The sequence below is a fragment of the Zingiber officinale genome, chromosome 2B, assembly GCF_018446385.1.
Source record: "Zingiber officinale cultivar Zhangliang chromosome 2B, Zo_v1.1, whole genome shotgun sequence".
Lineage (NCBI taxonomy): Eukaryota > Viridiplantae > Streptophyta > Magnoliopsida > Zingiberales > Zingiberaceae > Zingiber > Zingiber officinale.
Genome location: NC_055989.1, coordinates 89,377,981 through 89,450,069, shown reverse-complemented (window position 1 = coordinate 89,450,069; position 72,089 = coordinate 89,377,981). Strand labels below are relative to the sequence as shown.

Here is a 72,089-nt window from a genome sequence, read left to right as displayed (position 1 = left end):
GCTGTAATCTGCCTATTTTCTGATCAGGAACAAGGAAGTATTTAAATTTTAATCTGAAATCCTAAAACGAACTTCTTGAACTCCTTTGAAACTGAGATGTTCTCTGAAATCTGCTGAAGAAATCAAAGATCAGTGGAGATATGGCAAGTGTCATCTAAAAATAGAGAAAACAGTGGATTTTTAAAGTGTGTTAGGAATTAGAAAGCATAATATGTTTCATTGCCCGAGACGGACAATAGTTTAAGTGTGGGGGAGGGAACTCGTCTTCATAAGTTGATGTGAGGTTGTTTTAGTTTCAAGTGATGGAATGGAAGTGGAAAAACAGAAGAAAAAAAAACAGTGAAGAAATTGAAAAATGGCGCATCAAAAGAGTGTATCAAAAGTGAAAGATAGAGTATCAAGATTCTATGTTTGCATTCAAATTGAAGGAGAGGTTAGCTTGATACTTTGAAGTGGTAATAACAAATGGTATTCATCTTTTTACACATCAAAATGGTCAACTCATCAAGTATATTCCTCCAATACTCTTATCTTCTCATTTTCTTCATTAAATACTTTTCTTTTGCCATTTTCATTCACTTTCATTGTTCTTTTTGCTTCCATTTCAATTCTTGATGATAAATTCCTTTTGATTCATGTATGCTATGTTTATAGTGGTGGAGAATTAGAAAATGAGCAAGCTTATGGTAGTGAAATGTTGTGAGTTGCATTGAGTGAGCTCTACTTATACATATTTTTGAGTGTGAGAGCTAGAATAGGTAAATCCCTTGTGAGATTGCATCTTGCTTAATTTTTCAATTGGATTGAAGCTACCATACCTACTGATTATTGTTTGGATTGTATTCATGATTGTTGTGATCTTTTAGATGGTCTTAGTTAAATTCTTTTTACTATCTTCTATGTATTGCTAGGGAATTTTCTGTGGAGATGATTTTTAGTTTTCTTTACTTGCACGGGACGTTCAAGACTAAGTGTGGGGGATTTGATAACCATGATTTTACTATACTATTTTGATTCATATATGCATGGTTTGATGTTGATTTCATAGGTTTAAATCATGGTTACATTACATTTTGTGCATTGTATAGATTTTGGACTTAATTGCAAATTATTTTATTTTTATGTTATTTGATGCTAATATTTGATTCTTATTTTGTATGCATCAAAGGATCGTGGATGTGGATCTATTTGAACCGAAATTGGGCTCGAATTGGAGTTTAAACGAGAAGATCAAGCTTTGGAGCATTAGGGGTCGTTCATCAAGAATAGGACAGATCTGAACCATCCAGTGAAGATCTGGCCCATCCAACCTAAGGGAGAGTAGATCCAGACCCTAGATGAAGATCAATACCTCCGGATCGGATTTTGGATGACTTTTCACCGTTGATCAAGATCCAAATCAATCACAACCGTCCGTTCAGATCTGGAACAGATTCAAAACAGAAGCTACAGTAGCTTCCAGGCTTCGTCGATCTCTTCCTTCCCGCAGCTTCGCGTCCCGCGGCATCTCTGAGATTTCGGCTCCTTTCTCTTCTCCAATCTATCTTTCAAGCTTCAACCTTGGTGGAGAGCTTCTCGGCGGCGTCATCCCGATCATCTTGAGCCTCCGGCAGGTGTTCCCTCCGGTGAATTCTGCACTTCTGCGATACCTCTGTTCACCTCAGATTTGGAGGTGTTCTTCCAAATCTGAGCTCCGATTCCCATCAGAAACATTTGGAGGTGGTCTTCCGGTGTTCCTGAGCTCCATCCGACGTCCATCCACGTTCCATAGCTTCCAATCAGATCCAGAGATCATATTTGCAGATTTCTAGCATTTTCGGCACTTGAGTGGGTTTAGGGTTGTTCTAGCTCGCCGGAGGTGGTCCACCGGTGTTGTTGAGCATACTTCGAGCTGATACGCCACTGAGAGTCTTCATTGAGGTCCAAGTTGGGTGTTCTCGACTTTGACACTCTTGTGTGACGACAAGAGTGTGAAACTTGTGGAATTGGTTGTGAGAATGGATCGGTTAGGGTTTTATTTCGTTTATTTCTTGTTTTGTATCTTGGCACAGATTTATTTTGATGTTGTTATGTTTTTAGTAGTAGTTTAGCATTTCATTACCTTGTTAAAGCTTAGTTTAAGTCTTATTTGGTGCTTGTTTAATTGTTAGGTTGTTAAGTTCAAGCTAGGGTTTTAATTGGCACTTTAGATCAGATTTATTTTATGTCTTATTCTTTTATTCTATGCTTAAGAGTAGAGTTAATTGTGTCTTGTTATTTCATTCTTAGTTAAAGTGTGTTAATGATTTAATCACGACGTAGGGTGATAATGCGTTATGGTTTGATTGTTGGCACATAGTTAGGTTTCATTTATGCATTAGATTAATTTCTTAATTGCTGTGTTTTTCGTTGGATTTTGATTTGAAGTTCAAACCCCCATTTATATATTAAAAACCCCCCAAAATAGGAATAAAATACGATTCTAAAATTACATCCTACAGTTTGTTCCTCGAGGTTCGATCCTGGGCTCGTTACTACAACATTATTGCAAAATTAAGGGGTTCAGTGAAATATACATTTGTACAATTTGATTAACGGATGTGACAGATTCACTTATCAGCAAGTTCTATTCTTCTGGGGCATGAGGGCCTGTGCAACCTTTGACTAGGCCCTCAATATGGACGTTCACAGTTCCAAAATGGACGAACACAAGGAAAGTGGCAATTGGAACACAACATGTGATTTCATTGAGATTAGAACATTACTTGCACATCGACTATCAGTTCAACTACTCTCTCTTGAATCTAACTAGATAGATAGATAGAAGGTGGCACTTACAGTTCTAGAGTCAACGACTCAAAGATTGGTGTCTTGGCTCAGAAGAAAACTTCACATACATAACTAGTTACCCTAATGAGTAAGAATTCACAGATATAATTAGTTACCATAACTAGTTTACAAACATATCCATATATGTAGAGAAATATATGAAGTCTTACAGCAGGTCACTTCAATAAACTAATTGACATAACTAGTATTCCATATTTTACTCTTGACATCCCAATGTCTCCAGCTAGTGAGTAATAGCTGCTTAGTTAGACTAGGGAGTATAACTCATGCTTGTCTCACAGAATTGATGATGTCCATATATATTAATTCATTGACTAGAAAATATTCTAATATTTTTATAATTATACATGTAGAGATGCTCACTAGTTGTGATCCAATTACAAGTACTCTCATGCTATGAATCGTATTGCCGACATTCAGTAAGTGAGTTTAAGAACATTCAAATATATAAATAATGTGTACTCAAATAGTGAATCTTTATTTATCAAAATAAATAGTGCAAACCATAAGGCGATTGTCTTAGGACACCTCTCAAACATAACACTTGTGCTCCAAGGTCCAGACTCTTGTGCCTCCCGACCGAGTTATAAGTGAGCATGCTCTCGCGCCCCAAGTTCCAAACTTTCGTGCCTCCTGACCGAGTTATAAGCTAGCATGCTCTCGCACCCGAAGTTCTAGAATCTCGTGCCTCCTGATCGAGTTATAAGTGAGCATACTCTCATGACCCAAGTTCTAGACTCTTATATCTTTCAGTCGAGTTATAAGCGATCATGCTCTCATGCCCCAAGTTCCATACTCTTGTGTCCCTCAACCGAGTTATAAGCGAACATGCTCTTGCACCTTAAGTCCCAGGCTCTCATGCCCCAAGTCCCAGACTCTCGTACCTCCCGACCGAGTTATAAGTGAGCATACTCTTGCACCTCAAGTTCTAGACTCTCATGCCTCCCAGTCGAGTTATAAGCGAGCATGCTCTCGTACCTCAAGTCTCAGACTCTCGTGCTTCCCAGTTGAGTTATAAGAGAGCATGCTCTCGTGCCCCAAGTCCCAGACTCTTGTGCCTTCCGACTAAGTTATAAGCGAGCATACTCTCGTGTCCCAAGTTCTAGACTCTCGTGCCTCCTAGTAAAGTTATAAGTAAGCATGCTCTTGCACCCCAAGTTCCAGACTTTCGTGTCGCTTAACCAAGTTATAAGAAAGCATACTCTTGCACCTCAAGTTCATACTCTGGTGCTCTCAGCCGAGTTATAAGAGAGCATGCTCTAGTACCCCAAGTTCTAGACTCTCGTGCCTCCCAGTCGAATTATAAGCCAGCATACTCTCACACCCTAAGTTCCACACTCTTGTGTCGCCCGATTGAGTTATAAGCAAGATTGCTCTCGTACCCCAAGTTTCATACTCTTGTGTCGCCCCCCCCCCCCAGCTGAGTTATAAGAAAGCATTCTCTCACACTCTAAGTTTTAGATTTTCGTGTCTCCAGCCGATTTATAAGTGAGCATGCTTTAGCACCCCAAGCCCTTGATTCTCATGCCTCCCGGTCGAGTTATAAGCGAACATGTTCTTGCGCTCCCAAGTTCCAAACTCTCATGTATTTTGGTCAAGTTATAAGCGAGCATGCCCTCGTATCCCAAGTTCTAGACTCTCATGTCTCCCGGTCGAGTTATAAGTGAGCACGCTCTCGTACCCCATATTCCTGACTCTCATGCCGCTCGGCCGAGTTATAAGTGAGCTTACTATTGCACCCCAAATTCCATACTCTCATGTTGCCCAGCCGAATTATTCCGCTCGGTTGAGTTATAAGTGTGTTTCTTGATGCACATAAACCCCAAAATCTCGCATCACCTGGCTGAGTTATAAGCATGTTTGCTCTCGTGCTTAAGTCCTAGATTCTTGCCACAACTGCGGATTATAATTAGGCTTGGCTTCTAATATCAATTCACTTGGGCATGACCCTCACCTGACCGGTACTTGAAAATCGCTGCCCGATCGACATTCCTCATAGATCATCACTCGCTCGACACTATTTATAGCCACCTGCTCGGCACCCACATATAGTCGCTGGTTCGACTTTCAGCCTAAATCCCCAACCTCTTGAACTTGTCGCTCACTTGACACTTAAAGCCAAGCATGTGGAGTCCAAAAACTTACAATCTATGGCACATTTCACTCAGGGCATGGGATGTTCGAATGACAATGGAAAACATAAAAATAATCAAGAGCAGGAGACACAGCACTTGCAAATGTTACATATTTAGGTCGGCCTGAAGCTCATCTGTAATCCACGACAATCTAAGAATCGCTCAAGCAGATCGACTGATAAATATCCCGCCTCATGAAGCTGCTTGACTGCTCATTCGGTTCCATATGAAAGCATCCTTATAGTACACTAGCCAAGTTGCAAGCCAAACTCGCGAGATTGGAGGTATGCTTCTTGCTTGGCCTCGACCTGCTACTTTGTAGGTCGCCAGCTAAGAATGGAAGCTATCAGCTCAGATTTGGCATATTCCAGCTCGGCTTGTAGAGAATCCAACTTACTCTCCTGTACGCCCAAGTTTCTTTATTGGTCCAAAATCAACATATCCTTGGCCGCTAACTCTTTAGCTTTCTCAACTAACTCTAAAGCATGAGAAACCTTCAGTTCCTTTAGCATAGCAGTCTTTTGTGCCAGATCGGATACCACTTTGGCTCTTATTGCAGTTTTTGCTTGGAGCTTAGACTTACTGGTTTACAATAGGATCTCTAGTCTCTTTTTTCACTACCTACTGGCTGTCCATCGTCTGCTGAGCTTCATCAAGGGTGGTTTCCATATGAGATAACAACTCCTCTTGGGTTTGCACTTCCTATCGTAGTATGTTTACCTCTGGAATTGAGGTAGGGGTTGAGGGAGATTATAGCTCGTCCAAATGACCCTTTAAGATCTTATTGGCCCGATCTAGGTCTACTTCCATTTGGCTCAAATTTAGCCCAGTAGTAAAAACCTAAAAGACATGAGGTCAAAAATCTTACTAAAAGGAAGGGAAGAAAACCAAGAACTTACCTTGGTGACCTCTTGAGTGAAGCTATTCGCATGATCGGATACGAAATGGCTCCCCGGGCATCCTGATGAATTCATCCAAGCATCTACCAGCAACCCTTTTAATTTCATCATCTCGTAGGGGGGCCAAGGATCGATACTCATCCCTTTTTTAGATGGCACATTAAAGGAAAAAGTGAACTGCCACTCAGACCCATGACATGTACCGGACCTCGAAGAATAGGCACCCAAGGTTGGGTCAGCTGGCCCGGACGAGCGTAGGGGTGGCGATTGTCTAGGTGCGGGCCCTGTCGATCCCAAAGGAAATGATCCTTCTGAGGCAAGGCAGGTAGTCTCAATCGGAGCTTTTTATTAAGCAGAGGAAGTAGGGGTCACAGTGGTCCACTCGGCCCCAACCTGTTCGACAGGAGCTTGGGTGGTCGGTCGACATCTCTTGTGCTGGAACCTTAGTGGCACATCTGAGTTAGGGGACTCAGAGGTTGCTTATAGAGGACGGCCGAGCGACAGACCCTCCCACTTAGCTAGGATGTCCTTCCCTTGCCAATTCAACGCGGCCTTGTCCATTCGTAGGTATTTGACACAAGAGCCCTAGACAAAGTCTCTACTGTAAAAAGAAGAGAAGACATTTTTAGTTAGAGATATGATAGAAATTAAATTAAAGTTTCTTACTAAAGGAAAATTGTAGTTCCATCCGGATTGGGCTCAGCCTGAAATATAAAGAAGCCCCTCCTGGAGTAGTCCAAAAATATCAAACTTCAAACTGGCCAAGCACTCTAAAGCTTCATTAAACATCATCTTTGTCCAAAAATCACCCAACTTAGGCATCATTAGGAGATCTGATTGCCATGTAGTTAGCCAAGGCACCAGGGTAGGAAGTCGAATGAAGAAATATTTGTCCTTCTAGTCCTTGCTATGATAAGGTATTCTATCAAAAAGAATAGCCTTCAGACGAGATTGGAACCAAAAAAATTTTTCAGTTATTTGCTTGAGGTAGTAGAAATAATGGAACACTCGAGAAGGCAAAGGGACTTCACACAAGCAAAAAAAAATTATAACTCTACATAGAAAGTGAATAGAGATTGGGACTAATTGTTGAAGAGGGATGTGGAAACACCTGCTCAATTTAGAGAAGAGGGTTGGAATGGGGAAGCAAAGGTTGGCTAGGACTTAGTCCTTAAAAAAGGTCACATGATCGATTGGGGGGGGGGGGGGGGGGGGGGGGCGGTCCTTGTCATTGGGCATAATTATGTGCAAGGAATCAGGAACTTCATAAGTAAAGCGAACATGGTCCAAATCTACCTCGTTAAAATCTGAGATGATAAAAGTGTACCACGCTCTAGGAATATCCATGAGGGGACTCTAGAGGTAGGATCGAAGGGGAGCAAAGAAAGGAGGGGTGTGTAGGAGCTTACACAAATAAAGGATCAGTTAGTGTCATGGAAAGAAGAAGGGAGATTGCTAAGGCTTTTTAAAGAGAAACCCTATGGACCTATATAAAATGAATCGTTTGATTGTTCAGGAAAAAAGGTAGGCTAATTGCCATTACCTTCTAATTAAAAGAGAAAGAAATTGTCAATCGTGCGAAAAGTCACACCAGTTGTCACGTCTAGGAGAATGAGGTTGATAGACACGTGGCGATGGTAAAAAAGAGCCTTTTGATGGATTTAACATGCAAATCATTTATCTTGATGCATCAACGCGTGTATCAATGAAAATCTCTCTCTCCTCATTTATAGCATCCACGGTCATCTAAATTCGATCGACACTAGAGCTAGTCAGACCTTAGCTATTAAAGTCAAGGCAAGGTGGTTGTGAAAGTCAGGGTTTATATAACCGATAGACCCTAGCACCAGTCAGACCTTTAGGGTCCCGTTTCCTATTTCTCATGAGCACGACTCCCCGTATACATCTCATCGGCCTTAGAGCCGAGCAGACTTTTGAACAAGGTGCCCAATACGCAATTTCAACCCGACTGAATGCATGTTGGTCATGTTCTTAGCGGGACACGGTCGTTCACTTTATCGATGGATTCATTGCTAGACTTATCACTTAATCGACAGTATTCATTCATCGATCGACATATACAACTCGATATTCACTAAGTATTTATGAAAATTACCACCTATTCTAGGTGCATTGCTACCCACTAGGGTAGGCCTAGTTTCATTATTTGTTTGGCACAAAAAGAGACAAAGGCTAGGCCAATTTTTTGCACAGACATACAAGTAATCACAAAGACTTAGAAAAATAACAACATAAAGAAATAAGGATATGAGATGAGAGCTGATAAAATTTAATAAATTCAAATACATACTCAAGGGAGTTGGTTGTCCACATTAAGATCAAAATACAAGCTTGTTAGTGGTAGAATACAAGGTTGAATGAGCTAGGAAGCACTACTTAGAGTTGGGGATAACATTTACAGGGAGCTCATCTAGAATCTTCTACCGGTTAAGGAAGTGATGCGGGGGCTCAGATGCTAAGTAGCCGACCTCCCAAAGTTTCTTGACAACTCCTTCTACCCCATAGAGGAATGTCTTGTTAATATAGAGGATAAGCTGCAAGCAGAAGTCGTGGGACTGTAGATAAGCCAACCTCTTGGCTTCAAAGCATTCATCTTCCCCCGCCTGATAATCCGCTAGCTCAGCCTTGGATACTATCATTTTGGATATGGTTCTTTGTTGCCCAGACTTAGAGGCCATTAGTTCTGACCTCATGGCCTCCAACTCAGCTCGAAAGGACTCCAACTCTACTTTTTGAGCATCCAGACTATTCTGCTGATCGGACACTAGCAGAACCTTGGCCGCTAGCTCAGGATCTTTCATAGCTAGCTCTGAGGCGTGGGAAGATTCTAACTCCTTTAACTTGTTGGAGAGGCCCTGAGCTTCAAGAATCTTTTAATCCAAATCAGATGCCACCCAGGCCCTCCTTGCCATTTCGGACTAGAGCTTAGCCTCACTTGTCTTCAGGGCGGCTGTTAGTTTTTGTGTTTTGGCTGCCAAAACCCCCACTAGTTCTCGAGCCTCCTGTGCTTCCCTTTCCAGCTCACCCAACACTTCAACTTGCGGTTGGTCCCCCTGTTGTGTAACCATGTTAGACATCTGGGTGGCGGTTGGAAATGACTCCAATTTTGATATCCACCCCTTTAATGCCTCATTCTCATGAGCTAGATCCACCAAGGCTTGAGATATGTTCATCCCAACTCCCCAAAATTAAAAAGAGGCAGTGTTAGCAATGTTCTAGTTCAAAGAATAAGCCAACAGAAACTCACTGTGGTTATGTCCTGAGCAAATCCATCTGCCATCCCCAGGATGGTACGACCTTCTATTCGGGTCATCATGTCCTGTCAGGCCTCTATCAACAAGCCTTTCAAGTATTCACTCATAGGTTGTAGGCGGATCTGAAGGTGAGGCTACCCCTTGAGCAGAGGGCATGTCGATGGAAGCTGAAAATTGGTAACGACTTTTCGACCTGCGGGGAAGATCATGCTTAGAGGAAGCCCTCGCCGACTGGATGGTCGGGGGAGGAGAGGACACTCGAGGAGTCAGGGGTACAGGGGATCCGCTCAGCTTGGAAACCATTTCTCCATGGATTGGACTGTGAGTGGGTAGGACCAGAGGTGTCTGCGCAGAAGACAGGGACGGAGTGCCCTCCCTAGCTAGCATCCGCTTAGAAGTTGATGGCTTGTTGGTGCTCGAGTGGCATCTCTTGCTCCTAACCCTCAGTGGTGTTTCAGATACAAGGGAAGGCATTTCCCCACGCTTGTTGTCATGTTAGCTTCGCCTGCCCGGCTGCTAGAGGCTTCTCCAAAGGGGCCGATCGACTAATTTTCCTGCTCGGCTAAAAGGGCTTGGACTCGTCGATCTAGCTCGACCTCCTCCACTCGAAGAGCCTCTAAAGATAATGCTTCAATAGGACCTCCACTCTACAAAATAGAAAATATCTTAGTTAACAATAACATAGAAACTAAGTTAACTATTCTTACCCAAAGAGATGGGAGACACCGTTCAGATTGGATTCAATCATAATATATAGAGGAGGCTCTCCCATACTATCTCAAGGATGTTGAACTATAGGCCGACTAGTTTCTTCGAAGCGGATACAAATGCAGGATAATGATGATAGTCTCCTAATTCAGGGATATGAGAAAGATCCGCTTGCCAACTAGTCAGGTAAGACACGAGGTCATATACTTATATAAAGAAAAAATGAGATTTCCATCCCTTATTAGACGAAAGCAGTTTCTTGAAGAAAACTACCTTTGGATGAGATTGAAAAGAAAAAACCTCAGTCTCTGATTTTTTAGGATAATAAAAATAATAAATGAGGGGTCAAGGGGATATCATACAAGTGGAACAAGATTGTCATTCCACACATTGTGTAGAAGACGTTAAGAGCAAGTTGTTGGAGAGAAATATGGATGTATTCACTTATTTCGAATAGAAAAGAAGGAATAGGGAAACACAAACTAGCCTAAATCTAATCCTTGAAAAAGGTAATGTAGCCCGGGGGGATAATGGAGACGATCTTGGGGCCAGGAATAAGAATACACAAGTTTTTTTTAGGATTTCTCGGGATAGGCAAATCATTTCACAGTCACAGTTATCAAAATCAGAATGAATGGAAGTATACCAGGAGGTGAAGGTTTCTTAGGCCATGTAGGAGAAAAGGAGAAGGGAAGGAAGATCGAAAGAAGCACTTGCTAACGAAGATCACAAGAAGAAGAATGTAGTCGGTGGAAATTTGCAGGAGAAGAAAATGGAAGAAGATAAGGCACGAATGGATTACGACCCAAGGCACTTAGGGCTTTTAACATGAGCTCTGAAACACCTGTCCATCTGATCAAAATGACCCAATTGATTGCAACAGTTTGATCGAGGGGCTGCCTATCCATACGAAGAGGCATGCGTTAGATGTCATATCAAAGAATGAAGAGTTGGTGGAACACGTGGCGCTTACCCATGAAACGATATTTATGATGGATGAGACAACTAAATCATTCCACGGATACGCCCTCACATGCATCACTGCCGCCCTACCTTGCACATCACATGCTTGACAAGCATGCATTGAGGGATGATGAGCAGAGTCAACAGTTGTTCAAATGATCGGGTGATAATAGGGCTCAAGTCTAGTCAGTTAGTCATGAGTCTCCTTCGACTAGATTTGATGGGGAGTCTTGTGATATGACGGGTTATGGGTGACCCCAAAACTAATGTGGGTTCAATTGTCAAAGTGAGGTGGCAGTCAAAGTCAAGGTGGGGTGGCAGTCAAAGTTAAGGAGGTGGTACGGGTGTACGTAGTCGGACAAACCACTCACCTTTGGGACTTAGCTCCTTACTCTTCAAGGTAAGTCTCACAATATATAGTCAGTTGGCAAAAGAGCTGGTAGGATCTTCCGGGACTTATCTCCCCACTCTTCAAGGGCAAGTCTCACAGTATATAGCCAGTTGACAAAAGGGTCGGTCGAAGCTTCCATGACTTAGCTCCCCTCTCTTGAAGGACCAATCTCCCAGCATATAGCCGGTCGGCAAAAGGGCCAGTCAGACCTTTTGAGACTTAGCTCCCTAATCTTCAAGGACCAGTCTCCCAGCATACAGTCGATCAGTAAAAGGGCCGGTCAGACCTTTTAAGACTTAGCTTCCCACTCTTCAAGGACCAGTCTTCTAGCATACAGTCAATTGGCCTCAATGCTGGTCAAACATTCAGAGCTCAGTTCCTCACTTCTCAAGGGCAAGACCCCCAACATATGACTGGTTGGCCTAGTGTCGGTCTGACCTATGAGGCTAAGCTCCCCACTTCTCATGTGCCAGTCTCACAACATACAATCGGTCGGCTATAGGCCAGTTGGATTTCTTCTAAGAGATAAGAGTGTCAGAGAATCGTAATAACTTGTCAGAGAATAATGGTCACTCGTCAGAGAATATTCAGCTACCTTGCCATATGCAAGCAATGGAACCTTCCTCTAAGGGTGGTCAAATCTCTGCCTTTATTCAACATATTTTGACACCAGATATTCTATGCCACCTCATTATTGTGGAGGTTATGAGGGTTAGTATAAAAATAGGTCCTCTCCGTTGGTCAAGTATGCTCTCTTATGCTCACTTACACGCACTCACGCACACACATCCACTTTTACTGTTCTACTGTTCATCTTCTTCTTCGCTTTTTTACCACGATTCTAACTTGAGTATCAAAGTGCCTGCGCTAGGGACTCTCTCACTGGTTCTCGCTCTAACATTTTCATTTGCTTTCTCTGTGGCGTGTGTAGAAAGGATCAGATCCTGTTCGAATGTAGAGAAGATGGCGGGTTGGGAATGTGGCTCTGCGATTGATTGGAAGTAGACTCCTCGCTGTCCCATAAAATTGGGAGTGTTAGTGTCGGGCCAGGAAGGGATTCCCGGCATTGTCCCTTCAAAGCTCAAGTCAGTCTCTCACTCAGTGGAGAAAAATAACAGTAATGAATTGTAGAATGCATAGAATCACAAATATCACATACCTTCGCCTGTGGATAGAAACCCCTTTTTATAGTGTCACTGCAGCGTCTGTGCACGCATCTTAAAGTGTATTCACATTTTTCAAAGCATCCCAGGAAAAGATAAGTAAAAAAGTATCCCTAACAACTTTCCTTAAGTAAACATATAAATCTTTGATGTGACAGACTGGAAGTTTCTAAAGTACGATTTACCTGCTGAACATGCTCTATTGTCAATGGCACAAACTTCCAAAAGGATACAATGAGATATGTAAGGGGGTCCCACTGTAGGCCGACTGAAAGTCGCTCGGCAGGGATGCCCTCACTTGGTCGTATTGAATAGAGCTATTTTCCTTCACTCGTCTGTCTGGTTGTCGGAGGGCTACCTGTTGTTTGATCAGACTCATCATCCGCTTGGCGGGGACAGTGGGCTGGTAAATTTATGGTTTATCACATAACCCCCAATTACAAGCTTTCAAATGATGGCCAGTTGGACAATCACATTCGCCCTATCGGCCAACTCCACCTTGGAGGCCTGTTGGGCCAACTTCGCTTGATCGGCTGACCTGGGATTTTGATTGTCTTGACTTTGACCTCTACGTCATCCGCTCTTCCCTTCTTTGATCCCTCTTTGGTGGGGCCCTTCTTCATCATCGTACCATAAGCCTTCCCCTCAAGTCTATTTGAAGGAGGTTACAAGTCTGACTGACTGGACAATTAGTAAGCTTTACGACCCTTCTTCCCGATCAAATGTTCTAGGGTTTAGAGCCACAACTCATTTATGACATTCACTGTTCCTGCAATTCGTCAAGAAGCTACCTTTTCCCTGACTAGACGCATTAGAGTTTAGAGTCGCCGCTCAGCTTGCTTCTAATCACTCTCTCGATCAGCTACTCATACTCCGAGGTTGATGCCGCTTGGGTCTAACACGGACAACACTTAGCCATTTTTTAACTTCTTTTGTATCACTCTCCCAATTGGCTACTCATACTCCAAGGTTGATGCCACTCGGGTCTAAGACGGACAACACATAGCCATTTTTTAACTTCTTTCTGATCACTCTCCCGATCGATTACTCATACTACGAGGTTGATGTTGCTCGGGTTTAAGATAGACAATACTTAGCCATTTTTAACTTCTTTCTGATCACTCCCCCGATCGGCTACTCATACTTCGAGGTTGATGTTGCTCGGGTATAAGATGGACAACACTTAGCCATTTTTTAACTTCTTTCTGATCTCTTCTCCGACCGACCACCCTCACTTAGTGTCTTTTAATTGCTACTGACATCATTATAATTTCTTGGAAACCATTCAAATCCCTAGCCATTAATGCAAAGCAAGTCTGGCCATGTCTTTTAATCATGTGCTTCCCTTTCTCATTAATGTCACTTGTAATCGAATGCCACGTGCCATTTTTTCTTGCTGCCGCATGTGTGATGTGACAAGTGACTATTTGGATTTGATTCGATGGCTACCTTTTCGAATTCAACGACCAAGATTAAACTTTGTTTTCCTAAAATCCTTGATCGGACGACTCAAGACAGTCGCCCCAAAGGTTTTTAAACCATTCGTTTCTTTCTCCGTTCACTGTATTGCCTTCGTCTTCTTCTCGTTTGTCTCCTTGATCTCTGTTCTTTGCTTGTTGATGGCGATCCTTCTCCAATAAGCTCCTTCTCCTTTCTCCCTTTCGATCTTTGATTTCTATCATTTGCTCCATGGCGTGCTCTCCTTCTCCACCCTCGGCTATCCTTGGACTGTGGTATACCTCAACCAAGTCTGATTTTAACAGTGATGAGGTCAATCAATGATGATGACCTACCATATTCTTGATGATTACAAAATTACAATCCCTTCTGCCTATGCTCGTCCCCATACACCTCCGGACGGCTTCCTCCCTTTTTCCAAAGACTAATTTTATGTCGGCTTGCGATTTCCCATTCATCCTTTTTTTCGCTGAAGTTTGTAGGTACTTTTACATTCCCTTGTAACAGTTAGTACCCAACTCCTTTAGATTATTGTGTGGGGTCGTTATCCTATTCCGCCTATATAGAATTCTCCTTTTACCCCATATTTTATATTATTTTATTATCTAAAATTATCCTAGTTGGGCACCTCCTCTTCCAGTCTCGGGTGGACTCTGTTTACTTTGAAAAGATGTTCACTTCTAATAAGGCCTGGAAGGATCACTACTTCTTCATCCACCTTCCTGATCGGCTTGCTTTCCCGACTGGTTGGAAAATGGAGCTGCCAAAATCTCCCGCGCTAGGAAAATATCATTGGGAGCTGTCCTACCTCCAAGTAGTCGTGCACCTGGCTGGTTAGAAATATCATATCCATAACTTATTGCTGGAGGGCATTCTATATATATTTGAGCTGAGTATCATTCAAGCCTGGCTGCCCGACTCCTTAGGTAAGTCATTTCTCTATTTGGTGCTTTTAATTCTAAATGATTTCTTTTTCTTTTTGCAGCTCAAGTCATGTTTAAGTCGTTGATGAGCGGTAAGGGTAAGATAACTGATGCCGAGATCAATGTCATGGGGGCGGTCGAGCTGGAAAGTCATGGGTACTTGCCGGTTGGCACATTAGAGGAGTAGACCGGAGAAGCAAGCCGAGCGGCAGGAAGCGACACCGCGGCTACCACAGGTGAGCTTCCACCCGCCCGACCCTCCATGGTCCCAGTGGCAGTTCCTTCCGAATCGACCACCTCCGGCAAGCCCTTGATTCAGCTCCAATGCAGGAAGAAGCTCCGATCGGAGGCTTCCTCTCACTCGGAGGCCTCTAATTCATAACCTTCTACAGTCGCGTCGGCTCCTCGACCTCTATCTGAGTGGGGCAAGAGCTCTTCATCCACCATCCTTGAGTGGACGACCAGCCTGCTGACACCGCCATCGTCTGATTGGACCCTTGTCCAAGCTACCAGTTGGGATGATGATAGCATGATTGATTTCCTACTTGATGTCATCACCGACCAAAGCAGCAACCCTACTTTAATTATCCGTTTCTCCCCAATGTCCAAGTCTAATAGCAAGGCTACTTTGGAGCCTTCAGATTTGAGCGGCTGTAGGCACATTACAACCATCATCAGATTACCATCCAATAACTGGCACCATCCGGATGATGACGAGCTACGCTTCCCAGAATATCAGATCAGGATCCAAGGGCCCCTAGACCAAACCTGGGTTGATGCCAAGGCTAAGGCGACTGCAATTCTGCTTGGGGAACTTACTGATGGCTTTAGTCAAAAATCCATTGGGTAACCTTTTTCTCCAATTCTTTATTCATTTTTCCTGGCCAGACGTAAGTTACTTCTTTAACTTTCTATTCTGGGTAGAGAGCCTAGCTATGTATAAGAGGTTGGCCTTGCTTGAATATGAAAAGATTTGGGAGTCAACCAGCGAGTCGAGCGCCTCTAGGCCGATCGTCTCACTGCTAAGGTGGCCCAGCTGAAAAAAGATTTGGATGCATCCGCCAAGTAGCTTCTAGGGTCTGAGCGGGTGCTGATGGTTGAGAAGAACAAAAATCAGGATTAGGCCCTCCAGCTCGATCGACTAACCAAGCAAGCTCATACCTTTGAGGCCAAACTTAACTCTATGAATGCTAGGTAGCTTCAGACCTTCAATAACTTAGATATTAAGAACAAAGAAGCCCAGGTCTTTACCAAGAAACTTGAGAAGTGGAGGCAGCTCTAGCTATAGAGCAAGTTAGCCAAACGACTGAACAGATGGCCAGCGAGCTCCAAATTGAGGAGCACCAACAAGCTATCGCTTGAAAGGACACCGAGCTGCAATCACTAAAGGCTAAGATGGAGGCATCAAAGGCCCAACTCACCAAGTTCTCCAAGAAGATGAGCCTGCCCGGATGGAAACATTCAGAGTTGAGTATCTCCATTCGGAGGGCTTCAATCAAATGCTTACCGATCGGTCCTTCCGGCTATTCAACTATAACATTGATGGGACCCTTCAGCAGCTGAAGGAGGGCGACTATCTTTCCCACGAGGTCTCAAACAAGATTATCCAGAGGGAGAAGATTATAGATTCTCTCCCAGATGATGTAAGTGCTGATCTGGCCTAGCTTTATCTTGTATTTATCAACAACCTTTAGTGGCAACTCAGTAGCTTTTGTAAAAATTTTCTAAGTCTAATTTGATATGCATCCGTTTGGATTTTTAGAGTTCTCATTCTCTCTAACATTTATGTTTCGTTCTCAAAACTTACTTAATGTGAGCGTAACGTAGAGCGCGAGAGCTAAGCTCACCCGAAACTTGGCTTAGTGGCATGATACTCTAGGATACTTAGGCGCGAGGGCTTCGCTCGCTTATAACTTGCCAGAATTGGTCGAGAGTTTTTGACACTTAGCATGAGGGCTTTGTGTTAGGACCCTTGGCGACCGACTAGAGGGGGGGCGTGAATATCCCTTGCACAAAAACAAACAAAAGTACCTTCCTCGGCTTATAACTTAAACAAGCACTTGCATAAGAATAAATAAAAGATAAACTAGAAAGATGAGGCTCACAAATTTACTTGATTACAACTAGGAAGGTTGTTAATCCAAGGCAGTTAAATCGCACTAAGAATCTCCTTTAGGCGGAGAAGCCTCTTACAGCAATGGACTCACAGAAAAAGAAACCTAAACAAAACATAAAGCGTCTACAAGTGTTGTTGCACTATTTCTTGTTGTTGTTTAGCTTTGGGGGCAATGCTGCTTATATAGCCTTGCTCGGGGCACTCAAAGGGTTCCAAGCACTCGGAGGGGAATTAATTTTATCCCCTTCATAACATATCATGGTCAAACATGATCCAGATAAACTTCAATTCCGTACGCTCGGAAGGATTCCGGGCGCTCGGAGTCCGAGCGCCCAAACCTGAAAAGTCAACCATGTTGACTTTTTCAGTCCGGGCCTTCTGCTCCAGTTTCGCTCGCCTCTATCTGTGTCTTCTGCTCTGGTTCCTCTTGCTTGGGGGATCTCGGCCATCCGGAATAGGGCTCACCCGAACTCAACTTCCGACCTTCTCCTCGAGCAAGCTTCCGCTCTGGCTTCTCGTCCCTCGGAATCACCGTGTGCTTCCTTCTCGTCTACCAGCGTACTCTTTTGAAGATTTTCGTCCCTCGGACGCATTGAGCCCATTAGCTCTCTCTCGTGCTGACCTTCTCACTAGCTGTGTCTTTTGCTCCTCAAGCAATCTTCCGCTCCTGGCTTCTCGTCCCTCAAAAACACTGCACACTCCCTTCTCGCCCACCGGTGTACTCTTCCGCTACACCTCATCCCTCAGTCGCACCGAGCCTGTCAGCTCTCTCTCGTGCCGTCCTTCTTGCTAGTTATGTCTTTTGCTCGACTTCCTGTGCTCCTAAGTTCCTACACAGTTAGACACAGGGTTAAACATAACAGGACCTAACTTAACTTGTTTGATCACATCAAAACAACCTTAGGGTACCAACACTTTGCTCTCTTATAACTTGGCCAAATGACTCAAAAGTCTAAAGACATGAAAGCTTAGCTTACTTATAACTTGCTCGAACAGGTTGAGAGTCTTTGACACTTAGCATGAGGGCTTTGCTCACTTATAACTTAGCTGAACGACTCAAAAGTCTAGAGGTGTGAGAGCTTAGCTCACTTATAACTCGCCCGAACGACGCGAGAGTCTTTGACACTTAGCACAAGAACTTTGCTCGCTTATAACTTGATTGAATGACACAAGAGTTTGGAGGTGTGAGAGCTTAGCTCACTTATAACTCATCTGAATGACATGAGAGTCTTTGATACTTAGATCGAGGGCTTTGCTCACTTATAACTTGGCCGAATGACATAAGATTCTAGATGCGTAAGAGCTCAGCTCACTTATAACTCACTTGAATGGTGCTAAAGTCTTTGACACTTAGTGCGAGGGCTTTGCTTGCTTATAACTTGGCCGAACAACACAAGAATCTAAAGGTGTGAGAGTTTGACTCACTTACAACTAACCCAAACAGGTCGAGAGTCTTTAACACTTAGCGTGAAGGCTTTGCTCATTTATAATTTGGTCAAACAACACAAGTGTCTGAAACACTTGATAACTTTTCATTCAAATTTTCATTCCTTCATAGAATAAATATTTTTACAATTTACATGAGTTCAATCACAAACTTACTATCTAACCCGATAGGGCTGTAGATGGTTTGCACTCCAGGGTTATTCCAGATTCCTCTCATTTTCATCTTTTAAATAATAAGATCTCAAACTAAGCTTCTGGATCACTTTATATGGTCCTCCCTAAGGAGCTTCTAGCTTACTGACGTCACTGATTGACTTGACACTTTTCCAGACTAAGTCATCGACCTGAAAAGATTTGTGAATCACCCTTCTGTTGTAGTTCTGCTTCATCCTCTGCTGGTATGCCATTAGCCGAATGACCACTTTTTTCCTGATTTCATCTATCAAATCTAATTCCATAAGGTGCCACTCAGGACTTTCTTCGTTGTAGAGTTGCATCCGATTAGACTCAATGCCTATCTTGATTGGCACCACTGCTCCCCCTCCCCCATATATCAAGTGGAACGGGGTTATGCTGATGACTTCTCTGGGCATGGTGCGATAGGCCCACAACACTCTTGGCAGCTCATCAACCCAACTTCCTCCAACGTGATCGAGTCGAGCTCTAAGTCCTCTGAGGATTTCTCTATTGGTGACTTCTACCTAGGATTGCTTTAGGGGTAAGCTACTGAAGTAAAGGCTTGCATAATATCATAGTACAACATACCACTCTCTCAGCTTCCGTCTTTGAAATCACCTTCCATTGTTAGAGATGAGCTTGTGAGGGACGCCGAACCGACACACAATATTTTTCATAAAAATTTGATAACCATATGCTCGGTTATTTTGGTAAGCGGTTCTACCTCCATCCATTTAGAGAAGTAGTCGACAACTATGAGAAGAAACTTCCTTTGACCGATCACCATCGGGTAAGGTCTGACGATATCCATGCACCACTGGTTGAACAGACATGACATGATGGATGCCTTTAGCTCTTCCATAGGTCGGTGTAGTATGTTCTGGTATCTATGATAAGATAGGCAAGTTGTCACTATCCGGGCGACATTCACTTGCAAAGTAGGCTAAAAATATCTAGCCAATAAGATTTTTTGAGCCAGTGACCGGCTGCCTAGATGACTGTCACGGGAGCCTTGGTGAACTTCTTGCAGGATGTATTGAATATTTTCTGATCCAATGCACTTGAGCAATTGCCTCAAGAAAGCCCTTTTGTATAGGTGGTCTCTAAATAATGTGAACCATCTGGTCCTCTTTTTTATCAACCGAGTCTTCTCTCGGTCGGCCGACACGTTGCCCGATCGGAGGAACTCAGTAAAAGATGTCCTCCAATCGCTTGAGGCTCTCATTTCAATTGATCTCTCGATGTGAGCTACCAACATCACCTACTCGATCAGTTTATCCAACACTACAAGGCTTAAGGAACTTGCTAACTTGGCCAGCTCATTCGCATATTGGTTGTTTGCTAGGGAAATCTTTTGCACGATCACCTCTTGGAATCCCGCCTTCAACTCTATGAAAGCCTCAGCATATAATTTCAACATGACGTTATTTATTTTGAAAGTACCTAAGAGCGACTGGGCTTCCAATTGGGAATCTGAGTGATAAGGACCCGAGTGGCTCCCACATGCCTGGCTGCTTGTAGACCGACGATCAGTGCTTCGTATTCTACCTCATTATTTTTAGCTTGGTAGTCCAGTCGAACGAATATCTACATTTAGTCTTCGTGTGGTGATATCAAAAGTATGCCTACTCCGTTGCCCTACCGAGTGGATGATCCATTTACATATATTCTCCATGTTGCCTCTGGCTTAACGTTCTGTATTTTAGTCACAAAATTGGCTAAGACTTGGCCTTGATTGCTGATCTAGGCTGGTATTGTATATCGAACTCGCTCAACTCAGTGGTTCATTTGATTAGCTGCCCAGATGCCTCTGGGTCGAGGAGGACTCTCCCTAGTGTGCTGTTAGTTAACACAATTATGGGATGCAAGAGGAAATAAGGGCATAACCTTCGAGCAGTGAGGACCAACCCATGCGCCAACTTCTCAAGACAGGTGTAGTGGCATTCAACATCTTTCAATAAATGACTTAAGAAGTACACCAACTGTTGTTCATTGTTGTTCTATTGTACCAACACTGATTCGACCGCTCGCTCCGTATAAGACAATTATATCCAAGGCAGCTTGCTGATGATGGGCTTTGCAAGTATATGTAAGGAAGACAAATAACTCTTGAGCTCCTCCAATGCTTTGTCAAACTTAGTGTCCCACTGAAATTTGGTAGCTTGGTATAGAATTTTGAAGAATGGCTGACTCCAATCGGACAAGTTGGAGATGAATCTTGACAATCTTGTTATCCATCCAGTCAGTCACTGGAGTTCCTTTAAATTACGTGGAGGGGGCATGTACTGTAGTACCTTCACTTTGCTCGAAATAGCTTTGACTCCCTGCTCGATCATTTTGTAACCGAGGAAGCATCCACTTCTCGCTCCGAACAGACACTTGTTGGGGTTGAGCTTAACTATGTACTTCCTCAAGGTCCAACAAGTCTCTTCTATATTTGCACATAGGCCAATCGCTCAGAGGGATTTTATTAATATGTCGTTAATGTATACCTCCATATTTCGACCGATTTGGCATCAGAACACCTTGTTCATAAACTTTGGTAAGTGGCTCTGGTATTCTTCAGCCAAACGACATGACGTTGTAGAAGTAGGTCTGCCATGATGAAGCTGACCTTTTCTTGATCCTCCTTGACGAGCGGAACCTAATGGTAGCTTTAATATGAATTTAGCATGCAGATCAGCTCGCAGCCCACCATGGAGTCTTACCATATGATCGATGCGCGACAGAGAGTAGTATTCCTTCGGGCAGGCTTTGTTCAAATCTCAGAAGTCAATGCATACCCGCTATTTATTACTCGGCTTGGAGACCAACACCACATTGGCTAGCCAACTCAAGAATTGTACTTCACGGCTGTGTCTGACCTCTAGTAGCTTCTCCACTTCCACTCGGATAATTTGATTCTGCTCCAAGTTGAAATCCCTCTTTTTTTTTGCTTCACTGGCCTAGCATTCGATCAGACATGTAGCTCATGTTGTACAATTGTTGGTGAGATACCTGGGAGCTCATGAGTTGTCCATGTGAACACAGCATGATTTTACCTTAGATAGGCAACCAGTTCAGCCTTCTTTTCTATGCTCAGATCGGCCGCGATAAAGGTAGTGGCCTCCGATCGGTTAGGATGCACTTGAACTTCTTCTTTTTCTTTGTAGACCAGCATGGGAGGCTCCTCCATAATTGAATTTACCTCCAGCCATTGGGACTTCCAAGCGGCTTGCAACTTAGTCTTTACCATTCTACATAGCACCGACGAGTTGCTAGCTGGTCACCCTTAACTACGTCGACCAAGTTATCCACTGGAAATTTGATCTTTTGATAGAATGTGGAGATGACCATTCAAAATTCATTCAGCGCCAGTCGGCCCAGTATGACATTATAAGCTGACGGAGCATCTACTACAATGAAATTAGTCATCTTCATCCTCTTGAGCAGCTCTTCTCTGATTGATATGACTAGTCAAGCCTGGTCGATTGGCAACACTTTGTTACTCGTGATGCCATATAGGGGAGTCATCATGGGATGAAGCTCGCTTCGATCAATCTAGAGTTGATCAAACAGCTTCTTGAATATAATGTTCACCGAGTTGCCTGTATCTACAAAAAGTTTGGTGAATATTGTAGTTAGCAATTACCGCCTTGATGATCAAGGCATCATCATGAGGGACTTCAACTCCCTCTAATCTTAAGGATCAAAACTGATCTCTGACCCCTCTGCTCTTTTTTTCCTACATGTGATAGCATGGATTTTCAAGCGCCGAGCATGTGACTTCCGAGCCCAATTAGAATCGTCGTCGGTCAGGCCTCCTGCGATTATGTCGATGTCGCCCCGAGCGGCATTTCTATAATTTTCTTCTTCTCAAGCTGACGGGTGTGACCACTCGGCAGACGCTCGCGTAGGCCTTAGATAATCTCTTCATTGGGGCTGTGGTTAGTGATGTTCACTTACTGGTTCACCCTCCTTGTGTTGTCCTCCCGATTGGCGATGATGATGGTGATCAGGAGATGGGGATCGATGGCGGAATCTTGGAGGAGTCGGTCGACATGGCTTTGGTTTGAGATGATAACAATCTCTAGTGTTATGAGTTATCGAGCGATGATAACTACAGAAGAGCGGTGTTCACGGTCGGGATTCAGTGAACTTCTCCCGCTCGACCTCTATATATTGGACTACATGGGTTCGGGGTTCATGGTGTTGTTGCACTGCTCCTGCTCGCGGCCCTTTTGGCGGTTGATGGGTGTGAGCAGCTCGGTGCTCCTAGACAGCTGCCGACTCAGGAATTACTTCCTTCTTCTGAGCTGACTGGGTCTCCTCGACGTTGATGTACTTAGTAACCAGCCCGAGCAGATGGTCGAAATCCCTCGGGAGCTTCCGGATGAGTGAGCGAAATAAGTTGTCATCTATAAGTCCTTGGGGAAAGGAACATACCAAGATTTCAGGAGTGTCCGATGGGACATCCATGACCACTTTGGTTGAATCTCTTAATGTAGGTTTGCAATGCTTCCTTGGGCCCTTGCTTAACTACGAACAAGTTCACATTCATCTTCTAGTAGCGGCAGCTGCTAGTAAAATGTTGTAAGAAAGCTATTTGGAAGTCTTGAAAGCTGCTGATGGATCCGATCGGCAAGCGTTTGAACCATCTCTGCTGTGATCCAAGGAACATGGTGAGGAATACTCGGTACTTGACTCTGTCGGTGTACTGGTGGAGTGTGGTCATATTATCAAACTTAGTTAGATGGTCTTCAGGTCAGTTGCCCCTGTGTACTCTCTGATCATCAGAGGCTTATAGTGAGGTGGCAATTGATCATTGAGAATTTCTTGGGAGAACTACTTGTTGATCCTCTTGGGAGAGTTGTCGAGTCGGGGTGGTTTGCCTTTCCGTCAGACGGGTGCATTCTCCGAAGAGGATCCCTGTGTCATGTTTTCTCTACCTTGTTCTTCCGAGGGTGTGTAGAATAACGCTTAATGATATGGGATTGGCGCATTTAGTGCATCTCGGAAGGTGCCAATTGGCTTATTGTTCGGCTTGCAACTGGTAGGGTCTTCTGCTCGGGCTCTTAGGTCGGCTCATTGGCTTGTTGTCGACGTGGTCGGGTCATTCGGCCGAGCTGGCTGCTGTTTCTTGTTATTGTTGCACCATCTTTACAGTTCGGGAACTTATTAGCATCTCTAAATCTTCCTGGGTTAGCATCACAATGGTGAGGTGTCCAACATCTTTCATCTTCACTTTTCGACTACAGGTGAAGTTCCCATAGACGGTGCCAAATATGATCCTGTTTGAAAGCGAAGAAGATGGTGGGCTGGGATGTGGCTCTGCAGTTGACTAGAAGTAGACTCCTTGCTATCCTGCAAAATCGGGAGCATTAGTGTTGGGCCGGGAAGGGGTTCCCGGAGTTGACCCTCCAACACTCAAGTCAGTCCTTAACTCAGTGGAGAAAAATAGCAGTAATGAACAGAAGAATGTGTAGAATCATAAAATATCGCATACCTTCACCTATGGATGGAAACCCCCTTTTATAGTGTCACTGTAGCGTCTGTGCATGTCTTATGAACCGCAAGTGCATGATTACGTCTTCAGTAAAACAAAAGATATCAAATCCATAGAGATTGTTGATTAAGATTTAACTTTACACCGTGAATTATCTAGACAATCGAAAAGTGGTTCACAAATGTTAGGAAAAGAAAGAGAAGAGGGGGGAGAGAGAGAGTAAAGAGAGAGTAGAGAGGGAGAGAATGAGTGTAGTGAAGGAAGGATGATAGATTCTAGGATTTCATTTTTGTTATAATACTAGTTAATGTCCTTATGTATTGTTCATCAACCTAACTCTATGCTTAAACTCGTGTAGGGCTTCTAACTGTTAGAGTGTATACTGAAAGCCTAATCTTTTGTAGACATTTATTTTGAATAAAGAATCACATTTGGTCAAATTATCTACACTTGTTTGTAGTTGTTTAATTAATTTATATTGTAGATAACATAGTATGTGGTGTCACATACAGAAGATAATGTTATCAGTACCTTATAAATTATAAACAGTAGCTCATGACCAAGATGGAAAGGAACAAACCATTGGAAGGTCGTAGTGTAATTAGGTATTAGTTTATCTTAACTATATAATTACACTAGTACACTTAGAGTGTATTGAGTAGGACCATTTGAGGTCGTTTCTTTTATACTGACTTTATAAAGGAACAAAGACCTCAGTTATTATGGAAGTGTGTGCTCTTAATCCTAATATAATAACAAGCACATATATTTGATATTTATTTCTTTAATTTATCAATGGGTGAGATTTAGTTTGATAAATCAATAAGCCTGATAAGTTGGGAAATGATATCACTTATAGTGTGTGTTGTTGATTATAGAAGGAAACTGTGTCCTAGTGATCTAGGTTGATAATGTCCTCAAGAGGAGCTCATAAGGATTGTCATGTTAAACACTGCAGGTGGACTTAGTCCGACATGACGATAAGGTTGAGTGGTACTGCACTTGGACTAAGATATTAATTAAATGAGTTGTCAGTAACTCACTTAATTAGTGGACATTCGACATCTTAAACACAGGGAGACTAACACACTCATAATAAGAAGGAGCCCAAAAATGTAATTTGGAATTGGTGCGGTAGTTCAATAATAGTTCTCTAGTGGAATGAATTATTATTGATAAAATTAAGTTGTGTGTTCGGGGCAAACACGGGATGCTTAATTTTATCGGGAGACCAAAACCAATTCCTCCTCTCGGTTTCTATCGTAGCCTCTTAGTTATAGAGTACTATACCCACCTATACCCACCTTCATACCCATGTTGTAGGGGCTGGCCAAGCTAGCTTGAGGACCAAGTTAGGGCCGGCCAAGCCTTGGTCCATGGGTGGTCGGCCCTAGCTTGAATCCAAGCTTAGGTGGCCGACCCTATTAAAATAGAAAAGAATTTTAATTTTAAATTTTTCTTATGTGGAAGATATAATTTAAAAGAGAGATTAAAAATTAAAATATCTCTTTTATAAGTTTCTACAAAAGATTAAGAAAAGAGATTAAATCTTTTTCCTTATTTGTAGATTGAAAGGATATTTTATTTTTCTTCTTTGTAAATTATTAACATGTTGAAAAATTAAAATTATAGAAATTTCTTTTTATCAACCATGAAGGGATTTTAAAGGAAAATTTTATTTTTTAAAATTTTCGGAAACAAATAAGGAATTTTAATTGGTTGATTGAAAATTGCCTTATTTGCTCTTCCATGAGGTGGCCGGCCATGACATGGGTGATTAGGAAATTTTATTTAATTTTTCTTAATTAATTCATGTCAAGGAAAGTTAAGGAAATTTTATTGTAATTAAATTTCCTTATTTGCCAAAGCTAAGGATTATAAAAGAGGGGGTTTGGGTGCCTTCAAGGAGAACAACCTCTATCCTTTTTCTCTCTCTTTTCCTTGGTGGTGTGGCCGGCCCTTCCTTCTTCTCTTCTTCTTCTCTTTGTGGCCGAACCTCTTCATGCTTTTGAAGTTTTAATTGGTGGCCGGATCTTAGCTTGGAGAAGAAAAAGAGAAAGCTTGCATCCCTTGGAGCTTGGTTGGTGGAAGAGTTCTTCATCCTTTGAGTAGTTTTGTGCTTGGCCGAAACTTGAAGGAAGGAGAAGAAGGTGCTAAGTGGTTCTCGTCTCGGAAGATCGTTGCCCACACAACGTTCGAGATTAGAAGAGGAATACGGTAGAAGATCAAGAGGTCATTATTCACAAAGAAAAGTATAACTAATAATTATTTTCCGCATCATGTTAGTTTTGTTTCTTTGTAAAAATACCAAATACAAGAGGCATGCGATTCTAGTTTTTCGAATTAGTTTTAGAAGTTGTGTTCTTTTGTTTTTTCTTTTCCTTGTGATTTGATTGTTCTTAGAGGTTAACCTAGGGTTACTATGGGAAGGTTATATATTTAATTTCCTTAAAAGGCTTTGTCTAGTCGGTGGTGGTTGCTCCCATATCCAAGAAGGTCATGTGCCTCGCCATGCAGTACTGGAAGCTGATTTTGGAAATAGATATTTAATTGTCTTCGTGACCTAGGTGATTTGGATCAAACGTGTTAAGTTCCGCAGGAGATCCAAGTCTAAACCTAAAAGAACAAATAAATTAAACTCAGGATCAAACGTGTTAAGTTCCGCAGGCGATCCAAGTTTAATTTAAAAGAACACATGGTAGCTAGGAAAAGGTTCAGACCTTTGTACAAAATTTTTGTACAGTGGAACCGTTAGGTTTTCCGAGTAGCAACCAACAATTGGTATCAGAGCTAGGGTTTTGCCTTTGTGTATTTGGTATTAGTTTAATTATGCACATGTCATACATAATTTAGGCAGGATAATAGTAGGATGTGCTAACTTTGTGGATGCATGATCCAACTATTATGGCTTATAGTTATTATATGTGTGATTGGACCCTTGGACATGTCAAGGGCATTTTATTGTGAGTGCATGATTGTATTATAAAATACAGCAGGAGCTGTATTTAGTTTTATTAGGATTTTATTTTTGATCTAGATACATGTACATTCCTTCGAGGAATATAGGATCGAAAAATGTAAAATTCTATTTATGTCGCGGATCGAATCTTGCAAGGCGTGGAACCTTTTGAGGACCAGAGGCGCAGCGGAACAAGGAGCAAGATAGATGCGACAACTAGATCCGGTGACGGTGGCCAAAAATGGCAGCAGCTACGGATGGCAACACACGGAGGACAACAATAGATAAAAGCCATAATAGTTGAAAATTAGTTTTTCTATTTATTGCTTTTATGTTGTGCTGTGTGTGCTTGTTAGTATGCATGTTAAGTAGGCTAGCATAGTCAAAATTCCTCACTTTAAATAACTAAGTGGGAGAGGGATTTTAAATAAATTCCACGGTCTCCATTATTGGTTTATAAGTGATGCAAACAAACTTGCGCGTTGGCTCTGAGTGCCTTCCTCCATATCGGATGAGTTTTTTTGTGGATCACTAGATCAAACTTCCATTTTGGATGACTATAGGAAATTAATTAAGAGCGTGTGATCTTCCCCATCGGAAGGGGCACAATCTTATTAATGGACTTAGTGTCAAGTAATGGTATACACTTAGGCACGTCTAATAGTATCCTCCCCATCGGAGTCACTGCTATTATTCGTGTGACCAAAGGAAACCAACTATTAATTTTATTTGTCAAAAAGTAACGTTGACAAGATAATAAAATTAATGGGTTACACCCTCCTTTTACAAATGTTGAATTTGTATACGTCCACACTATCATGACATACAAAATTCACGGTGTTTTGAGGTGTTGATTAATTTAAAATAGTATTGTTTGAGGAATCAATATTATTCTAAATTTAGAGTTCTGACCAAAAGTTATTTGTGATTCTTAGGATGACTTTCAACCCACTGGCCATCATACTAAAAGAGAATAGACTTACTGGTCCTAACTACATAAATTAGAAATGAAACCTGGACATTGTTCTTACTGCTGAAAGCTATAAGTTTGTACTGATTGAGCCTTGCCCTGATGCACCTAATGGTGAATCCACCCAAGAGGAGATTGAGTATCATAAGAAATGGGTAAAAGCAGATAAGATGGCGCGGTGTTACATTTTGGCTTCAATATCAAATGTATTGCAACATCAGCATCAAGATTTACCAACAGCTTATGATATTATGAATAATCTCAAGGAGCTCTTTGGTCACCAGGATCGGGCCTCTAGGCAAGAAGTCATGAGAAAGATAATGATGACCACCATGCAAGAGGGTACTCCTGTGAAGGATCATATTCTAAAGATGATGACTTATCTAAATGAAATACAAATCCTTGGAGGAGAAATTGATGGGGAAACCCAGATCGATATGATCCTCCAAACGCTACCTAGAAGTTTTGAGCAATTCCGCCTGAATTATAATATGAATAAAAGGATATATTCATTGGCGGAACTACTGACAGAACTTCAGGCAGCAGAAGGTTTGTTTCGTCACAATTCTCAGATTCACTATGCTGAAAATGGTTCTACTTCTAAACCAAAAGGAAAGAAGAAGAAGAAACAAGTTAGCTCAGCAAAGAAGGTGAATAAATCTCAGAGTACAAGACCTAAAGCTGGAGTGAAGAAGCCGAAGGGCAAGTGCTTCATCTACAAGCAGTCAGGGCATTGGAAGGTGGACTGTCCTCGTAGGAATCAAAACAACAAAGGTATATCTCATGCTCTAGTTGTTGAAACATGTTTAGCGGTGTTATCTACCTGCACCTGGTGTGTAGATACAGGAGCCACTGATCATGTCTGCAATACTTTGCAGGGGTTCCAAGAAACCCGACGACTATATGAAGGAGAGATAACCGTCTACATGGGCAATGCTACTAAGGTGGTGGCTATTGCAGTGGGAGACGTCTACTTATCTTTTGATAAGAATAGAAAATTGGTTTTAAGAAATTGTCTTTATGTACCCAGTTTTAGAAAGAATTTAATTTCAGCTTCTAAACTGTATTTGGATGGATATTCTGTTTCCTTTAATAGCAATGTAGTTATAAAGAGAAATAAAGTGATTATCTATTCTGGTGCATTAGTTGGCAATTTATATACTTTAAATCCAATTTCTCCCACAAAGCAAAATATGGAAATTTATAACACATCTTCTAACACTAATAAGAGAAAACAACCTTCGGAAATGAACCAAGCGTATCTTTGGCATCTAAGGCTTGGTCATATTAACTTAAGTAGGATTCAAAGGCTTATAGCCAATGGACTCTTGGGTTCATTAGAGTTGGAAAACTTTCCAACTTGTGAATCTTGCTTGGAAGGTAAAATGACCAAGAGGCCTTTTAAGGCCAAGGGGTATAGAGCCAAAGAAGCGTTAGAATTGGTTCATTCTGATTTGTGTGGTCATATGTCTATCCAGGCGAGAGGTGGTTTTGAATATTTTGTCTCTTTTATAGACGATTATTCAAGATACGGATACATTTACCTAATGCGCCGCAAGTCCGAGTGCTTTGATAAGTTCAAAGAGTTCAAGACTGATGTGGAGAAACGACTAGGTAAAAGTATCAAGACACTAAGGTCTGATCGTGGTGGCGAATACCTCTTAGGAGAGTTTAGGAATTACTTATCAGAGGCCGAGATTCAATCCCAATTGTCCGCACCTGGTACACCCCAACAGAATGGTGTGGCAGAACGAAGGAATAGGACTCTTATGGAAATGGTTAGATCGATGATGAGTTATTCAGAATTACCAAATTCGTTTTGGGGATACGCTTTGAAAACGGCAGCGCACATTCTGAACTTAATACCTTCTAAATCAGTATCTTCTACTCCCACAGAATTATGGAATGGGCGAAAGCCCAGTCTAAGACATATTCAGATTTGGGGTAGTCCAGCATATGTGCTGAAACCAGATGTTGATAAGTTAGAATCTCGTACAGAAGTTTGCGTGTTCGTGGGATATCCCAGAGGAATGAAAGGTGGTTTATTTTATAGTCCTAAAGATCAGAAGGTCATTGTAAGCACCAATGCCTAGTTTTTAGAAGAAGACTATATAATGGATCACAAGCCCAGTAGCAAAATTATTTTAGAAGAACTTAGAGAGGACACGTCTACTTTAGTACCAACAGTACAAGATGAAGTACCACTAGAGACTGCAACACGTGTCACACATGATACACAACCACAGACGGTGCCTCGTCGTAGTGGGAGAGTTGTGAGGGAAACTGAGAGATTCATGTTTTTGGGAGAGTCTTTGGAGTTGATCCCGGGTAAACATGAACCTGATCCCCGAACATATGATGAGGCACTCCAAGATATAGATGCAGTATCTTGACAAAAGGCAATGAATTCTGAAATAGAGTCTATGTACTCTAATAAGGTCTGGGAGCTTGTAGAACCACCTGATGGTGTAAAAGATGTTGGATGCAAGTGGATTTACAAAAGGAAAAGAGGGGCAGACGGGAAGGTAGAAACCTTCAAAGCAAGACTTGTTGCGAAAGGGTACACTCAGAAAGAGGGGATCGATTATGAGGAGACCTTTTCACCGGTAGTCATGCTTAAGTCTATCCGGATACTCTTATCCATTGCCGCTCGTATGGATTATGAGATTTGGCAAATGGATGTCAAGATAGCTTTCCTTAATGGAAGTCTTGAAGAAAATATCCATATGAAACAACCAGAAGGGTTCATTGAAAAAGGCAAAGAGCATCTAGTGTGCAAGCTCAATCGGTCTATTTATGGACTGAAGCAAGCTTCAAGGTCTTGGAACATCCGGTTTAATAAAGTAATCCAGCCATATGGATTTATTCAGTGTCCGGATGAGTCTTGTGTATACAAGAAGTGTAACGAAAATGTAGTGGTATTTCTTGTACTATACGTAGATGATATTTTGTTAATTGGCAACAATGTCAAGGTATTATCGGACGTAAGAGTATGGTTGTCCAAACAATTTGACATGAAGGACTTAGGAGATTGTGCACACATTCTTGGGATCAAAGTTATAAGGGATAGCAAGAAAAGAATGTTGTATCTGTCCCAAGCTTCATATATAGATACAATCCTTGCTCGTTTTAGCATGCAGAATTCCAAAAAGGGTTTCTTACCTTTTAGGCATGGAGTAGCTCTATCTAAAGAGATGTCTCCAAAGACATCAAAGGAGATGGAGGACATGAAAGCAGTTCCTTATACTTCGGCTGTAGGAAGCCTTATGTATGCAATGCTGTGTACGAGACCTGATATCTGTTTTGCCGTGGGCATGGTTAGCAGATATCAGAGTAACCCTGGACAAGGACATTGGACTGCGGTAAAGCATATATTAAAGTACCTGAGAAGGACTAGAGATTATATGCTAGCTTACCAATCAGACGATTTGCTCCCTGTGGGTTACACGGATTCAGATTTCCAATCAGATAGGGACAACAGTAAGTCTACATAAGGCTATGTGTTTACTTTAGGAGGTGGAGCTATTGCATGGAGGAGTGTTAAGCAGAAATGCGTCTCGGACTCAACCATGGAAGTTGAGTATGTGGCAACCTCTGAGGCAGCTAAAGAAGCAGTATGACTCAGGAACTTTCTAATGGACTTAGATGTGATTCCTGGTTTGCCCAAAATCATTACAATTTATTGTGATAATAGCGGTGCAGTTGCAAACTCGAATGAACCACGAGCCCATAAGGCAAGTAAACATATAGAGCGCAAGTACCATCTGATACGAGATATCGTGAAGCGAGGAGAAGTTGTCATCGCCAAGATTGCATCAGCAGATAACCTGGCAGATCCTTTCACTAAGGCCCTTCCAGCAAAAGCTTTCGATCGACATGTGGAGGGGATGGCAAATCAGATGTATGGCAGCAGATATGGCAGCTTAGTCATTAGTATAAGTGGGAGATTGTTAGAGTGTATACTGAAAGCCTAAGCTTTTGTAGACATTTATTTTGAATAAAGAATCACATTTGGTCAAATTATCTACACTTGTTTGTAGTTGTTTAATTAATTTATATTGTAGATAACATAGTATGTGGTGTCACATACAGAAGATAATGTTATCAGTACCTTATAAATTATAAACAGTAGCTCACAACCAAGATGGAAAGGAACAAACCATTGGAAGGTCATAGTGTAATTAGGTATTAGTTTATCTTAACTATATAATTACACTAGTACACTTAGAGTGTATTGAGTAGGACCATTTGAGGTCGTTTCTTTTATACTGACTTTATAAAGGAACAAAGACCTCAGTTATTATGGAAGTGTGTGCTCTTAATCCTAATATAATAACAAGAACATATATTTGATATTTATTTCTTTAATTTATCAATGGGTGAGATTTAGTTCGATAAATCAATAAGCCTGATAAGTTGGGAAATGATATCACTTATAGTGTGTATTGTTGATTATAGAAGGAAACTGTGTCCTATTGATCTAGGTTGATAATGTCCTCAAGAGGAGCTCATAAGGATTGTCATGTTAAACCCTGCAGGTGGACTTAGTTCGACATGACGATAAGGTTGAGTGGTACTACTCTTGGACTAAGATAATAATTAAATGAGTTGTCAGTAACTCACTTAATTAGTGGACATTCGACATCTTAAACACAGGGATACTAACACACTCATAATAAGAAGGAGCCCAAAAATGTAATTTGGGATTGGTGTGGTAGTTCAATAATAGTTCTCTAGTGGAATGAATTATTATTGATAAAATTAAGTTGTGTGTTCAGGGCGAACACGGGATGCTTAATTTTATCGGGAGACCAAAACCAATTCCTCCTCTCGGTCCCTATCGCAGCCTCTTAGTTATAGAGTACTATACCCACCTTCATACCCATGTTGTAGGGGTCGGCCAAGCTAGCTTGAGGACCAAGCTAGGGCCGGCCAAGCCTTGGTCCATGGGTGGCCGACCCTAGCTTGAACCCAAGCTTAGGTGGCCGGCCCTATTAAAATAGAAAAGAATTTTAATTTTAAAATTTTCTTATGTGGAAGATATAATTTAAAAGATAGATTAAAAATTAAAATATCTCTTTTATAAATTTCTACAAAAGATTAAGAAAAGAGATTAAATCTCTTTCCTTATTTGTAAATTGAAAGGATATTTTATTTTTCTTCTTTGTAAATTATTCACATGTTGAAATATTAAAATTATAAAAATTTCTTTTTATCAACCATGAAGGGATTTTAAAGGGAAATTTTATTTTTTAAAATTTCCGGAAACAAATAAGGAATTTTAATTGGTTGATTGAAAATTGCCTTATTTGCTCTTCCATGAGGTGGCCGGCCATGACATGGGTGATTAGGAAATTTTATTTAATTTTTCTTAATTAATTCATGTCAAGGAAAGTTAAGGAAATTTTATTGTAATTAAATTTCCTTATTTGCCAAAGCTAAGGATTATAAAAGAGGGGGTTTGGGTGCCTTCAAGGAGAACAACCTCTATTCTTTTTCTCCTTCTTTTCCTTGGTGGTGTGGCCGGCCCTTCCTTCTTCTCTTCTTCTTCTCTTTGTGGCCGAACCTCTTCATGCTTTGAAGTTTTAATTGGTGGCCGGATCTTAGCTTGGAGAAGAAAAAGAGAAAGCTTGCATCCCTTGGAGCTTGGTTGGTGGAAGAGTTCTTCATCCTTTGAGTAGTTTTGTGCTTGGCCGAAACTTGAAGGAAGGAGAAGAAGGTGCTAGGTGGTTCTCGTCTCGGAAGATCGTTGCCCACACAACGTCCGAGATTAGAAGAGGAATACGGTAGAAGATCAAGAGGTCATTATTCACAAAGAAATGTATAACTAATAATTGTTTTCCGCATCATGTTAGTTTTGTTTCTTTGTAAAAATACCAAATACAAGAGGCATGCGATTCTAGTTTTTCGAATTAGTTTTCGAAGTTGTGTTCTTTTGTTTTTTCTTTTCCTTGTGATTTGATTGTTCTTAGAGGTTAACCTAGGGTTACTATGGGAAGGTTATATATTTAATTTCCTTAAAAGGCTTTGTCTAGTCGGTGGTGGTTACTCCCATATCCAAGAAGGTCATGTGCCTCGCCATGCAGTACTGGGAGCCGATTTTGGAAATAGATATTTAATTGTCTTCGTGACCTAGGTGATTTGGATCAAACGTGTTAAGTTCCGCAGGAGATCCAAGTCTAAACCTAAAAGAACAAATAAATTAAACTCAGGATCAAACGTGTTAAGTTTCGCAGGCGATCCAAGTTTAATTTAAAAGAACACATGGTAGGTAGGAAAAGGTTCAGACCTTTGTACAAAATGTTTGTACAGTGGAACCGTTTGGTTTTCCGAGTAGCAACCAACACTAACTAGAGTCTGGTACAACTCCACGAAAGTCGCACAGGAGAGTCTACCCAAGTTCTAATGCCATTAAATAAAGAAGCAACTCTAGAAAGTCCGGTTAAAGGTTTACTCTCTGTCACAGGGGTCTCCGGTCATACAATCACTAGAGTTATCTAATATACTTCCTAACGGTAGCACTGGTGTATCCACTCCAATTAGAATACCCTAATAAGGATTAGTCCCTATATTAAGATCTTTCACTCTAGAAAGTGGGTAAGTATCGATGTCCTTTGTCACTAAGGGCATAAGATGTCCAGTTGAATGAGTATCCTCTGCCATTAAGGATCCCTCAGTTATCCAGTCTAGTAGCAACCTTAATATAGAGACAAATCCCTCACATCTATATGAATTGACCTCACACACATTTCATCAAATACATACAAGGCACAACACACATAGAACATGATATAAATACTTCATTGCATAGAAAAATATCTGAATACATAGTTCATACATCACATCATAGCAAAAATATTTCCTACATCCTAGATCTAGAGATCTACTCCATCGCAAGAGATTACAATCTAAAGACGAAGAAAGAAACAAACTACAACTCAATACATGGAGATAGAGAGAAGATATGTTTATCTTTGAAGCGTAGCGTCCTTGGAAGCGATCCCTTGCTCCGGAGATGGACGGATCAACGAAAATAGAAGATCTAGAGTTCCCCCAAGGGGGAGAACCCTTCCCCAAGGAATGGATGGGGGGTGAATCCTAAGCCAAAGATGAGTCAAAGAATGGGGTTCTTGACCCTTTTATATCTCCTTCAAACTGCTCAGGAAAACTAGGATTACAAGGGTCTGGTAAACTGAGTTTTTCACCCATTAAACCTAGTTTTCTCATAATTCACCCTGAACCAAAGCTGTATGCCTTGAAATTATATACAATCTGATGTTTGGATCCAACATTTTATCAAACTGAGCTGAAAGTTATGGTGGTTCAAAGTTTGGTCTGCAGTCTGGGTGGAGGTACTAATGAAATCGCTGTTTAGAGGCACAACCATGCCTTTTAGCATGGGTAGACTCTTCTATCTCTCTATTGGAACTGAATAAAAGTTGTAGATCTTGAAGTTAGCTATATTTCGATATAAAGAATAGACCGTAACTCCAATCAAACTCAAAGTTATGGCTATTTTATGATTGGTCTGTAATCTGCCCAGAATTCAGCATGGCTTTGTTTTGGCGTGACACAGTTTCAGCTTCTTCACCACACGACCGTGTCAAAAGACACGGTTGTGGCATGCATGGTCTCGGCAGAGAGGCACGACTGTGTGGATTCACACGACCATGCTCTTATTGTTATCTGGAATTCCACACGGTCGTGTGGATTCACACGGTTGTGATCTGCTTCTGCTCTGGAAAGTCCACACGACCATGTGGATTCACACGGCCGTGGTCTTCTTCTCTTATGGAGTGTGGCACGGTCGTGTGAACTCACACGGCCGAAACTTGATTTTCCACGAGAAAGACCACACGGTCGTGTGGTTTCACATGGCCTGAGCTTTATCTTCTCTATGTTCGCTCCAATGTGTATTTTTGTTCCATTTTTCCTCCAAACGACATTCTGTCAATCAAAACAAGCAAAGAGCAGATCTCCAAATAAAATATAATGGAAGTACGACGTTATAATGAAATAGAGTGTAATAAACATAGATTATACTAATAAAATACAAGTAGATGTACGTCAAAATATGCATAAAAGTATATATAATTTATGTACATCAGCATGCATCTCAAAGTGTATGCACGTTTTCCAAAGTGTCATAAGAAAAGACAAGTCAAAAAATGTCACTGACATCTTTCCTTAAACGAGCACATAAATCTCTTATGTGACAAGCTGGAAGCTTCTAAAGTACAATTTGCCTACTGGACATGCTCTGTTATCAATGACACAAACTTTCAAAAGGATACGATAAGATATGTAAGGAGGCCCCATTGTAGGCTGATTGGAAGCCGCTCTGTAGGGACGCTCTCGCTTCGCTCTCGCTTGGTCGTACTGAATAGAGCTATTTTTCTTCACTCGGTTGTCTTGTTATCAGAGGGCTACTTGTTGTCTAATCAGACCCATCGTCCGCTCAGCGGGGACAGTGGCCCGTGGAATTTACGGTTTGTCACTTAACCCCAATTGCAAGCTTTTAAAGGATGGCCGGTCGGACGGTCACGTTCGCCCGATCGGTCAAATTTATCTTGGAGACCCACTCGGTCAACTTCGCCCGATAGACTGACCTGGGCTTTTAATTATGTTGACTTTAACCTCTATATCAACCGCTCTTCCTTGTTTTGATCCCTCTTTAGTCGACTCTTCTTCATTGCCATATGAAGATAGTTAGATGTCATCATCTTATATCAATATCTTCTCACGGTCAATAACAGAAGTACCTATTCAGTGCTCCATTTTCTTGGATTTAAGACCGAATCAATACGCAAGCTATCGAGATCACGCTGGAAGATGAAAGGCGAAGAGGGGGAGGAGCCGTTGCGGAGGCAAAAGTGCACATCAATTCTTATAAACAAGGACCTGTGAGTCAGCTTCCAGTTCTGAATATTTTTTTGTTTATTTATTTTCAGGCATACAAGGCCACGCCTAAACAAGCCGTCGAAGGATTTTTTAGGTATGAATCAAATTTAATGCCCTTCCATTTAAAACAACTCGGAACATAAACTCTCTAATTAACCTTGTTTCACTCTCTTCCTTCCTTAAAACATGCACAGCCGTTTCTTTTCACTAACTAAACTTAACACGAAATAATCTCTTCTTTCTGATTCACAATTTTATTCTTATTCTAATTTGCAAACCTTCGTCTCGATTTTTACTAGCTAATTAGGATTCTCTGCCGCCGCCCGCCGTCGCTCGGCCGCTCCATGGCAGGCCCTCCGCCCTGCCCTCCTCCCCCTCCCGGCGAAGCCGCTGCGGCCGATCCCGACTCTCCGGAGCCGAGTGCGCTCCATCGCTTTCCAGTCACCCTCCTTCAGCCGTCGACGCAGCGGAAGCAGAACCGTTCGAAGCCGACGAAGATGCTCCACTCCTTCCGCTCCGCCTTCCGCGCCCTACCCATCATCGCCGTCCCGCCCGGGTGCCGCATCCCGACCGCCGCCCTCAGCCGGGGAAGCAGCTCCAACGCCCACCGCGACGGGCGCGTGCACGGCACCCGAACCACCGGCACCCTGTTCGGCCACCGAAAGGCCCGCATCACCTTGGCGTTCCAGGAGAACCCCCGCAGCGTGCCGCACCTCCTCCTCGAGGTGGCCGTCCCCACCGCCCGGTTCATGCAGGACATGGGCTCCTCCGGCCTCGTCCGCGTCGCCCTCGAGTGCGAGAAGAAGGTGGCCACCGGCAGGAAGAGCCGCCGCGTCCTCGACGAGCCCATGTGGACGGCCTACGTCAACGGTCGCAGCGTGGGCTACGCCGCGCGCAGGGACCCTACGGAGCTGGACCTCGGCGTGATGCAACTGCTCCACGCGGTGTCGATGGGCGCCGGCGTGCTCCCCGCCGACAAGACCGACCCTGTCGACGGCGAGCTCACCTACATGCGGGCCTACTTCGACCGGGTGATCGGGTCCAAGGATTCCGAGACGTTCTACATGCTCAATCCCGACGGCAACGCCGGCCCGGAGCTCAGCATCTTCTTCGTCAGGATCTAACGCGATTAATTAATACGATCGAGCGGCAATAGACGCAGAGCATGTAAACTTAAACAAGTAATTATTAGCGCATAGGAATTGGTAGACGCAAGTCAATTCATGATCTTGATAGTTGATCCTCTCCTCTTGTTAACGATCTTCTAATTTTTTTTGTTATATAATCTAGATATTTAACTTTTCTAACCTATTATTCCTAGATGGGAGCGATTTGAATTTATAAAAAAAAAAAAATTACCCACCATTAGGGTGAATTAGAATAGATCGAAAAGTGCCTTTTAGATTTATCATCTCAGTAAACAAAAATACACTACAAGGCACTGTAACTCAACTGCGGGACAATATAATCAACTATCTTCTGTGTAACATGATTCACAGTCAACTAGCTATCATCAAAATAATTCACTTAGATATTGATACGGTGCATAAAAATAGGGTCTGATAAGATCAGTCAGTCAAAAATCAAAAGAGTATAACAGTCAAAAGTCAAGAGGATGTGTCAGTCAACAGTAAAGAGAAAGAGAGAGTAATTAGACCGCCTCACGTCATCAACCACATATTTCCTGGATGGTCACAGCCAGAGCAGGTTCCACAGATCTGAAACATAAGAGGGAGCTCGTACTAGTTCCCGACCTGCCACCAACTAATCGGACTTCCCTAGCTCGGGCTGTGTAGACAGACCTGGTATTTTTACTAAGACACCTCCCGACCGACCCTTCAGCAATTAAGGCATGAAAAATGGGTCCCTCGCCACAGTCTCAGATAAAGTCCGGACAGGTCGTCACGGCTCATCCTCCTCATCAAGACTCAAGCCGGGTGGTACATCTGAAAGGTCATCCCGAGCTGTCTGTAGCTAAACCTGGGCGGGACGGAAAGCACTAAGCAACAACAATGCCAGGGAATCGTAACCTCCTGTCAGAGAATAACTGACATACATCAGGGAATATTCTGATGGTCTGCTATCACTTGCGAATGGAACCTGTCTTTCACCAATAGGAGGTCACCGTACATCCTCTCTCACCCGACAGACCTTGGCATTTGACTTTCTCTGACAACAGGCAGACTCTAAAGGTATACAACGTCATATAAAAAGGAATGTCCTCTTCCTTAACCATGTACGCGCATATACACACTCGTCTTTAACAGTTTTTTTCCATCGTACACTGTTCTTCTGGAAAAAGGACTTGACTTAAGTGTCGGAGGGTCTGCACTGGGACTTTTTCCCTGGTTTCTGGTCTCTAACATTCTGGGTGCTTGTCTAAGTGTGTGCAGAGTTCACTTACCATAAGTTCTCTTACTATAGATCAGGGAGTTCCACGTGGGGGTGACTTTTCAGACGTGTATACACCGGGTGCATCAAAGTCGCCTCTCCGTCAATACCAACATTATCTTTGCCAGCCTCCATCTGACTCAGATTATGAACAGGATTAGACATTAACAAATATTAATGATTAAAAATTTTGTTTTTCAATAAATTGTTTACAAGATCATTAAATATCATGGGTTTGCCCCGAGCAATGGTGCAACGTTAAGACGTTCAAATAATTTCTTAAATATTTATAGTTTGAATTTTAGCTACGATGCATTGTAGAACATTTTTCTCTAATAGGATAAAAAATTTAGGACGTTAGTTGTTAGGCGAGGAACTACTTGTGCTTCCAGATTTACATCGTGGTTGGTGTGGCGTCGAGCCGTCCACCTCCAAGACTAATTGAACTAAAAGCTCAACTAGACAAGGAGCTGCTCATACTTCTGAATTTACTTGGTAGTCAATCTATGGGGTCGGATCATTTACTTTTAGGATTAATTAGATCGAACGCTCAGACACCTTAATTATTGATACAGTGATAAAGAGGAGCCCCCAAAAAGTGGGCCAAAATAGGGAGGGTCAACTAACGTGGAGGTCAAAGTCAAGCGGTCAAAATTACATGGTCAGATAGACCTAGAACCGCTGAGCTAGCTATGTCAGCCCATCGGGCCTTACATCTCCAGTCGGACATGAGGTGTCAATTGACCATCCTTCACAACTCGCAGACCATGTTTGATACTGAGTAATAATTTACCCGGCCCACCATCCTAGCCGATCGAACCTAAGGGTCGATCGGACACGATGTGGCTACCCGACAACATGAAGGATCGAGCAAAGAACAAGGCGGTAGCTGCATTCTGTAAGGCTGAGCTAGCGATCGACCGGCTGAGTGGCGGTCGGTTAGCCTATGGCGAGACCCAGATATCTGTCATATCGTACTCTTTTGGAAGTTTGTGCCAAAAAAGATAGAGAATATCCTGTCAATAAATCGTCATTTAGAAGCTTCCGGTCTGTCAAATCACAGAGCTTTGTGTCCGTTAAAGGAAAGGTGTCAAGAGAACTTTATGGCTTGTCCCTTTTTAGGAAAGCTTTGGAAAACATTTTAATACTTTGAGATGCGTGTATAATACAACAATTATACTATAAAAGGGGTCTCCATCTACAAGCGAAGATATGCGATGCTACATTTTTAGACACACTTTTTGCTACAGTGTTCTTTGTTTGTTCTCTTCTCTTCACAGGATCACTAACTTGAGTGTCAGAGGGTTAATGTCGAGGACCCCTTCCCTGACCTGGTACTAACACTCCTTGTATTGCAGAACAACGTTCATCCAGTCAACAGCAGAGCCACATCCCTAGTTCACCGCTTTCACTGACTTTGGACAAGATCATATTTGGAACCATCTATGGGAATCTCACCTGCATCCAAGGTGTCAAGATGGAGGACACTGGACAGCTCACTACAATGACGTTAACCCTAGAAGAGTTATAGATGCTGATAAATGTATGAGCTATAAAGATAGTGCAACAGCAACAACAAATAGTAGCTGAGTGTCAAACACTGAACGACCCAGCCATATCCGCTGCGGGCCAACATGCTGAGCATGAGACCTAAGTGGAGGATCCCGTTGGTTGTCAGTCGAACCACCAGCCGACGAATGTTTTCCACCAAGTACTTATCTCGCTGACCAGCTTACCACCAGCACCCAATGCGTCGATCCCATGCCATAGAGCGTTATTCAAAATGCCTTCAGAAGAGCATGGTCGGGTAAAGAGGACACAAAGATTGTCCTCCGAAAACGCTCCCACCCGAGATGTTCATAAGGGCAAAGCACCCCGAACTGACAATTCTCCTGAGCGGATAAACTTGCAGTTCTCCCAAGAAATCCTTGATGACCAACTACTAGCTCACTTATGACCTTTGTCTTTTGGAGAGTATGGAGGATGGACTGATCCTAATGATCACCTACTCAAGTTTGACAATATCGCCACAATCTACCAATACATCGATAGAGTTAAATACCGAGTGTTTCTCACTATATTGTTCGGTTCGGCGTAGAGATGGTTTCAATGGCTGCCGATTGGATCCATCTGTAGCTTCAAGTATTTTCTAGTGGCCTTCCGCCAACACTTGACCAATAGTCGTCGCTATCAAAAAATGACTATAAATTTGTTCTCACTTAAGCAAGGACCCAAGGAGACATTATGAGCCTTCATCAAAAGATTCAACCAAGTGATAATGGGCGTTCCATCGACTACTTAGGAAATTTTGGTAAGTATCTTTTCATAAGAACTTACAGATAATGACTTCTTCCAATTTTTTATCAGGAAGCCTCTGAGGGACTTCGATCATCTGCTTGTATGGGCTATAAAATACATCAACGTTGAGGAAGTCTAGTCAACCTGAAAGAAAGACGTGATCCCCGAGTCGTTGTTGTTTACGAGTGTCAATCAGCCAACAACAATGTGCTCCCAAAAGGGCCCCGAGCAGACCCTTAACAACAACATTAGGAGTCTCGACCGCATGTAGTCCAGCATGTGGAAGTTGAACGGATGAGATCCATCGAGCTCCGACCATGGACCCCTGATGTTCTGCTCTTACCATCGCTCGACAACTCACAACACTACTACCACTTGAGTCCAAGGCCTCACTGACTGGCTCCTCAAGGATATCGTTGACGATCTCCCTCTCCAACCTGTCAACATCATCATCGATTGGGAGCCCAAGGTCAAGACAACACACCGGCCATGCCGAACTGGCAACAACCCTAATAGAGGGACATCTAAAGGCCCGCTTGAGCATCGGCGGAGCGGCCAACACGTCGATCGGATTGGGAGGAAGAAAATCATGGTAATGCCGCCCAAGGAAACATTAGCATGATAGCAGGTGACCCGACTGATAGTGACTCCAACCGGGCCAAGAAATCACATGCGTAGAGATTGGAGATCCATGCGGTCAGTTGCATCAAGGAGAAGACACAAGGATCTGAAATCATTTTCAGTCCTCGAGACTTGGCAGGAGTAGAAATCCCTCATAATGACACCTTAATTATTAAGATAGTAATCGGACCTTTGTTAACACAGGAAGCTCGGTCAACATAATATTCAAGAAGGCATTCGATCAATTGTAAATAGAAAAAAAATGAGCTTCAACCCATGACGACTCCATTATATGGTTTCACTAGAAATGAGGTACTACCGATCGACCAAGTTCAGTTGGTTATATCTCTCGAGGAAGAGCCACTCATAAGGACTCATCGGACGAATTTCATAATGGTGTATGCACCTTCAGCTTACAACTGGATACTCGACTAGCCGACACTGAATGAATTCCAAACCGTTGGCGAGGTTCGAAGTGATCAACTTCCCGTAGATGACTCGGGCAGCAAGGTTAAAGGTGATCATCTTGCAGCACACAGATGCTACGTGGAGGTTGTCAGATCTGAGTCTCGAGCCGCTTGGAAGGCTCAACGACTAGACATCAATGAAATTCAGGAGGTGCCTCCCACTCTGGATTATGAATAAAAAGAGGAGCTACAAGTCCACTCCAGTCGACCAGAGGCCACCACATTCATCGAGGCCTATCTGAGCCCTGAGAAGAAAGTTGAGCCGATTGTTTGCTTGAAGCAAAATCATGATGTGTTTGCTAAACAACCCATGATGTCCCAGGCATCTCCCTAGCAATAATGCAACATGAGTTTCAAGTCCGACCGGATGCTGAATCGATGAAATAAAAGAAAAGGGATTTTAACTCAGAGCAAAATCAAATTATCCAAGTGGAGGTTGATAAGCTGCTTAAGGCAGGACACATCTGAGAAGTATAGTTTCCGAGTTGGCTTACCAACGTGGTGTTGGTATCCAAATCAGGAAAGAAATGGCAAATCTGTATCGATTTCATAGATCTGAACAAAGCTTGCCCAAAATATTATTACCCTCTGCCACGCATTGACTAGGTGGTGGACTCTACAATCGAATGTGAGTTGATATGTATGCTGGATACATATCAAGGATATCACCAAGTCCCGCTCGTCAAGGAGGATCAAGAAAAAGTCAGATTCGTCACGGTAGATGGAACTTACTGCTACAATGTCATGCCATTCAGTTTAAAGAATGTTGGGGCCACATATCAAAGACTTATGAACATGGTGTTCTAGCAGCAGATCGGTAAAAATATGAAGGTATATATTGACAATATATTAATAAAATTCCTTCGAACTATCGACTTGTGTGCAGATATCAAGGAAACATGCCAAACCCTGAGAAGATAGGGAGTCAAACTTAATCACAACAAATGCTTATTTGTGGCTAAGAGTGGACATTTTCTAGGCTATATAGTGACCGAGCGGGGAATAGAGGTCAATCTGTAGGTCCCATGTGGCCAACAAGAGGGGGGGGGGGAATTATCCTGAAAAGACAAAAATACCCATTCTCGAAGCTTTTGACTTAAGTAAGACAAGCACTTTAAAAAGCAAGACTAGATAGCATAAAGAGAGTACGAGACAAAAGACTTTACTTGATTTACAACTGGGGAGGTTGCTAATCCAAGGCAAATAAAGTTCAATTAGTAGTCTCCTTCTTCAACACAAATCAGAGGCGGAGAAAGCTCATACAAGATGTTGAAAGCACAGCAATTAAAAGCAGGGTAAAGAATTCAAAGTACTAAAGTGTTGTATTAAATTTCGAGCAGTAGGGCTCCTTTTATAAGCTCACTGGTTGAAGTGACCGTTTACTGACGTGGCACGATCCAGAGGCCCAGACCCAATCTAAGCACCCCTAGCTGGTCGCCTAGCTGGTCCCTTCAATCCACTTCGTAACGGTAAATGATAAGTATTTATCCACTCCCGAGTGCCCGGACTCGCTCCGGGCGCTCGGACCGCAGTAGACGTTGACCTAAAGTTGATCCACTGCAACGCTGCGCCCTTTCGACACCAAAGTGGTTTGGGTGCTCGGATATGTTGGTGCATTTTATACTAACGGTCTAACTCAGGTTTTGATGAATGACAAATAAGTTAAGTTAGATATAATTATGATCTAACCACTTTACCAAGTGTGTAGATAGGTCAACGGGTCAATCAAATATCTAGTAAGAAGTCTAGATAGGTCAATGGGTCGACCGGATATTTGACAGAAAGTCCAGATAGGTCGACCGACCGACCGAATATCTGGCAAGAAGTCCAGATAGGTCGACGGACTGACTAGATATCTAGAAAGAAGTGCAGATAGGTTGACGGGTTGACTGAATATCTGGCAGGAAGTCCAGATAAGTCGACGAGTTTACTGGATATCTAGCAAACTGGTAAGTAAAGGTAAGCCACTGGAGGAGAGTGACTAAGTGAGGACGCATCTCGATTGAGGAGATAGTAGGCGTCGGTCCAATTTAGGTCCATTTCGGATCTCTAATCTGAGACCTTGGCTAGTTCCGGGTCCTGGGTAGACAGGAACTAATTACTACTGCTTATTATTGTGCTAACAGTTGTCTTGCAGGTCATTATTTGATTTATTGGACTAACTTTGTTTTACAGGACAAAGGAGCAAATTTGCCTTCGGATGAACAATGTCCGAAGGCGCCTTCAAGCAGATGAAGGCGCCTTCGTACTGTTCATGGAAGGCGCCTTCCAAAGGATGAAGTTGGGCGATTGAAGCAGATAAGGCACAATATTTGCGGGATAAACTTTAACCCATTGGAGGTGCCTTCAATGCTTATGGAAGGCACCTTCCATGCTCTATTTAAGGCTGCTCACCCAAGGCTTCTACAACAACTCACATACAAGCTTCTACGCATTCGATTGAGGTTCTGACTACTCCGTCCTACTACTGTGACTCTACTACGACGCTGTTATGCCCGACTATTACCGAGGAACTAACCAACACCAAGCTTAAGCTGACAATCTTCGAAGGTATTGGGTAACGAGTTGTAATTTGTGTATTTAACTATTTGAAATAGGACAAGTGCAGGGTGTTGCACTTGTTCCATCTTTTTCGGAGGTACCAGAAAAGGTATTTTAGTGGATTACCCATCGATAGGTCTGCGAGACTTGGGTCTTGGAGTAGGAGTCGCCAAAGGCTCCGAACCAAGAAAAACTGAACGCGTATTCTTTTACTTGCTTTTCTATTTCGATCTTTTTTCATAGTTTTCCGCTGCACATACTTGTGTTTTTAAAACGATAAAACAAGTTTTTTTAAACCACGTGATTCACCCCCTCTCACGTGTGACTCAATCTAACAAGTGGTATCAGAGCAGGTTATGCTCTAAATTGGTGCAACCACCAATCAAGCCAGGGTGATTTGCCTTTTTTTTTAATTTCAAATTTTTTTACTCAAATAATATTTTCTCGTTTGGTTTTAACTTGAAGATGGTGCAACACCACTCAAGTTCTTCAGAATATTTTTTTCTTCTCAAACTCTGCTAATCCAAGACCAAGTCTTGGTACCTCTCTTTAGTTTTGTTTTACAGCTTTAAAATGGTACAAAATGAAGGATACATCACTGTTCATCCCCCACTCTTTAACGGGGATGACTTCCCATACTGGAAGAAGCATATGGAGGTATACCGGAAGACCGATTTTGACCAATGGTTCAGCGTCACCAAAGGATACAAGGCACCCGTCGACAACCCTAGAATTCCAATAGACCCAGAAAATTGGAATCTAGAAATGAAGAAGAAGGCCCAAATCAACTTCAAAGCCATCAACACAATCCAGTGTGAGCTAATAAAGGAGGAGTTGAACCGTGTTGACCCACATGAAAACGCAAAGGAACTATGGGGCAAGCTCATAGAACTGCACGAGAGAACTAATGACACAAAGGTAACAAAGAGAGATTTGTTTTTAAATAAATTATTTAATGGTAAAATGCAGGAATGTGAGACTGTCAGTCAGCTGCATGCGAGGATAAAGTATATCCTCAACAGGCTTCACACAATCGACCATCAGATAGAAAATCGAGACTTGATCAGGTATGCCTTAAATGCCTTTCCGTGAAATGCAATGTGGGCATCCATCGTGGATGCCTATAAAATTTTGAGGAATTTATCTAAATTGAAATTGGATGAAATTTTCTATGAATTAGAGCTACATGATCAAACTAACGTCAAAACTAAGAAAGGTATTGCTCTTGTTGCAGAAATGTCAAAAGGAAAATCTAGAACTAAGCCGGAACAAAAAAGTCGAGTCTGACCCAGACTTAGATGATAAAGAATACCTAGTGAACTTGATAAGAAAAATGTTCACGAGGAGAAAGAAGAACTTTACCAACAAAGACTTGTAGAAGATCAACTCCACCTCCAACTCTAACAACAAGAATGTGGCGTGCTTTGGATGCAACAAGAAGAGGCACTACAAGAACGACTACTCGAGTCTGAAGAAGAAGAAAGCCCTTAAGGCGACTTGGGATGAATTGTCAGCGGAGGAATCGGACGGCGAAGAACCAAAGCACACCAACTACCATGCGTTGATAGCTTACAGACTAGAATTGGAGAATGAATCGGAAGACGGGTCTGAACTCGAGTCGAGCCACGAGTTGACACTCATTTTCGAAGGTTCCGATGAGATACATTTTAATTTAAGCAGAAAGTTTTGTAAGATCATTGCATGCTAAATAGGAAATTAACTAACTCTAAAAATAAAATAAATGAACTAACAAAAGAAAATAAAATGCTTAATGAACAATTAAAATAAAATTTAACGACTGAGCCGATTCAACCTGAAATCCAAACTCAAGTTGCAAAACTTGAGGAGTACAATTTCATATTAAAAAGCGAAATAGTCAAACTAAAAGAATTACTAAAGAAATTCACAACTAGATCCAAGTGTCTCGACATGATACTTGGATCACAAAGAACTATGTACAACAGGTCCGGACTCGGAAACAAGTCCAGCTCAACTAACAAAATCTTTATACCTTTAATTAACCAAAGTAAAAAATCAAATTAAAGACTGGGTTCCAAAAGCGTGTCTAACCACGCAAGTAGGACTCAATCAATCTTACATACCTAAAGATAAAATACATTATCTAAAATCAAATAAACCAAATAACTCAAATTCAACTACTCCCTTTAAAATAAATCCAATAAAGCCACATAAAACAAATCGAACTGAGCCTAGATCAAGTAAAAACAAAATCAATCCAAACTTAAACTATAATCAAGTCTATTATAACTATAAAAACAAAACGACACAATCTAAGCCCAATAATTCAGGGAAAGACTCCAAAATAGTTGGCACCTCTAAAAATAACAATTTACCCATATGAGTAATTAGGATTAGTCTAAAAAGTGATAAAAGTTTAACTTGGTCAACGGTACTGGTGAAGTTTTAGATAATAGTAGATTAGGAAAACTCTATCTATGCATGTCTAGGAAGATGTGGCTTCGACCTGGTACATTTGGCTTAGTAGAACTAACTGAAGATACCATTTACGAATCCTAACTGGTTAGACTAGAATTTTGTTATTAAGTTCAGTGGATAGGACTATTTGAAAAACCTAGAAGGCATGATTACTCTAATGATGTCCAGGTCCATAACCCAGAAGTTTATCTAAATAATGTCTATTTATTGAGCCCAAAGCTAAACTTGAATCTAACATAGAGTTAAGCCCAAACCTAAAAATTTCATTTAACTCATCTCACAAAATTATAGAATTCCCTAATTGAAAACATAGAATTTGTTTTACAAAATTATAGCATTCCCTGATTGAAAATATAGACTGGGGAAATGACTAAGATTTTAACTTTAAAATTAAATTAAATTAAAGGAAATAAAATTAAAATTCATTACTTCAAAACAAATATTAAATTAATTAAACACTAAAATCAAAATTAAATTAAATTAAACTTAGGTTAATTCTTTTAAGAATCTTTTAAAATTTCTTTTACAAATTATTTTAAAAATTATTTTTAATATATTAAAAAATATTTTAAAATCTTTTAAAAATTATTTTAAAATTTTTTTAAAATTATTTTATTTTATTTAAAAAAATTCTTTTAAAAATTACTTTCGAAATGCTTTAAAAATTATTTTTAAAATTCTTTTAAAATATTTTAAAAATTATTTTAAAATCTCTTAAAAATAATTTTAAAATCCTTTTAAAAATTATTTTAAAATCCTTTTAAAATTATTTTAAAATATTTTACAAATTATTTTAAAATTTATTTTAAAAATTATTTTTAAAATCTTTTAAAAATTATTATAAAAATCCTTTTAAAAATTATTTTAAAATGGTTTTAAAAATTATTTTCTTATCCTCTTAAAAATTATTTTCTTATTTTATAAATATTTTAAATTAGTTAAAAACCCTTATTAAAATCCTTTTAAAAATCCATTTAAAAATTATTTTTAAATCCTTTTAAAAAAATTTTGAAAAAACTTTTAAAATTATATTAAAAAATCCTTTTATAAAATCTTTTAAAATTATTTTTAAAAAATATTCTTTAAAACTTATTTTTTTTACTTAATTTAACTTAAATCTTTATTTAAATTCAAACATAAATTGTATTTGAAATTCAATAATTATTCATCTTAGTTAATTCAAAATCTATTAACTATCTGAATTAAGTTAACTAATAATCAATTAACTTTAATTTTAATTAGTTAGTCCAAATTTAATAATTCATTCAATAATATGAATTTTAATCATCAATTAATCAAACTTAATTACTATTATAAATTATTCAACTTAAATACTTTTAATAATTAATTCAATATTTACTATTAATCCAAAAATAATTGTAACTTATTTATTAATTCAAATTAATATTAAATTATATTAAACTATAGTTAATCCTAATTAATAAGTTAATCAAAAATTTTACTATAAACTCATTCTTCACTTAATACATTAACATCTGATTTATTACTTTAAAATTAATAGATCAGTTAATATGAAAACAATATTAGATTTTATTTAAATACAACTCAATCTAAAATTCTATTTATAAATTCAGAATAACTAAATAATCCATGATTAATTAATGATTCAAGACATTAATTAATCAAATTTAATTCATGATAAATTTTGGATTATTTAAGTTAGAATAAAAAAAATCAATTATGTCTGCCTTAGATAATACATATTAAGTATATCTCTAAACACGTAAGATTACTATGTTTGAAAATCTAGAATGATTGAGATGCTAGGAAAAGAAAATTGAATCATGATTACAATTAGACCCCCAGACACATAGGTGGTTAATAAGGGTTTTCTAAGGAAATATCAAATTAAGGGGAAGACTTATTTGAAAGACAAATTTAATCACATACTTTTAAAATTTTCTAAATATTTTATTTATTTTTAAATATATTCAGGGGGAGGATATTTAACAACCATCTTTAAAATCTTCTTAACATATTTTAAAAAATCACATGTTTTGAAAAACTCTAATACTTATCAAATCATATGTTTTGAAAAATTATTTTGAAAATAGTTTCAATTTTTATAAACTACTTTTAAACCATCTTTAAAAGATATTTTTGAATAGTTTTTGAAAAAAATTCATTCTTGCAAAACCTAGTCTTTTAAAAGTTTCATTCTTAAAAAAGTTTCACCCTTGAAAAATTTCATTCTTGCAAAACTTATTTTAAAATTTCCTTAAAACTTATTCATATTTTAAAGAATCTTACAAATATTTTCTAAGCTCAAAATTCTTGTTGAAAGTATTTCTTAACAGATATCTAAACTTTAAAGTTAGCTGTGTAAAAGTTAGCTTTCAAAACCTAGTATAAATCTTCAAAAGCTTTCCTTTAAAAAAAAATTCTTTTTTTTGGTTAAAAAATTACAAGTGTTTTGCAAACTTCGTTTTTCGATTAGTTTGAACAAGTTTTCTTTAAACTCCCCCAATAATTCTGAGTTTTTTTAATGTTGCCAACGTTTCACCACTTTCCCTCATTAATTTACTTAACATTGTTTTAATCATGTTTCTTTTTGATGAATTTCAAAAGAGGAGGGTTAGGGATTAAATTAGCAAACAAAAGAAAATCAAAAAAATCAGAATAACTTAACCCTAAAAAATGATCAAGAGAACAAAAGCAATTGTCTCAAATTTTTTGTTTCTCTTAAACCATTTTTTCTCTTTTTCATGCTTATTTTGCATATTTTTTTTCCTAACTTAACTCAGGTTGTCATTACATCAAAAAGGGGGAGATTGCTGGTGTAGTTTGTACTAACGGTCTAACTCAGGTTTTGATGAATGACAAATAAGTTAAGTTAGGTATAATTGTGATCTAACCACTTTACCAAGTGTGCAGATAGGTCGATGGGCCGACAGAATATCTGGTAAGAAGTATAGATAACTCAATGGGCTGATCGGATATCTGGCAGGAAGTCCAAATAGGTCTATGGGACAACCGGATATCTGGCAAGAAGTCCAGATAGGTCAACAGGCTGACCGGATATCTGGCAGGAAGTCTAGATAGGTCGATGGACTGACTGGATATCTGGAAAATTGGTAAGTAAAGATAAATCACTAGAGGAGAGTGACTAAGTGACGATGCGTCCAGATTGAGGGGACAATAGACGTTGGTCCAATTTAGATCTATTTTGGATCCTTAATCTGAGACCTTGAATAGTTTCGGGTTCTAGGTGGACAGGAACTAATTACTACTGCTTATTATTGTGCTAACACTTGTCTTGCATGTTATTATTTGGTTTATTAGACTAACGTTGTTTTGCAGGACAAAGGAGCAAATTTGCCTTCAGATGAACAGTGTCCGAAAGTGCCTTTATACTGTTCATGGAAGGCGTCTTCCATGGCTATGGAAGGCGTCTTCCATGGCTATGGAAGGCGCCTTCCAAAGGATGAAGTTTGGTGACCAAATAAGATAAGGCACAACATTTGCGGGATAAACTTTATCCCATTGGAGGCGCCTTCAATGCCTATGGAAGGTGCCTTCAATGCTCTATTTAAGGTTGCTCGCCCAAGGCTTCTACAACAACTCACATACAAGCTTCTACGCATCTGATTGAGGTTCCGACTATTCCATCCTACTGCTTTGACTCTACTACAACACTGTTGCACCCGACTACTGCCGAGGAACTGACCGACACCGAACCTAAACTAACAATCTTCGAAGGTGTTGGGTAACGAGCTGTAATTTGTGTATTTAACGATTTGAAATAGGACAAGTGCAGGGTGTTGCACTTGTTCCATCTTTTTGTGTACTCGATTTCCTAGACATGTTCAAAACTTTCAAAGCCGAAGTTGAAAATCAACTTGGCAAGAAGATTAAGGTCGTAAGATCAAATCGTGGTGGTAAATACTATGGTAGATCTAACGGATCAAATGAACAACGTCCTGGACCATATGTGGATTACCTTACGGAGTACGAAATTATGGCGTAATACACCATGCCTATGACCCCTTAGATGAATGGTGTAGTAGAGCGACGAAATCGAACCCTTAATGACACGATGAGAAGTATGATTGTATTTTCTTCTTTACGGGAGTCTTTATGGGGTGAGACACTCAAGACTGTAATTTACTTACTCAACAAAGTTCCTAGTAAGGCGGTGACAAAAATCTCATACGAGTTATGGACAGGTAGAGCACCTAGTTTGAGGCATCTATATGTCTAGGGTAGTCTAGCTGAAGTTAGGCCATATTGGCCTAATGAAAGAAAATTGAACTCAAGAATCGTTAGCTGCAATTTTGTAGGATACTCTGAAAACTCAAGAGGTTTCAAGTTTTATAACCCTTTGAGTAGATCTTTTTTTGAGATGAGAAATACCAAATTTATTGAGGATAGTGGGAGATATGAAATTAGGAAAACATTATTTGAGGAGAACATTGGTGATCCTAATATGATAACTACTGATGCAATTGATAGTGAAATGGTCACCATTCCACATACAATTGAAGTTGCACAATCAGAAGGGGTAGTTTGACCATGATATTTCCATATTACCACCAATTCAATTGGAAGGTACATCATCTCACATAGTGGTATTCCCCCCTACGGTTGAAAATGACTCCCAACCACCTCAAGATCAAGTGTCACTAAGGAGATCCATTAGAGAAAGGAGATCCAAGATGTCTAATGATTATGTATATCTCCAAGAGCATGAGTTTGACATAGAGTTGGAAGATGATCCTACATCATTCCAAGAATTCAAACAATGCCCTCATCCAAAAAAAAAATGATTGAAGCCATGAAGGAAGAGATAAAGTCTATGGCGGACAACGATATTTGGAAACTTCTAGAATTGCCTGAAGGTGTGAAACCCGTTAGTTTTCAATGGATATTTAAAATCCAATGAGATTCATACAACAATGTTAAAAAGTATAAGACACGCTTAGTCACCAAGGGATTCTCTTAGAAGGAGGACATTGATTACAATGAGATTTTTTTTTTGCCAATTTTGATGAAAGACTCTTTTAAGGTAAGCATGACATTTGTAGCTCATTATAACCTAGAGGTATATCAAATGGACATTAAGGCTGTGTTTCTCAATGGAAACATTGAGGAAACTATATACATGATACAACCAGAGAACTTTAAGTTAGGAGATTCAAAGCACCTAGTATGTAAACTAAGGAAGTTTATTTATTGTTTAAAGCAGGCATCCCGTTAATGGTACTAGAAGTTTGATCAAGTGGTTTCTTCATACTGTTTCAAGAAGAATCCAGTTGATCAATGTTTGTATATCAAGTTCAGTGGGAGCAAGTTTATTATGCTTGTTTTGTATATGGATGATATATTGCTTGTAAGCAATGATATGAGTCTGCTGCTGGAAACCAAGTCATTTCTGTCCAATGAATTTGAAATGAAAGAACTTGGTGATGCATCTTTTGTCTTTAGGCATACAAATTATACGTAATCATTCAAGGTACACACTTGGACTATCAACAAAAGACCTATATAGAAAAGGTGCTCATTTGATATAACATGCAAGATTGTGCTCCCAGCGACCCTTCAGTGGCAAAGGGTGATAGACTTAGCTTGCAACAATGTCCACTTCATGAACTTGAGATTAAGGAAATGCAACAATTCATCTATGCATCAGCAGTAGGGAGTTTGATGTATGCTCGAGTGTGTACACGTCCGGATCTTGCATACATTGTGGGGATGTTAGGCAAATATTTGAATAACCATGGACCAAAACATTAGAAAGTTGTAAAGAGGGTTATGCAGTATTTACAAATAATGAAAGATTATATGCTCACATATCGAAGATCAGGTTATCTAGAGATCATTGGATATTTAGATTCAAATTTTGCTGGATGCTTAGATAATAGGAAGTCCACCTTAGGTTTTGTCTTCATGATGGCAGGAGAGGCAGAATTTATAGCCTGCTATGGATATCATGGGATATGGATGGGGAACCTTATCACAGTTTTACATATCATTGGGGACATTAATAGGCGATTGAGGATCAACTATGATAATAAAACTGTAGAATTGTATTCCAAGAATAATAGTAGTTCGTTGAAATCTAAACACATCGACATAAAGTTTCTGACAGTTAAAGAAAGAGTTCAAAGTGGCAAAATCATGATAGAGCATATAAGAATAGATTCTATGTTAGCAGATTTGCTCACTAAGGGCTTGTCACCTAAGGTATTTCATCAACATGTGCTAAGTATGGGGGTTCTTCATTTAGATGAAGTACCCATTATGTAAGAATCTGTATTTGTGTGATGCTCTATATTAATGAACATGTATTTTTTTTGGCTTATTATACGTACTAAAGTTTTTTACATGCGTGTATGACCTTGACTCTTTGAACATATAGACATTATGATTTACTATTATAGTTTTGCATATGGTTTTGTAAATATGATGTAAGACTCTATTTACTATTACGGTTTTACATATAGTTATGTAAATATGAGTCATAAGGATGAATCATAATTTATCACTGTAATTTAGCATAAAATTTTGGTAAATATGATTTGAATCCTGTTTGAGTCATAAGGAGGACTTATTGAGAATGAGCACTTATAGATCACATTTCATGTCATTCTTGTATTATACATCGACATTTGATATATGTCTTTAATGATATTAATATTGTAATTATTGTAGGGTCTTGTTACAATTATAGCATCTATGACTTCTTTAGTCTTATATTAATTGATTTAATGAACTAGATTATTTAAAGGGGTATTTAACCCATAAAGTTTTTTTTTTTTGGCATGTTGAGCTTAACTAAGGGGTTGTGTGATGTATAAGGGATCTAGTATAGCCCAAGTGGGAGATTGAAGGATTAAGTTCACATGGGTGGACTCAATCCAATTAAGTCCACATGGGTGGGCTTAATCTTCATAAGATGAGCTTACACTTGATTAACACACACACAACTAATTGTCATTAAGGAACTGAATCCCAATTAAGTGATATAATGCTTTGTGCATGAGAGGGGGGGGTCTAAATTATTGGGCGTGGATTCAATGTGTAGATTCGTTAACATGATTTATTAACATTAATGGGATGTTAATGATGAATGAGTTTTATATGGATGGTCCCTATAAGATGAGCTTAGTATATAAGGAAAGAAGCTTACCTAATTAGGGTATATTCTTGGTATCAAGAGGGTTTTTGAGCTTCTCCTTCCTTCTCCTCTTTTCCCCATTGAGAAGGACTTCGGATTGTCGTCCATTCTTGTAGAAGATCATTCCTCACTTGCAGGAACTCCAGCGACAAGTAAAATCAATGACTAATGTGATGAATTCAGGTTAGATCATTCATTTGTATTTTCTTTCAATTCCTATCTAATGTAGCCTTATAGATGATGATAACTAGATCCTTAGACGCATCCTTTCATTTGTTTTTTTTATGTATCTATAATTCTTTTATAACCTTCGAAGTTCCCAACTTTCTAACTTCCTGGTATGTGAAGAGACATGGTGGTTATAATGATGTTCTTTAAGGAGGTGTGTCTTTTGGACTTCTCTCCATAAGGTGCAGACTTCTCTCCCTATGTAAGGGAAGGTTTAAGGGTATCTATGGTGATCCTATCTCATGTAGGGTTGTAAATGAGTCGAATCGAACCAAGGTTTGGGGTGTTCAAATTTATTTGATAAGGTAATCGAGCTGAGCCGAGCCAAACATAAAATGAACCAAGCTTTTGAAATGGTTGTTTAAGCTTGGTTTGGTTTACTTTTTATGAGCTTGAACTTGTTTGAAGTTTGGCTTAAGCTTAGTTCATTTAGGTGCTATCGAGCTCTCAATTCAAATTTGGTTCGTTTAGATGTTATCGAGCTCTCAATTCAAGATTGTTTGATTGTTTAAAACTTTTAGTTATTTAATTGATTATTGAGCTTGATAATTCAAACTTATTTGTTTATTTCATTTTATTATTTATTTAACATATTGATAAAAATTTAATTAATGAATATAGTTCGTGAATATTATTTATGAACATTGTTCACAAACGTTAACTAGCTGAACACATAAATGTTCAAATTTCTTTGTTTAGTTTAACGAGTTATTCAAGTTTATTTGTTTAATTGATCTTATATATATTGAACGAACATAAATAAATCCTTATTAAGTTAAACATCAAACTTATTTATGAATATTTGATTCATTTATAGTCCTAATCTCATGTCGTCTACTTTACTCAGTTTTACTCCCTCATGTCTCCACTTTATATTATTCACCGAGTAGTTTCCGATGAGCCATGTGTGTTATTCTCTATAGGATTAACTACACCATGCCACGAGAAAAAAGCGAAGAAAAGAATTCGACATCATCACTCTTTATTATAGGTTAAAATTCTACTATCGAATCATCAGGCTAAAATTTCTTCATCGAATTTAACTCACAAGAGAATTAACATTAAACAAATTGATTTGGCTTTCCACACAAGAATTTAGATGAGTTTTTTAAAATATACTTAATTAATAAAAAAAAGTCAATTTATATTAAATATAATATGCGAAATATGAAAATTTTATTGAAAAAAAATTAAACATTGTCGAAGCCCCCAAACCTCCAGATAAATATTATATAATGTAAGTATCATCAAGGAAACAAAATAAATTAAACATTAAAAATCTCGACAAAAAAAATATGAATTGAATTTTAAGATTTGGATTCTTTAATTTATTTTTAAAATGAAATAATACGTTATAAGGAGTATTTTCTTCATTTAAAGTTTCGCAACTATTTTTTTTAACAACAAAAAAAATACTCAACCTGATGGCGCCCGGAGGACGATTAATTCATTGTTAGCGGGTGACGTCCCGCAGCGGCTGGCGTCCGTCGTCAACTCGTGGCTGTTTACTAGCGGAGATGCGTCTAGACGAAGCGGACCAGCGTTCGAGTTTAATTTTCTTTGCCATTTTTGGAAAAATAGTTTGATTCGGTTTCTCTTGTCTCTAGACGGCTAGACCCGGCGATCACGTGCCTCTTACCTTGAAAATCTCGTTCCTGTTTTCCGACCTTCCTGGAAATTAACCAGCCGGCGAATCTCGCCCATTATAAGTAGTCAATCGTGCCTTCGATTACCTCCATCGCCGACAAGATGGGAAAGGAGAGCGCGAGGGTCCAGAAGAGGCCGCCCAACCAACTGCTGCAAGCCATCAGTGGCGAGGCGAAGAAGAAGGCTGCGGCGGCGCCGGTGAAGGTGGTGCACATCGCCAACCCCATGAGGGTGACCACCAGCGCCGCCAAGTTCCGCGCCCTCGTGCAGAGGCTCACCGGCCGCCACTCCATCTTCTCCGACATAGTCTTCGACCACTCCTCCGTGTTCGCCGACTCCTCCGACGAAGACGCGGCCTGCGACTTCGGCTTGGAATCACAACGGCGAGAGGCGGCGGCCGCAGAGTTGATCGGTCCGTACGTGCTCGGCCTGTTCGATGATGGCTTAGCGCCGGCGCCTCAGTTGGGATCGGCGAATGAGATCTGTGACGGATGATTAAAGAGGGCGGCGGAAGTAAATTTATTTTGATTTAAAATAATTCAGATTTCTCAATTAAATTGATTGATCAATCTATACCATTAAAAAATTTAAAATTTTAATATTTTTTTAATAAGAAAATTCTTATGAATTATTCTTAATTTATATATATTAAACTTACGTATGAGGGTATTGATATATTAAAAAAATAAAAAAATTTGATAAACCTATCATAGCTGCTATCGAAATAACCGCGGGACATATTAATATATTATAAAAAAATGATTAATCAAACGAGTAATATCGAGTCTGGGATAATCGGTCAGTCTAAAAGTCCAATATTCTTTAATTACATCCCGTATTTAGAGGAAAAATTTCTACAGATTCAAATCGTAAATACCTGGGAGGCAACCTGAATGTCCTTCTACGATATCATGGCCCCAAAGAAATAGTAATATATTAAAAAGACTTATAAAAGAGTGATTTAGTGTTCTAGGTCCATTAGTCAATTTCAAATAAAATTGACTAATAAATTTACACTTATAAAAAAAATCAAATATAGAGTCCTAAGAATCCATTAAGATGTTGACCCGTGAGTACCTTCCTAGGTTTTATAATGAATTTATGATAAATATTTGTTTAGTCTTTATAATTTTACAAATTTACCGCTCTCAATTTATACTTTTAAATTTAGATCTTAAGCATGATTACATTAAAAAAATTGCTGGTATATATTAGTATAATTTATACTAATGATCTAACTCAGATTTTGATAAATAACAAAGGGATTAAAGTTAGAGTATTTTATGATCTAATTACTTTATCAAGTGTGCAAGAGTTGACGGATCTGAAGGACCTGACACTAGGCTGAAATCCAGCTAGGTTCGCGGAACCCAATAACTGGTAGGAAGTCCAGATAGCTCCACGGAACCCGATATCTGGCGAGAAGTCCGGTTTGATCTATGGGATATAACAACCGACCAACTTAGGTTCATTTGGTAAACCTAAGTTGAGGCATTGATTAGATCCTAGTCTCAAAGAGACAGGATCTAATTACTACTTCTATCTTATTATGTTGTGCTAACTTTGTTTTGTAAGATAAAATATATTTTTATTTACCCAGGACTAACTCTTTTTTGCAAGAAAGAAAGCTGAAAAAAGAGGCGCCCCGAAGGGATCCGGGTGCCCGAACCTAGTTCGGGTACTTGGACCAGCCTCGCTTAGGCGGGCGCCAGGCACCTGGGTGGTCCGAGTGCCTGGAGCTGGTCCGAGCGCCCGGAGCTAGTCCCGGCATCCGGGCTAGAAAAATTATTCTGAAACTGAGTTGGAGCGCATCGCTGACCGAGCCTACACCAACAGCCCAGACCCCTGGAAGTGGATAAGCTTCACGGGCAAAGTTTCGACGAGAGATCGCCACGTCAACAATGGTCCAAGCACCCGGAATGGACCTATATAAGAGTCTTCGACCAGCAGCTTCAAAACATCAACTACTATAAGTTTCATTCTTGCGTGTTGCTCTGAAAAGGCTCCGACGACACCGAAAGACTACTAAGAAGTTCGACGAACGAGTGATTCCAATTTCCTTTCTATTTGTCCGTAACAACTAATTTTAGTTCTTGTACTCAATATTTGTAACTAATTATTCAAAATGATAGTCATTGCCCAACAAAAGCAATCGACGATCGCAGGCCTTAGAGTAGGAGTCATTACAGGCTCTGAACCAAGTAAAACTATCTGTGTTAGTGTTGTTTTCTGTTTTCTTTATTCCACTGTGTAACTCATTTTAATTCGTAATATTCAAAAAATGTTATTCACCCTCCTCTAGCGACTTTACGGTCCTACAAGCAGTATCAGAGTAGGTACTATTCTAAATTGGTGCAACCACCAATCAGGTAAGGGGTGATTTTCAAAATCTCTTTCAACATTTCTTTTCGGTTTTTAAGCTTTTCAATTTAGTCCAAATTGGTGTAATTACCTCTTTAGACAAGTTTTTTCATTGCAAAATACTTTGAATTGGTGCAACACCAACCAAGTTTTTATTTTTATTATTATCTTCCACACTACTAATCTAAGACCTAGTCTTGGGTTTTCTTTCCTCCTCTTCCTTGTGTCCAAGGTTTCATTTCTCTAAATGGCCCAAACCGAAGGATACAACACTATTCGTCCCCCGCTCTTCAATGAGGACGATTTCCCATATTGGAAGAAGTAGATGAAGGTGTACCTGAAGACTGACATTGATCAATGGTTCACTATCTTACAAGGATATAGGGTGCCAATAGACGAAGCAACGAAAGTACCGATTGACCCAGAAAGATGGAATCCGAAAGACAAGAAAAAGGCCAAAATCTCCTATAAAGTTTCGAGAAACTTAAATAAATTAAAACTAGATGAGTTATTTTGTGAACTTGAATTTCATGAACAAACTAACTCAAAGTCGGTTGAGAAAGGTATTGCATTTTTTGCAGGTTCTTCAAAAGAAGCCAAGAACAAAAACAAACTAGAGCCAGAATCTGAATTTGACTTAGAAGCTGACGAAGAACAACTAGTGAACATGGTCAGAAAAATGTTCACTAGAAGAAAGAACAACTTCACAAAAAAGGACCTACAAAAGGTGATCAAATCAAATGACGCAAAGGCAAAGGTCACCTACTATGGGTGCAATAAGAAAGGACACTACAAGCACGAGTGTCCAAAAATCAAAGAAGACCAACCCAAAAAAAATGGAAGAAAGAAGGTGTTGGATCGTGAAGAACACTAGAGGGGAGGGAGGGGGGTGAATAACGATCGTCGAAAATAGAGACAGAATTAAAGTGCGCAACGGAAGAGAAAAATGAAAACAACACTAACAAACCAAGTTTTACTTGGTTCGAAGCCTTCGTCGACTCCTACTCCAAGGCCCGCACTCATTAAGTGCTTTCATTGGCCAATCCACTAATAATTCGCAAATCTTTACAAGAAGAATACAACGGATCTATAATTTAAGTGCAGAAATAAACAATTATACCAACAACTTCTCAAAGATTTGGAAGATTGTGCTTTTAGTTGTTGAAGTCACATCACTCTGTCACCGGAATTGTGTTGCTCGATCATCGGAGAAGCGTCACTCGGCCGTCGGAGTCGCGTCGTGGAGTCACAGGAGCATCTTTAGAGCAACATGCAAGAAACTAATCGCAGAAGAAACTTGTTATACTTGTTCCTAGTGGAAAGCTGCTTATATAGGTAGTTCCGGGTGCTTGGAGCCCTTCCAGATGCTTGGATTGTGACGTCAGCCAACTAATCAGCGCGCTCCAAGATGGCGACAAGATAAGCTTTGGCCATTCCGGGCGCCCAGACCTCCTTTTCCAGCAAATTGTTTTCCTGCAACAAAAGGTTAGTCCGAGGTAAATAAAAATTATACTACCCTGCAAAACAAAGTTAGGACAACAACAAGTAGAGTAGTAATTAGATTTTGTCTCCTCGAGACTAGAATCTAGTCAAAATCTCAACTTAGATTTTCAAAATGGATCTAAGTTGGATCGACGTCTACTGTTTCCCTCAAACGGGGAACACGTCCTCACCAAGTCACTCCTCTCTAGTGGCTTATCTTAACTTACCATTTTGCCAGACATCCAATCAACCCGTCGACCTGTCTGGACTTCGTGCCAACTATCCGATCAGCCCGTTAACCTAATTGGACTTCTTGCCAGATATCCGATCAGCCTGTCGACCTATCTAGACTTCGTACTAGTTATCCGGTCAACCCGTTAACCTAGCTGGATTTCTTGCCAGATATTTAGTTAGCCCGTCGATCTATCTGGACTTCTCCTACACACTTAGTTACATCGTTAGATCATAACAAACCTAACTTAACTTACTTTGTCATTCATCAAAACCTGAGTTAGACTGTTAGTGCAACTTGTACCAACAGAAGACACTCAAGGCGACGTGGGACGAATCATTCTCAGAAGAATCGGACGTCAAAGATCAGAAGTATCATAACTACCTTGTGCTGATAGCATCCATACCAGAATCAAAAAGTGAGACGGAGCAAGACAACGAGTTTGAATACGGATCAAGCCACGAGTCCGCACTCATTTCCAAAGGTTCGAAAGAGGTATCTTCTATCTTAACCTCTAAATTTTTTAGAATAATTACGTGTTTGAATAAAAATTAATAAAATTAAAAAAAAACTGAAAATACTTTTTGAGGAAAATCAACAACTCAAGGAACAAATTGAAAATAAAAATCTAAATCAAGAAATAAAACTTGAGGAGGAAAATACAATCTTAAAAAGTGAAACTAACAAACTCAAAGGATTATTAGAAACTTTTACCATAAGATCAAAAATTTTGGACCTAATTCTTAAAAAACAAAAAGTCATATATAATAAGTTCGGGCTTGGATATAGATCCAGTTCTACAAATAAAACTTTTATCTTTCTAATAAGTCAAAATAAGAAACTAAGCAAAGCCTAAGTTCCAAAACCGTGTCTAATCACGCAAGTAGGACTCAATTAATTCTATATACCCAAAAATGAAATTCATTACCTAAAACCAAATCCATATAAATCAGTTAACCCAAACCTAAAACATAAAAACAAACCAAATTTAAATTGAAAAAATAAATTTAAACCAAACAACTACAAAGCTAATTTAAATGCAAATTACCATCAAGTTTATTATAACTACAAAAATAATCGACACAAACCTAAAACCTAAAAATTCAATAATTCAAAGGGATTCTTCAAATTAATTGGCACCTCCAAAACAATAGATTACCCGACTGGGTAATTAGGGTTAGGTTAAAAGGGGATAAAAGTTTAACATGAAAAATAATACTGGAGAATTTTGGATAATAGTAGGTTAGGAAAACTATGTCTATACATGTCTAGGAAGATATGATTTCGATCTAGTGCATTTGGCTTAGTGGAACTAATTAAAGCTACCCTTTACTAATCCTATCCGGTTAGACCAAAATTTTATATTAAGTTCAGTAGATAGGACTATTTAAAAAATTTTAAAGGCGTGGTTACTCTCATGATTTCCAGGTGACTCACCACAACTTAGAAGTTTATCCAAAGATTGTCTATTTGTTGAACTCAAAGCTAAACTTAAATCTAATACAAGTTAAATCAAATCTTGAAATTTAACTTAACTCATCTCACAAAATTATAGGATTCCTTGATTAAAATATAGTTTGGGTAAGATAAATAAGGATTAAAATAAATTAAATTGAATTAAAATAAAAGTTAAAAAGAATTAAATTAAAATAATCAAGTTCACACTTGAGCTAAAAGTTTATTTCTTCAAATTATTTTTAGAAATTTAAATAGATATTGGATAGTAGTTGCTCCTGGCACATGACCGGGGATCAAACCATGTTCACAAAGTTAACCTTCAAAAGACTAGGAACAGTTACCTTTGGAAACAACGGTAAACTGATGGTAATTGGAATATGTGACATTGAATTATAATCTAATTTCATTATTAATAAAGTACTCTTGAAAATTATAAATTCAACTTACTCAGTGTTAGTCAATTGTATGACTCAGAATATAAAGTTATGTTTACATCCACTAAATGCTTAATTAAACATATCAAAGACCCTACAATAAAATTAAAAGAACTAGGAATAATAATATTTATACAATTAACCTAGCCAGTTATAACCTAGTTCAGATCTATCACCCTTAGATTGTACCAACTATGACCTAGTTCAGATTTGTCACTCTTAGAGTCCAGGACTATGTCCTCTATGTTGCTACAGTCTGACCTGGCTGTTGTTTTGATGTTGACACGGATTTAAGTTTGGATCAGATATTAATTAGACTCAGACTGATTAATGATCAAGGTTGATTATGTGGAGAGGAAAAGTCCAAGTACGGATACTTGGCACGTGAAGTCGGAGAGGGCTCGGTAGCTCGTTCTCCGGACTAGGTCAGAGAGGGCTCGGCAGCTCGTTCTCTGGACCGGACGAAGTCAGAGAGGGCTCGGCAGCTCGTTCTCTGGACCGGACGAAGTCGGAGAGAGCTCGGTAGCTCGTTCTCCGGATTAGGTCAGAGAGGGCTCGGCAGCTCGTTCTCTGGACCGGACGAAGTCGGAGAGGGCTCGGTAGCTCGTTCTCCGGACTAAGTCGGAGAGGGCTCGGTAGCTCGTTCTCTGAACCGGACAAAGTCGGAGAGGGCTCGGCAGCTCGTTCTCCGGACTAGGTCAGAGAGGGCTTGGTAGCTCGTTCTTTGGACCAGGAAGACGTTAGGGTTTAGGGATGGGAGGCTCTAAAACTAACACAAGGACATTGGATCGGTCTGTTGACCGATCCAGTGATACTCTGGTTGTCTGGATCGGTCGACAGACCGATCCAGTGATACATGAGTCACCTGATCGGTCTCGTGACCGATCAGTGACCACACAGAAAGTCTCTGTGGGTTATCTGATCGGTCTGGGGACCGATCAGTAACCACACAGAAGCATTCTGTGGGTTATCTGATCGGTCTACAGACCGATCAGAAAAAAGCGATCAGAAAGATGCTGGGACTCAAAGTGATAGGGGATCGGTCTGTGGACCAATCCACTCATAGGCTGATCGGTCCACAAACCGATCAGACTCTTCCCAGACCGATCAGGATGAGTCCTGATCAGTCCAGAGAGCTATGGATCGGTCTGTTGACCGATCCATAACATGTCGTTTGTTTCTGCTGCTTCTCTGACATTTCTGATTCACTTCTGATTCACCTGATCAAATCATCTGCTGTAAGATTTTTAAGTTACAGGTTGCAGGTATCGTGCCATTGGTTAATTTTAAATGAAGCTCCATCAGAAGAATAAGAACAAGCTCCCTTTATGCTGTATTTCACTGCAAGTGATGCAATTCGAGCTTCAACGTTCACTGGCCGCGATCAATTGGACTCTTGCTCATTGGTTCGAGCTCAGAGACACCAGTGAAGACCATGGATGGTATTGGTGTGAGTTCAGAGAACCAGATGAGAAGGAACAGTGATTGGCGACGCCTGAGTTGGTTGCAGTGATTCGACACAGGTGACAGTGATTCGGGACAGTGAGAAAGCAGAATAAGAAGGAGGAAGAAGAGAGGTTTGCAAAGGTCCTAGAAAAACTCTCTGTCGCTCAAGCAAGAGGCTGTGTCGTTGAGCTCTTGGCTGAAGCTTCCTTCTGTCTTTGCGTTTTTCACTTCGTGGCTGTAAGTTTCATTTGTTCAATCCTTTAGCCACTGAACTCTGTAAGTCATTGTGCTTTATTTTCAAATCTATTCTGTGACTTTTGTGGAGAGGTTACTCCACCGAGAAGGAGGAAAACTTAGCCGGAATTTGTCCGGGGTGTGATCTATCGAAAGATCAAGGGATCGTCCACCTTACGGACACGCCGAGGAGTAGGGGCAAGTTATCCCCGAACCTCGTACATCGTTTTGTTAGTGGTGATTGTTTTCCTTCTTTGCATCAGTTTTCTTTTTATTTATTTCCGCTGTGCTAACAAAGTTTTGTGAGAAAATTGATTGAGTTTTAGAGGAGGCTATTCACACCCCCCTCTCTAGCCATCCGAAGGTCCTAACAAGTGGTATCAGAGCAAGGCGCTCTTCATCCGGATTAACACCCTAAAGAGCAAGAAGATGGCTATGAAGGAAGGTTTTAGTACCAATCGCCCACCCTACTTCGATGGAGCGGATTTCCAATATTGGAAGAGTCGTATGGAGTATTATCTCAAGACCGACATCTCCATGTGGTTCTCGGTCAAGGAAGTTTCACACCTCCGAAGGATGAAGAAGGTAAGGAACTAGAGTCGTCGAGGTGGTCCGCCGAGCAAACTCGCAAAGGACAAGCCGATGCCAAGGCGGTGGTCACACTACAATGTGGAATAGCCAAAGATCAGCCTGTCAAGGTAGGTCCATTCGTGAGTGCAAAGGATTTGTGGAACAAGCTCATCGAGCTCCAAGAAGGAACTCGAGACTCTCGGATCGCCAAGAGAGACTTGTTCCTAAACCAACTACAAAATCTCACCATGAAGGAGAGCGAAACGGTAAGTGAACTACACGGAAGGTTCAAAGAGATCATCAATGGTCTTCACTCAGTAGATGAACGCGTAGAAAATCACGATCTTGTAAGGTACGCTCTCAAAGCCTTTCCGAGGAATGTCTTGTGGTCATCTATGGTAGATGCCTACAAGGTCTCCAAGGACCTTTCAATTGTTAAGTTAGATGAATTCTTTTGTGAAATGGAACTTCATGAATTTGCTAACAAGGGTCAAAAGGAGAAAGGTATTGCTTTAGTTGCAGGAGAAAAGAGCAAGGATGGAAGAAGGAAGAAAGAAAAGAAGAAGGAGAAAGAAATTCCTACATCCTCATCCTCCTCCGAGTCCGATGATGAAGGTGGATCATCATCAAGCGAAATGACCAACTTCGTGAGAAGAACCATGAGAAGGAGCCGGAGATTCAAAAGGAAAGGTAAGTCTATTGATCAAAATATTGATAAGACTAACGTTACGTGTTATGAGTGTAGCAAGAAAGGACACTATTGGAGCGAGTGTCCAAAACTCAAGAAGAAGGAGGAAAGGGCCAAGAAGAAGAAAGCTCTCAAAGCTTCTTGGGATGAATCCTCCTCAAGCTCATCGGAGGAAGAGAAGGAGAAAAGCACTCGTCAATTAGCACTCATGGCAAGGGAGGAATCGGACTCCGGAAGTGATACATCAGCCGCGGCTTCATCATCTTCGGATGATGAAGAGGTAACTTCTCCACATTTAGAAAAATGCTATAAAACTATTGCACATTTATCAACTCTACTTAAGAAATCAAAAACTGAAATCAAATTATTAAAAGAAGAAGTAGAACACCTGAAGACTCTTAGGGGAGATAAGGTTGATGACCTTCATCAAGAGCTTCTTGAGGATGAAAACAAAGCTCTAAAGAGTGAAGTTGAGAAACTCAAGAAAATGCTTGAGAAATTCTCAACTAGCTCTAAGACCTTAGATATGATTCTAAATGCCCAAAGGGCGGTCTACAACAAGGCTGGATTAGGATATCAACCTAAGGAGTCTAGTTTCATTTCCTTAGTGTCTAGAACCCAATTTCATAGATCACATGCTTCTAGGGTTCATGAGACTAGGAAGGGTGTGAGCAAGGCATGGGTTCCTAGGTCTTTCATTGTAGATGCATTAGGTCCCAAGATTTGGGTACCTAAAACATCTATCTTTTATGTCTTGTAGGCATTTGTCAAGGGGGAGCATCTATCAACTTGGTTTGTTGATAGTGGATGCTCCAAGCACATGACCGGGGACAAGTCACTCTTTACTATCCTTCAAAACAAAAATAGAGGTAATGTGTCCTTTGGTAATAATGGTAGTCTTAAGGTTATAGGAGTTGGAGATATTCAAATATCCGAATGTCTCCAAATCAAAAATGTCCTTCTAGTCAAGGGGATGACCTTTAATCTCCTAAGTGTCGGCCAATTGTGTGATACGGGTTACATAATTGAGTTTCATTCAAGTCAATGTCTGGTCAAACACATTGACACACTTGACACGGTACTAGTAGGCACAAGGGTAGATAACATTTACCAAGTATCCTTTAAAAGTGCTACTAATGCCTCTGCTAAGTGTCTCATGTCAAAAGAAGAAGAATCATGGCTGTGGCATAGAAGGTTGACCCACGTAAACATGAAGAACATTCGAAAGCTGGCCAACAAAGGATTAGTGCGAGATTTACCAAGCATCAAGTATCAAAAGACAAAACTATGTGATGCATGTCAAAAGGGTAAGCAAACAAAAGCGGCTCATAAAGGTAAAAGCGCTGTAAGTACATCTACTGCTTTAGATTTATTGCATATGGATTTGTTTGATTGCAGTAATGTTATTTCATTAAATGGAAGTAGATACTGCTTAGTGATCATTGATGATTTTACTAGATATACATGGACCTTCTTTTTGAAAAATAAGGATCAAACCATAGATGTTTTTGTTTCTTTTTGTAGAAGAACTGAAAATGAAAAATCGACAACAATTAAAACAGTTAGAAGTGATCATGGTGGAGAATTTCAAAACCATAGATTTTTAGAATTTTGTCAAGAAAAAGGATATAGGCATGAGTTCTCTACTCCAAGGACCCCACAACAAAATGAGGTTGTGGAGAGAAAGAACCGAGTCTTGCAAGAGGCTGCACGAAGCATGCTCAATGAGTACTCATTACCGAGCCACTTATGGGCTGAAACGGTAAATACCGCTTGCTATGTGCAAAACCGAGTCTTGATACATAGGTTTTTAGGAAAGACTCCCCATGAACTTTGGTTTGGGAAACCCCCTACAATTAAACATCTTAGGGTGTTTGGTTGTAAGGTATTTATCTTGAACACCAAGGATCATCTTGGAAAGTTCACGGCTAAGGCTGACGAAGGGATACTAGTCGGGTACTCTCTCACCAGCAAAGCCTATCGAGTCTACAACAATAGGACTAAATTGATTGAAGAGTCCTCGGATGTAGCATTTGAAGAAATCCCTAAATCAAATGATCAATCAAAGGATGTAGGAGAAATTCAATTTGAACTTAGAAATCTAAGTTTAAATGATCAAAACATAGAAAGAGTCGAGGCTGACTCCGATGACGATGAGCAAAGGCAAGAGAGGGCTCAGTCTGATCCTTTACCTGATACTGAGCCCTTGCCTGTGTCTAGTGAGATCACTCATGAGGCACCGTCAACCCCAAGGTAATCTAGGATAGCCTCTAGTCATCCCCAAGACCAGATTGTGGGAGACATTCAACAAGGGGTTAGGACTAGGTCATTCTTTAGAAATGAGTCTAATGAGGTCGCCTTGATCTCAGAAATCGAACCAAAATTAGTTGATGAGGCATTGCACGATCCTGATTGGATCATAGCTATGCAAGATGAGTTAGGTCAATTTGAAAGGAGCCAAGTGTGGGACTTAGTTCCTAGACCTAAGAAGACCACCATTATTGGAACCAAATGGGTCTTCAAAAATAAGTTAAACCAAAAGGGAGAAGTCATAAGAAACAAGGCAAGACTTGTAGCCAAGGGCTATAGTCAAGTCGAAGGCCTCGATTATGATGAGACTTATGCTCCCGTTGCTCGATTAGAGTCCATTCGTTTAATGCTAGCTTTTACTGCACATAGAGGTTTCAAGCTCTATCAAATGGACGTTAAATCGGCCTTCTTAAATGGTTTCATTAAAGAAGAGGTCTATGTTGAACAACCACCGGGGTTTGTGAATACCGAAGCTCCAAACCACGTGTATAAGCTCAAGAAAGCTCTTTATGGGCTTAAACAAGCACCTCGAGCTTGGTACGAAAGGTTGTCAACTTACTTATTAGAAAAGGGTTTTGTGAGAGGTCAAATAGACCCAACACTATTTCTGCGTAGAGATGGTGAAAACATATTTGTAGCCCAGGTGTATGTCGATGACATAATTTGTGGCTCAAACAACAAGGGCTATTTGAATGAATTTATCACTCACATGGAAAGTGAGTTTGAGATGAGTCTGGTGGGAGAATTGACATTCTTCCTTGGACTTGAAATCAAACAAACTCGAGATAGTATTTATGTCCATCAAACAAAATACACTCAAGAGATGCTCAAGAAATTCAAAATGAGTGACTCTAAGGAAGTATCCACTCCAATGGCAACAAACACTCGCCTTGACAATGATGAGAATGAAAAACCAGTTGATCTAACGCAATATAGAAGCATGATCGGTAGTCTTCTATATCTCACAGCTAGTAGGTCGGACATACTTTTTGCTGTGGGCATGTGCGTTAGATATCAAGTCTGTGCCAAGGAATCTCATTTAATTGCAGTTAAGAGAATTCTGAGATACCTTAAGGGCACAATTCGAGTATGTCTATGGTACCCTCGCACGGAGTCATTTGACTTGATAGGTTATACCGACTCCGATTACGCTGGGTGCAAATTGGATCGAAAAAGCACTAGTGGGGGTTGCCAATTTTTAGGTTCATCATTAGTTAGTTGGTCAAGTCGGAAGCAACATTGTGTTGCTCTCTCCATGACCGAGGCTGAATACATTGCCATGGGAGAGAGTGTATCACAATTGTTGTGGATGATCCACACTCTAGAAGATTATGGACTTTCGTATAAGGGAGTGCAAGTGTTGTGTGACAACATCAGCACAATAAACCTAACAAAAAACCCAGTCCATCATTCAAGGACCAAACATATTGAAGTGTGTCATCGCTTCATTAGAGATCACGTAGCTAGGGGAGACATTGCACTCACCTATGTTGAGTCAAAGTCAAACCTAGCCGATATTTTCACCAAACCTCTTCCAGAAAATAAATTTAGTCATTTGAGGAGAGAATTGGGAATGTGTTTGGCTCAATAGGCCATTAGGACTTCATCATGATCAATAAGGACAATTAAAACAACAAGAGAAATAGGGAAATTAATTTGGGCAACTTGGGAACATCTCACACAAACTATAAGGTTTAACAAATGATTTTTGTTTGCTAGAAATGGGGTGAGATGCTAGGATCAGCTGAATTATTCAAAATATATCATGCATCCCTTGAATAATTAGGTTGGAGAGACATAAATTGAGTATGGAGAAGACCACTACATAATTCATGTGTATTTGGTTCCTAGATTTTACTCATATATTCCAACCAAGGAAACTTGGTTGGACCTTTACCTAGAAATTATGAAACTTTGGTTGATGGACTGTTTGATACACTTGAACGATGCTTTTCATGATTTTGATTGATACTAAGACAAGTCCTTGAAAGAATGATAGCAAGTTGGTTATATTTTGACAAACTTGAAACTGAACATAACAAAGGTCAAAAATTTCAGTTTTCAGGCCTTAAGTTGTTTGTTTTCTAAATGTCTGCAACTTTAGGGCTATAAACAAGTTCAGACCATAATTTTTAGGTAATGTTATGCTTGTAGATCCTCCAGGTTCTAAGTTCTGAACTCGGAAGTTTTCCTAGAGAAACTTCCACGAACTATCGAACATCTCTATGAATTTCGATTCTGAAATTGGAGAGATCTAAGTATCGATAATCGATCTACGGACCGATTAGGTCACCGCACGCAGAGCCCGCCATCGATCACTTCGACCGTCTGCACCGATCAGAGTCCCCGATCGGTCCGGAGACCGATCGGATCAACTACTGAATCAGTGATCCACTCGATCGGTCTACCGACCGATCGAAAGTTCCTGATCGGTCCGAGGACCGATCAGCGATCTTGATCGTCTCTGATCGGTCTGCGGACCGATCAGGATGTTCTGGATCGGTCCATGGACCGATCAGAGGAAACTCTGATCGATCGGACAATCGTCCGATCATTTCATCATCTGTACACCCATCTCGCTTAAAGCTTCCCGATCCTTTCTTTTCCCTCTTCACGCGAAAGCCCTAGCCGACTCTTCCCTACACCTCACCTCTTCTCTTCTCTTTACATGCCGGAACCCTAGCCAAAGCTCTAGCCAAAACTTCAATGGCACCAAGGTAACTCCTTACTTCTCTAGAACTTGGCATTTCGGTCTCATTTCTCACCATATCTGTGGTTTTTGTTTCGAGTGGCTCCGGTGCTCACTTACTTGCCCCATTATATCACTTTGTTAACTCTTAGAAAGAAACCAGTGGGTGAGGGGACCTCTAAGTCACCTGAGAAGTCGAAGTCTAAGGCTCCTTCCCGACCTCAACCATCTGTTTCCGGGAGATTCCTGAACCACAATTTTGAGGAAGCCTTTAGACAAAGAACCTTTAAATTACTCCCTTGTAGGTCTGTAGATTGTAAATTCATGGACGAATTTTGTCCAACTGTGTCTGAAATCATTGCCTACTACAAACTTGACTCACTTGTCTACTTAGAACGGGATATCAACTATGACTTGGTCTCTGAGTTTTATAACAACCTTCATCAGACTAATGATGTAGGTTATAAAACAAGAGTTACTAAGCGGACTCTTGATTTCAGTTTCTCATCCTTCTTTGACTATCTCGGTTGTCGGAGGTGTTCCGGTAATGTCTTTTTGATATTTCCTGATTTACCAGATCCTTTACCTCCACCCTTTGATATCTCATCTGACGATATTTATGAGTACTTCTTCAGACATCCTAGACCGGGTGGCCTTGATGAGCTAGATGTTTACTTTCCTACTTTTGCAGCCTTGAGATTATCTCCTCAAGACTACATTCTTTTTAAAATTGTCACAAAATGCCTTCTGCCTATCACATCTAAACCATTGTCTGAGATCCGACCATATCATTGCCTGATGCTTTATGGATTGCGTCGGCGTCTCGACTTTGACATCATATCTAGCATCTACTCTTCGATCATCTCCTATAGTGAGCCGAGCGGCTACACTGTTTATATGGGCATATAATTACAGATTGGCTCGAGACCCTTCAGATTGATGTCTCTAAGGGTAGAATAGTCAAGATGGTCAGACAGGATTGCAGACTTGGGAAGCGGGCATTTTCCAAGTTTGGAATCATAGGACAAAATGGGGATGTTTGGTGGAAGGATGGGAGAGCTCTAGGTGAGTTACCACGGGGACCTCCACGACAGGTTGCAGCTGCTCCTGTTGCTGCTCCTCCTGCTGCTGATGATGGAGAGGTCGATCCTGATCTGCGCTGGCAGATCGCCGAGCTGGAGAGTCGCTTTGATCGGCACGATGAGCTGCTGGTTGCTGAGCTTCACGGGTTGCGCGTCCGGATTGACCAGCGCTACGATGATTTACGCAGTTAGCAGTTGGCGACACATCAGGCGATTATGGGATGGATGGCCAGATACCCACCTCCGCAGGATTTCCCGGGCTATCCATCCTCGAGCGGCGGCATGCCACCTCAGGGACCCACTCCTCCCGTTGATGATGTTGATGCTCCTCATGATGAGGAGGCTGATTGATACACATTGTTCTGTGCTGTCATTCTGATTATCTATGTTTTGGATGTTGTTTGTTGGATATTTATGTCTGACCTGGATACTTGCTGCTTTCATCTATTTATGTTGTTCATTTTCTTGTCTTTCTTTATGTTTCACCTCTTATTGGTTTTTAATATGATGTTCATAT

General features: G+C 40.4%; 1 protein-coding gene across 1 annotated transcript; it reads left to right on the top strand.

Moving 5' to 3' along the window:
- The first annotated feature begins 16,195 nt into the window (after positions 1–16,195).
- Positions 16,196–37,922, top strand: LOC122048437. The gene is made up of 2 exons (XM_042610003.1): positions 16,196–16,387; positions 37,098–37,922. The coding sequence occupies exons 1-2, from the start codon at positions 16,196–16,198 to the stop codon at positions 37,920–37,922; spliced, it is 1,017 nt and encodes a 338-aa protein (XP_042465937.1).
- The last annotated feature ends 34,167 nt before the right edge of the window (positions 37,923–72,089 follow it).

Coding starts and splice junctions, on each gene's coding strand:
- LOC122048437 (XM_042610003.1), top strand. CDS start 16,196: ATGGAAACATTCAGAGTTGAGTATCTCCATTCGGAGGGCTTCAATCAA. Junction 16,388..37,097: donor TAGATTCTCTCCCAGATGAT/GTAAGTGCTGAT, acceptor GATTTTTACTAG/CTAATTAGGATTCTCTGCCG.